This window comes from Oryctolagus cuniculus, chromosome 15 (genome assembly GCF_051225735.1).
Source record: "Oryctolagus cuniculus isolate XC-2025 breed Fujian yellow rabbit chromosome 15, ASM5122573v1, whole genome shotgun sequence".
Lineage (NCBI taxonomy): Eukaryota > Metazoa > Chordata > Mammalia > Lagomorpha > Leporidae > Oryctolagus > Oryctolagus cuniculus.
The window spans coordinates 40184673-40256761 of NC_142881.1; positions in this window are offsets into that span (position 1 = coordinate 40184673).

Genomic DNA, 72089 nt, shown 5'->3' on the forward strand with positions numbered 1-72089 from the left:
GTGAGTCTGATTAACTTACCCCTGAATGTGATTTGTCGCTTTTCTCTGGCACATTTTAGGATTTGTTCTTCGTGTTTCACTGAACTGAGTGTTACCACAATGTGTCGTGGTGAATTTCTCTTCTGGTCTACTCTGTTCGGAGTCCTGGCTATCTGTTGAATTCGCCTGTTGTTATCCAGCTGCCTTTGTTTGAAGTTTTCTGATATTATTTCATTGAAAACACCTTCCAATCCATTCTCTCTTTCCACCCCCTCAGGGACTCATATTATCCGAACATTACACCGTTTGATTGAATCTTGTAGGTCTCCAACCGTATTTTTTAATTTTTTAATTTCTTCTTCCTGCGTTTGAACTGACTGTATTATTTCTGGAAGTTTCTCTTCAAATTCTGATTTTCAGTCTTCTATTTCATCTGTTTGATTTCCGAGGGATTCCACGATGTTTTTTATATGGTCAATTGAGTTTTTCAGTTCTAGTATTTCATTCTGGCTTCTCTTTAGGATCTCTAATCCTTGGGCTTGTTTTTCATTCAGCTTTTGACACTGTTTCTCATTATTTCTAAGTAATCTGATTATTAATTTTCTGAATTCTTTTTCTGGCATGGTTTCAGCTTCTTCTTCTGCCTCTGTTATGGTTGGTTTAGCCTGTTCCATTGGCGAGTTTATATGTTCTTCTATATTCTTATTGTGGGTTTTTGTTTTGTTTTTTGGCATTCCGTCTGGGTGGTTTTTCAGGTTGATTTCCCTCTGCTATAGGCTGCTGTGAATCTGTACCAATTTCCAGTGTAAGCAGGCTGCTCTACACAGCCCGAACCTAAGCAGACAGGATGGTTGCTCTCTGCCCGCTGCAGCTCTGGATCCTGCCCTTTTTCCCCCACAGGCGCTATTCAATTTTTTTTTTCTTGTAACTTGAGTAGACGGGCGTCAGGGCTTTGAGCTGCCCTCCCTCGAGCAAGAAGTGTCCTGTTGCTCCGTTCCACCTTTGGGCTCCGCCTCAGAAGGTTAGTGTGGAGGCAAAGACAATTCTCCTTTAAGCCTGAATGTAAACAGACAAAATGGCTGTTTCCCGCCTGCTGCAGCTCCAAGAGGCACCAAGAGATACTGGCTTACTCAGTCTCTCAATTAGTACCCCTGAATCGTGCACTCTTTCCGCAGGCGCCACTCACTCTGTTCCGTTTTCTATTTCCTCCCCCACTCAGTCATGTGTGTCTCAGTGTCCATCCCAGGGTGGGTTGGGGGAGGGGCGGTGGCGGCTGTTGCCGCTGTGCTGGGCGAGCACCCCGTCTCACCTCGGCTTCCAGCGCTGGTGCGTACACACTCCTGCTGGTGTCCTGCGCCTCAGGCGTCCGCGTCCTCCTCGCATGTCCACCCTATCTCCCCAGTTTCAGGAAGGGCTTCTCGTTCCTTAAAAACTACAAATTCTTACCCCTCTTTGAACCTTCTCTTAGTGGACCTTCGGTGTGCTCCCTCCCTATTCCGCCATCTTCCTCTCTCCCTCTTCTGCTTCTTTCAAAGCCAAACATCAATATGATCTAGCCTTCAAATATTTCTGATTCCCTAGTGCTATTTGTAACTTCTTCCAACTTTTTCATCTATTGGTAGGCAGAAATGCCTATGGTTATTTTTATCTCCCATTGTTGGAAAAGTCATAAACTTGTTAAAAGCAACATTCTCATGTTATTCACCTTCATCAATAAACACCCTCTTGACACTGGCAGTCATCTGTTTAAAGATTCAATGAACCCAGGCACAAACTTAAGGAGCAGTAAAAGCTCTAAAGACAACCTAAGCCTTCCATACTTTGTGTTGTTCTTGTAGCCGAAGAGTTACAACACTGAGGGCCACTATAAGATCACCAAGGAGTGGATTTGTTTATTCTTAAACTTTCTGCTGGGATACAAAGTCTGAATGGGTCAGAATTGACTCAATTGTTTGAATAGTTTAAATTAGTTGATCTTGATTTATCTGTACAACTCTTGGTCCATTTATACAAAACAACAGAAATAAGCAAAGACTGAACATGTTGAATCAATATCAGAAATTAATTTTAATGGCCTTTTCTTCCCCTTTAGTAGCACATTACTTTTTCCTCAACTGCACAATTAACAAGGTGAAGTTTCTCCTTCCTTTTTCCCATAGATATAACACATAACTGATAGTTAAGATTACATCTTCACTACCTCTACATACACTTCCTCACAATTCCAAGGTCCAAACCATGTCTCAGGAAGAAATAATGTGGCAACTACTAGTAATTACAAGTCACATAAACAAGCCACAGCCTACAAGTTTGGAATCCCATATCAGGGCCAAGTCCTGGCTGTTCTGCTTCCCATCTGACTCCTTGCTAATGAACCTATGAGAGCATAGCAGGTCACCCAATTCCTTGGGCCCCTGTACCCACATGGAAGACCTGGATAGTGTTCACGTTTCCTGGCTTTGGCCTGTGTCAGCCAAAGCTGTGTGGCCATTTAAGGAGTGAACTAGTGCAGGAAAGATTATGTGTGTGTGACCGTGTTTGGCTGTCCTTCTCTGTCTCTCTGCTTTTCAAATGAAAAAAAAATCTTTTTTAAAAACTATAAATTTTTCAAGCCCCAATTATTATGTTTCTACTGGATTTCATACAGTGGAAGAGCAACTGGAAGTTGAGCAGCCAGTGTTTTTGTTTCTGTGCTGCTGTGTTCCACAAACACCTGGGACAAGTCACTTATTTATTTACTTATTCAGCTGAACCATTTATAGAATCTATTTTCCTTCTGATGCCGAAATCATATGACTCTGAAAGTGAACTCTTCCCTACAGCTGTCGAAATCAGAGCAATGGAACTGGGCCTACAACATTATGTTCTGACTCAGTGCAATTTCTACTCTTTAATATCTCCCATATGATGCTTCATTTTGTAAGCCTACATACACTTTACTATTCAACCTTTTCATCTGAAAGCTTTTTGAAACCTATCAGCAGTTTTTATTTTCTCTTTGTTTGTATCTCTTTTGGAATTTGAGTGGATAAAATAGGAAACAATTTTATGTAGCTGATAGAAGAGGTAACTCTGGATAAGCCTTAGCAGAAGCTATTAAATAGTCCAACAGGGTCTCACCCAGGACTAGCATTCTCCTGCTAGTGCACAATGCAAACTCAGCTCTCAGGGTAACATTTCTCCTAGTTTGCATTAATCTTCACTTAACCTTATCTGTAGACCAGAGATCTCTATCTCCATTGTGTGCCAGAGCCAGGAAGGTAGCATAGTTGGGCCAAAAGTAATACAAGAAAAGGGTGTGCTGTACTGAATGACAAAGTTTACACAATATCTGAAGATACTAAAATTAATTTAAAATAAAACAAAAATAAGCCAGCCAAATTAAAAAAAAATCCTCATGTTTTGGCCACAATTTTTGACATTTGCCATAGAGTCTTGAAAATCAAGGACTATCTTACTCAGTTTTGGAGGTCCTGCATCATCTAAGAGTATAAGTGCTAAGTATTTGTTGAATTAATTTCAGATCAACAGCCCTGGAGATTTAGATGTGCTGACATCTGGTGGTGGGGGAGAGGAATTGTTTAATGACTGCAGGGTAAAAGCTATAAATCTCTCAGAGTCAACATTTGCCAAATGCTTATGCGCTGTGAGTGCTTCACATATGGGATCTCATTTAATTCTCACAAAAGCTCCAAGAATTAAGTGCCATCATTACTCCATTTAAAATTGATGAAACTAGGCCCTCAGTGGAGCAATTGCCCAAGGACAGAAGGAGGAAAACTGAGATTTGATTGGGAACCTGAGCCCTGAGCTTTAGGCTTAAGGGGGGTTGGGGGGGAGGGTCCCACCTGCTTTCCTCTCTCACTGCTTTGCATCACATTGAAAATATGCTCATTAAACACCGTTCTTAGAGCGTTCTTAGAATATTAAAAGAAATATGTTACTCCAATTATTTTCTAAATAGAACTTTGTTTTTTCCTACTGCCTACCCTAGAACAGTTTCCACCACTTCAAGTGGTATGCACGCTCCTCCCCTAACTTGGTTCTGAGCTCCTCCTCAGGTTAATTTCCCCCCACAGGTGAAAATGAGGGATGGCCATGGTTGGGACGGCAGGCTAGAGCTCGGCGTGACTCGTCTGGTTTTCCTTCTAGGTTAAAACTAAAATGTTTGTCCTCCAGACACCCCCTTCCAGCTAAGCATCTGTTCCGCACAGTCCGACGCCTCCCCTTGGGTCTCTGTCTCCTACTCCTCTATTAATAGAAGTGCTGCTTCTGTTCCACAGCTCACTTGGCATTTGTGGACTTCTCCAGTCATAATGACCCTTCTTTGATTTCTTCTTCCATTTAAGAGGCTGTCATTCCCCATTTTCCAACCTGCTACTTAGTCAACAGCAAATGGCCGTGGGGAATTTAACAACCTTTCTTAGCACCAGATCTCCCTCAAATGCAAACCACGGAATCTCCCCCAGATATCCCAAAGGGAGGCAGTGAAACATCGTGGGCGTGGATGTAGACTTTGAGTCAGGCAGACCTGAGATTTAATTCTAATTTTTATTATTTCCCAAATGTGTGATCTCGAATATTTCAATTTTCTCACTCACAAAATGACAGGATTCTGTCTCTCTAAAAAAATGCTTGTGAAGATCAAATAAAATTACATAACTCCAATAAAGCTCTCAATAATGTCAGGACCATGTGTTTAAAGAATTGTAGCCTTATTGCTGGCACTGTGGCGTAGTGAGCTAAGCCTCTACCTGTGGCAACAGCATCCTATATGGGTGCCTGTTCGTGTCCCAGCCTCTCCTATTCAGATCCAACTCTCTGCTGTGGCCCGGGAGTGCAGTGGAGGATGGCCCAACTGCTTGGGCCCCTGCACCTGCATGGGAGACCCGAAAGAAGCTCCTAGCTCCTGGCTTTAGACAGGCTCAGCTCCAGCCATTGTAGCTATCTGGCAAGTGAACCAGAGAATGGAAGATCTCTTTGTCTATAACTCTGCCTCTCAAGTAAATAAATAAACCTTAAAAAAAAAGAATTGTAGCCTTTTTATTTAAAAGATTTTTTTTCCTTTTTTTTAACTTTTATTTAATGAATATAAATTTCCAAAGTACGATTTATGGATTACAATGGCTTCCCCCACATACCGTCCCTCCCACCCACTAACCTCCCCTTTCCCACTCCCTCTCCCCTTCCATTCACATCAAGATTCATTTTCGATTATCTTAATATACAGAAGATCAGCTTAGTATACATTAAGTAAGGATTTCAACAGTTTGCTCCCACACAGAAACATAAAGTGAAAAATAATAGATGATTTTTTTTAAATGACGATGAAATCAGATCAGACCTATTGTCATGTTTCATCCCAGTGAGAGTCAAGTTGGGAGTTGATAATTTCTTTTTTTTTTTTTTACAGAGGATCAGTTTAGTATACATTAAGTAAAGATTTCAACAGTTTGCACCCCCATGGAAACACAAAGTGAAATATACTGTCTGAGTACTCGTTATAGCATTAAATCTCAATACACAGCACATTAAGGACAGAGATCCTACATGAGGAGTAAGTGCACAGTGACTCCTGTTGTTGACTTTACCAATTGACACTCCTGTCTATGGCATCAGTAGTCTCCCTATGCTCCAGTCATGAGTTTCCAAGGCTATGGAAGCCCTCTGAGTTCTCCGATTCTTATCTTGTTTAGACAAGGTCATAGTCAAAGTGGAGGTTCTCTCCTCCCTTCGGAGAAAGGTACCTCCTTCTTTGAAGACCTGTTCTTTCCACTGGGATCTCACTCGCAGAGATCTTTTGCCAGAGTGTCTTGGCTTTCCATGCCTGAAATACTCTCATGGGCTTTTCAGCCAGATCCAAATGCCTTTAGGGCTGATTCTGAGGCCAGAGTGCTATTTAGGACATCTGCCATTCTATGAGTCTGCTGAGTATCTCACTTCCCATGTTGGATCACTCTCCCCTTTATTTATTCCATCAGTTAGTGTTAGCAGGTACTAGACTTATTTATGTGCTCCCTTTGACTCTTAGTCCTTTCATTATGATCAATTGTGAACTGAAATTGATCACTTGGAATAGTGAGATGGCATTGGTACATGCCACCTTGATGGGATTGAATTGGAGTTACAGACAGTGAGAGGTAGAAACAGAGAAAAAGGTCTTCCTTCTGTTGGCTCACTCCCCAAATGGCCACAATGGCCGGAGCTGCGCCGATCCAAAGCCAGGAGCCAGGTGCTTCTTCCCAATCTCCCATGAGGGTGCAGGGGCCCAAGCACTTGGTCCATCTTCTACTGCTTTTCCCAGGCCACAGCAGAGAGCTGGACTGCAAGAGGAGCAGCCAGGACTAGAACCGACGGCCATATGGGATGCCGTTGCCGCAGTCGGAGGATTAACCTACTGCGCTACGGCGCTGGCCCTGAATTGTAGTCTTTTTTTAAAAGAATCAAGGGAAGAAACTTAAAAACAAGCAAAAAGAAGCACCTCTCTCTGGGCCGCCTACCATCCCTTCCCCAGTTCTCTGCCAGGAAGTGCCATCTTTTCCACAGAGATAAGCACAAAGTGCCACGACCTTGCCACTGCCACAGACCTCTTCAAAGGTAAAATAACACACAGTCAGGGGTTGAGAAGGATGCAACATACAAATGGAAACCAAAAAAAAAAAATCAGCGGTACACATACTTACATCAGATAAACAAACTTTAAGTCAAAAACTGTAAAAAGATATGGAGAAGGACACTATATATTGACAAAAGGATCAATTCAACACAAAGATATATCAATTATAAAAATATTTACATCCAACACAAGGCCACCTAAATATTTCAGGCAAATATTAGAATTTAAGGGAGAGAGAGAGACTTCAATGCAATAATAGTAATAATAATTATTATTATTAATATATATTATATATTATATTAAATAATAATAATAGTAATAATAATAATAGGGCTCCATTACCCCACTGCCATCAGTGGACAGAGCACCCAAACAGAAAATCAACAAAGATACGTGAGAGTTGAACCACACCATTGAGTAAATGGACCTAACAGACATTTACAAACTATTTCACCCAACAGCTACAGAATACACATTCTTCTCATCAGCACATGGAACACTTTTTAGGGTAAAACACGTATTAGACCACAAATCAAGTCCTAGGAAATTTTTTTTGCCTTTTTTTTTTTTTTTTTTTTTTTTTGCCAGGCAGAGTTAGAGATAGACAGAGAGAAATGTGTTCCTTCCATTGGCTCACCCCTCAAATGGTCGCTACGGCTGGTGCACTGCGGCCTGTGCACAGCACCAATCCAAAGCCAGGAGCCAAGTGCTTCCTCCTGGTCTCCCACGTGGGTGCAGGGCCCAAGGACTTGGGCCATCCTCCACTGCCTTCCTCGGGCCATAGCAGAGAGCTGGACTGGAAGAGGAGCAACTGGGACAGAATCCGGCGTCCCAAACAGGACTAGAACCCGGGGTGCTGGCGCCACAGGAGGAAGATTAACCAAGTGAGCCACAGCACCAGCCCAAGTCCTAGTAAATTTAAAAAGACTTAAACCACAATTTGTATCTTCTGAGACAGCAAAGGAATAAAACTAGACATCAATAAGAAGAACAACAGAAAATTAACAAATATGGGGAAATTAAACAGCATGTTGCTGGTTACCAATGAATCTTTGAAGAAATTAAAAAGGAAAACTATCTTGAAACAAATTAAAATGAAAATACAACACATAAAAACCTGTGAGATTCAACATAAGTTGTATTAAGAGGGAAGTTTACAACAATAAGTGCTTACAATAAAAAGTACTGGAAGATCTCAAATAAACAATCTATTGATGTATATCAAGAACCCAGAAAAAAAAGAAGCCAAACCCAAAATTAGAATGAGGCAAGAAATAATCAAAGCAGAAATTAATGAAACTGAAAAAATACAAAGGATCAACAAACTTAAAAGCTGTTTTTTTAAAGAATATAAACAAAATGAACACTCTTTTAGTCAAACTAACAAAGAAAAAAGAGAAAAACCTCAAATAAATAAAGTTAGAGATTAAAAAGGAGGCATTATATAGTAGAAAGATTTCCTTAAAAACTAGAAATGGCACTGTCATATGATCCAGCAATCCCACTACTGGGTTATCAAATAGATGGACTCAAACAAGGTAGCCATCAGATGACTGAATAATAGAAACACACACACACACACACACAAACGAGATACTATTCAGCTATAAAAAAGAATGAAACCCTGTCATTTGCAGCAAAATGGATGCAACTGAAGAACATAATTTTGAATAAAATACGGTACATACAGAAAGACAAATACTGCATGTTCTTCCTTTTTCTACACATCTAAAGATTATTCCATGGATTCTTACAATGACAACAAAAAGTTTGAACAAAGGGCTTTTTCTAGGAGATAAAGATCGGATGATGTTGAAAAACTCCTACGGTTTATTAGGTGCGATAATGGCCTTGTGACTCTGCAAGAAAATACTATTTTTGGAGATGTTTGTGGAAAATTTTAAGAATGAGGTATCAGGCCAGCGCCGCGGCTCACTAGGCTAATCCTCCACCTTGCGGCGCTGGCACACCGGGTTCTAGTCCCGGTCGGGGCACCGGATTCTGTCCCGGTTGCCCCTCTTCCAGGCCAGTTCTCTGCTGTGGCCTGGGAGTGCAGTGGAGGATGGCCCAAGTGCTTGGGCCCTGCACCCCATGGGAGACCAGGATAAGTACCTGGCTCCTGCCATCTGATCAGCGCGGTGAGCCAGCCGCAGTGCGCTGGCTGCGGCAGCCATTGGAGGGTGAACCAACGGCAAAGGAAAACCTTTCTCTCTGTCTCTCTCTTCCACTGTCCACTCTGCCTGTCAAAAAAAAAAAAAAAGAATGAGGTATCATGACCTCATTCATTTACTTAAATAGTTCAGCAATGATGTATACATCAATAAAATTTAAATGAAAATTATTCAGCAGAGAAATGAACCAGGTGTGGGAAAAAGTGCTAGTAGTTATTGTGATGACTTATTTTATATGTCAACTTGTCTGGGCCAAGAGGTGTTAAGATAGCTAGTGCAGCATTATTTCTTGGTGTGTCTGCGAGGTGCTTCTGGAAGAGATTAACATTTGGATCATTAGACAGTGAAGAGCGTCTGCCCTCAGCAGTGAGGATCCATCATCCAACCCAGAGACCCAGAGAGGAAGGGTGATTTTCCTTCTCTTGTTGAGCTGGGACATTCCTCTTCCCTGCCCTAAGGCACCTGATACTTGGGCCCTCAGACTTCAGGACTTCCACCAGTACCCTTACCCCACTGCCCTGGAGTGGGCGCTGAGTGTTAGACCATCAGATCCTCAGGTTCCCAGGCCTTCAGACTCCATCTCAACTACACTCCCAGTACTCCCGGTTCTGCATCTGCAGACAGCATGTCATAGGACTGCTTAGCCTGCAGAGTCACAATAGCCAATTCCCGTAACACATCTTCTCTTGTAAATGTACAAATATCCTGTTGTTTCTGCTTTTCTGGAGAACTCTAATATACTTGTTGGCTTGTGTGGGAGATGTGTATGTGCACATTTCTTGTACTAGTCTTTCTACATTGCTGTGCTATGTTTGGAAATTTCCATTAAACAGGAAAAATTATAAGGGAAGAAGCAAAATGGCAAAAAGAGAAAGAGAAGCCAGTTATCATCCAAGCCTTTCTCAGAAAGTGTTTAAATAACTCTTGGCAAATTTTACTATGTATCCAGAGGAATCAAGATCATGTATCATCCAAAAAAAAAATAGAATTCTGTTACTGATGAATCTTCATAATCATCCAAAATAAGCCAAAAAATTGCTTCTATTATACTTTGATTATTATTGGCTTCATTCTTCTCAAAAGGGACTTATTGTCAGGCTTGTAATTTTATAAATCAGTTAAATGTATTACTTGCCTTTCTACTAATTTTCAACTTAATTTTGAATAACATTGCTTCATTCTACTTATTTTCATTTTTACTTTCCATTTATGGCAAGTGAATCTTATTTTATGTTTACAATAGTTTCCTTTTCAAATAAATTTATTTAATTTTACAAAGCAGTTTTGGCAAGAATTATAAAAGTGGATAAAATTTGAAAGCACTGAGTTAAAAAAAATAGCAAAATTTAAATGAATTTAACAAGTCGTGTTCCATAAAACCTTAGTTCTGAAACATAGTACCAGGAAAAAAAAATACATCACAGTAAAATGAGTTAGGGAAATGTTGTATACTATACTATGTTGTATACAACGCACATTAAAAGCTTGGAGCTGTTCTGCAATAAAGAAAGGGGTTTAATTCTAAGTCAGCAGCTCCCAAATTTATTTGACAAGGAAATATTTTTTCCCAAACATAACTATTAACATTGAGACTGATTTTAGAAAATGCTATCAGTGAAAGGAAATATTTAGAAAAGAAAGGCTTGCGGGGATTGGTGAACGAATATTTTCTTTGTCTGTCTTCCATTACTATAATAAAATATGAGGCTCAGCCAGTGCTGTGGGGCAGAGGGTTAACGCCCTGGCCTGAAGCGCCGGCGTCCCCTTTGGGTGCTGGTTCTAGTCCTGGCTGCTCCTCTTCTGATCCAGCTCTCTGCTATGGCCTGGGAAAGCAGTAGAAGATGGCCCAAGTCCTTGGGCCCCTGCATGCATGTGGGAGACCCGGAAGAAGCTCCTGGCTCCTGACTTCAGATTGGCACAGCTCCGCCCATTGCGGCCATCTGGGGAGTGAACCAGCAGATGGAAGACCTCTCTCTCTGTCTCTGTCTCTACCTTTCTCTGTAACTCTGTCTTTCAAATAAATAAAATAACTCTTTAAAAAAATTATGAGGCTCGGAAAAGGCATCTAACCTAATAATGAAGATGCTTGCATCTGACATTGTAGTGCCAGAGTTCAATTCCTGGCTCTGGTTCCTGTCTCCAGCTACATGTCGATGCAGACCCTAGAAGGCAGGAGTGGTGGCTCAGGGAACTGTGCTCCTAGCATCCATGTGGGAGACCTGTAGGGCATTTCCGGCTCCTGGCTCTGGCCCTGGCCCAGCCCCAGCCATTGCAGATATTGGGTGAGTGAATCTGTGGATGGAAGAGCTAGCTTGTCTCTTTCTCCCTCTGTGCCTTTCATATAAATAAAAATAATAATAATAAAAAATTCAAAGTGCTTGAGGCTGGGTAACTTATAAAGAACAGGGGTTTATTGAGCTCACAGTTTCAGAGGCTGAAGGTAAGCAGCATGGTGCTAGCTCTGGTGAGGGTCTCGCTGGCTGCTTCACATCATGCTACATAGCTTCATGGCAGGAGTGCCCCTAAGAGTAGGAAATTACAGGGCAAGACAAGAAGCTGCAGAGAAAATGGGGAGCGGCTAGACTGGCTCTATAACAATTACCTCACAGAATCAACCAGGGTCTCATGAGAACTATGTCAAGCCTTCCAACAGCAGCACCTTGGTGACCCAATTACTTCCCACTAAGCCACCCCTCTTGAATCAGCACTGTGTCACAGCACGTAAAGCTGCTGCCTGTGATGCTGGCATTCCATATAGGCACAGTTCACGTCCTGGCTGTTCCATTTGCAATCCAGCTCCCTGTTAACGGCCTGAAAAGCAGCAGGAGATGGCCCAAATGCTTGGGCCCCTGTAGCTCATGTGAGAGACCTGGATAAAGCTCCTGGCTTTGGCCTGGCCCAGCCCTAACCATTACGTCCATCTGAGGTGTGAACCAGCAGATGGAAGATCTCTTGGAAAAAAAAAAAAAGTTCCACAATACATCCCATGAACAACACACTGAGGAGAACTCTCCCAATGCATGAACCTGTTGGGGATACACTGAAACTATATCCAAGCCATAGGTAACTGATATCAACCGAGGTCATCCTTTCTCCCTTTCTCCCTCCCTTAGCCCTCTCAGAAGATCAGAGAGAAGCTAGGCTGAAAGAACACCAGGGAAGGCCTGATACTGAAGACAAAAAGACCCAAACAAGAGACAAGATACTGACTGATTCTGGCAGCAGACAAGGTTCCATGGCAAAAGTAACTTAGCTGGAAGCTCAGTGGCAGAGAACTCTGTATAAGCACTGGGAGATGAAGGGATCTTAAGGAGAAATAACGCTTTTCTGCAAGTTGCTAAGAGGCTAGAAAGAATTTGTTTGAATTTTAGAGTTTTATTTGCTTTCCAAGTACATTCTAGATGTACTTCAAACGTGGATCACCATTTTATTTTCTGATACGTGTTTGCCTTTAGCTGTGTACTCAAAAATAGAATCAGTGATAACAAGTTCTACATAAAAGTTGAAAAGGTGCTTCATGAAATTAAAAGGGAATTTTAAAGAAGCGTTCTCAATGTCTCCTGAAAATTTGTTCACATCTATTTAATAAAGATGTTCTAAAAATCAAAAGGTCCAAAATTCAGAGAAGAATACATGGATGAAATGAGGACCATCACCTTAAAAATCTAGGGCTCCATTCATTTTGTAGACACAAAATATACAGTTGAAAGAAAGGCATGGAGAGAGTTTTACCGCATGAACTACAAAATGGCAAAGACAATAGTGGGATGAATAAAATGTTTAACAATAAAGGATTTTCCGTATTTCCAGAGGAAGGGAGGCAAACATTTTGTTAAAGGCCCGAAGCACATCACAAATGTGCCTAACACATGATAAGCATGCTATAAATATCAGCATTAATTCCTTAGCTGAAATCATTTTGTCCATTTTCTCCCAACATTTCTCAGAGTGACTAGCTTTGGGGCTTATAGTCTTTCCTGATGTTGGCAAGAAACAAAATAACATGACTACAGAATTCATACTGATTAATTACAATTGAGAACAGCTGAGGAAATGGGAAAGGAAGTCAATATTTTTCCTAAAACATAATCTGAAGGAAAGAGAAGAAAATATTTCTAGGTTTCTCTTGGTTTTCTAAATATGAATGTACTAGAAGATGATCATCCTATGAATTAGTGACAATGTGTGAAAAAGCAATGTCGATTGTTTTCAGATATCAGGAGCTCAACGGCATGCTTGCTGATCCCATAAAATCTCACTGGCTTGCATTGGTCAGTTACCCATTAGTTTAACTACAATACCTGCAAGAAGAAACTCCAGAGGTAAGAAGATTTATTTCAACTCACAGATTTGGAAGTTTACAACCCAAGACCAGACAGCCCCACAGGCTTAGGCACCTGGTGAGGCAGGAGAATTGTAAACTCGGGATCGCCTGATGAGCCAGGAAGCAGAGAGCAAAGCAGCACACTCTCTTTCCCTCTGTATGGGCTCTGCTTATAAAGCCATTATGATTCAATTACGGGGCTCCATTCCAACAACCTACTCCAGTCCAAACACTTCCCAAAGGTCCTACCTTCCTACACCATAATTACATTATGCCCTCAGCAGAATCTATCAATTGTTATTCCATTAACCATTAACGTAGAACTGTGGGGTTTAAATGTCTGCCTGAGTTTGGAGAACCAAATCCTGTTCAATCTATAACACTGTTCTTCCAATAACCACCTAGACTTGTCTTCTCCTGGAGTTGGTACAAAAGCAGAGGTGGCTTGGATAAGGCTGGTCAAAATAGTAGCACGACACACAACAGGGTTACAACAGGTAGTCTTCTGGGCCCTCATACACTGTATCATCCATGCTCAACTTTGCCTGGAAGTGAAAAGCTGAACTAAAGTGAAAACAGGTATGCTTCAAAGGAAGTCAAACAACCTTACAGGTATTTCAGGATGGACTAGATTCATAAACCAAGGTCTTTATCACATCCTTTAAGGCCATTAACCACTCCCCCCCAACACACACACAGGGATGAGGCAATGTTCTTATCTATTTTCCCATCTCTAAAATTAAAGTGGTGGATGGATGATAGCCCTCAGGCATTTCCAGGTTTTAAATTCTGGAGATGTTTCTTCCAGGCCCATGTCTTTACTACTAGGCCTCTTTAATTCCAACAGAACCTCTTCTTTGATGTCACTGTCTATTTAAGTGCAAAGAGCAAGATGATTTCATTGTGTTTGCTATACTGAATAATAAATGAGACAGCAGTTAATGCACAGGTTAGAGGATCCTGAACCCCAAAAGCAATGGCTCTGACATGGCATACCTGTGTTGTGGGGAGGGATGTCTCCAGCTAGATTTATCCCAAATTCTTGTCTACACTTATGAAAAAGAATTCAAAGCAGAGACACAGACAAAATGCAAGAACAGGAGGATTGATTTAAAAAGATTAAAAAGAATCTACACATTCAAATATGACTGCTGGAGGCCCCATGAAGAGAATCGGCCCCACTCTGGTTTGGCTACATCCTGTATCAGGAAGAGGGCTGGTGTCCTAACTGAATTAGAAGTGGGGTCTAATTTGGGCAAGGCTCAATGCACTTGATGATCTCTGGTAAGGAATTTTTTAAAGATTTTATTTATCTGAGAGGTAGAATAACAGACAGAGGGAGAGACAGAAAGAGAGGTCTTCCATCTGCTGGCTCATTCCCCAAATGGCCACAATGGCCAGAGCTGGGCCAATCCCAAGCCAGAGCCAGGAGCTTCTTCCAGGTCTCCCAAGTGGGTGCAAGGGTCCCCACTTGGACCATCTTCCACTGCTTTCCCACACCATTAGCAGAGAGCTGGATGGGAAGAGGAACAGCTGGGACATGAACTTGTGCCCATATGGGGATGCCAGAGCTGCAGGAGGAGGCTTAGCCTACTAAGCCACAGAGCCAGCCCTTCTAGGAAGAACTGGTGCCTGGCAGTGGGTGGAGATTTTAACAGTGCAGCTCTCTGGAAACCTCTCAGCTCCTTTGTGATTCACTGACCCGCTGCCTAGCCCCTATCATCTGTGCTTCTACCTAGGTTCCACATCTACCAGCAACCACAGCAGATTATGTGGGCACAGAGCTTCTCTGTGGAAGGGAAATAATCCACCTGTCCTGCCATTATATTCTACATAGTAACTTAGCTTGCCCAGGTATCAGTGTGCCTTTTAAGTGAGCTTTGGACTACATGGCCTCTGCAGAGCTTTGGGCTTCAATAGTCCACTCCATCATTTGCAGTCTCATTCTAATACCTCTAAGCATTTGCCCATTAGTCTGTAGTTTGAGTATTCAGAGCCAAAAGAAAGTAGATTTTACTCTCTGAATAATTTCTTTGGAACTTGGAGCCAAAAATTTAAAGTAGGCTTGTCACAGACGGCCTTTGGGGTCAGAAAGATTGGTTTACTCAGATGGATTTGAACTGATATCATGAGGACATTTGTAGTAAGCCCCATCTCTCCAAAACCATCAAATTAAGAAGACAGAGTGTTTTGTCTGGTTTTTTTCTTTATTTCCAAAATCAGCTGCCTATATTTGAATGGCTTAAAAATAAGTACAAATTAAAAATAAGAGGCTAAATTCTTCCTGTTGAAAACAAGGTAAGTCCTCTTCCCTTTTCTTAGAGAATTTCTTTAGAAAACAAAGCAAGTTCTTTTCCCATCCCTTTGAAATGCATATCGATCATTTGAGAAAGTAAATGACCTTTTTGTTAGTTTTATAGCCTAGGAGGATCCAGGACCCTTTCTTTGAGATGTAAACATCTGGGGAGATAGAACTCCTATCTCACAGTTTCTGTGAGAGGCTAGGTGTCTACTTCACTGGACACCTTGCTCCAACTGGTTCCTTAAGATACACAAATGAGGAGCTTGCTTTTCCTCTGGATGTAAAGTCAATTAGTTATCTCAGATATGGTGACCGAATCACCATATGAATTTAAGCTCAACTATGTGTGACAAAAACAGTGCTGTCAGGTTCTGCTTTGTTTCAGGGATCTTCTAAGTTTTGGGAAAGTTAGCAGTAGACGCATAGAAAAAGATCTGCTCTCAAGAAGTTTATATTGCTGAAGAGAAATAATTATTGAAAACTTATGGTATAGAACAGGTAATTGATTTTTCAACTTTATTATTGTTTATCCAGAAGAACCCTGACTTTAGGCAAATACTTGCTAGGGTACTAATTTATAAAGCCTACCAAAGAGGAAACTGGTGGACACAACAGAGTTCAAGAGAACAGCTGAGGATGAGACCCTGGACTCCAGTGGTTTCCTTTAAGACGTGAGCACCCCCAAAACCAAAAATGGTTCATTCACATTCATAACCTTTTTGATCACCTCCCCAACTTAATTATATTGAAATTAAGAAAAACAGAGACTTTAGACAGACTCTATCTAATTAATCAGGTTGTACTTACAAAGCATGGTTTTATCATTTTGGATGAAATTGCAGAAAGAACTATGTCTTCATTAGGACTGAGATACTCATAAAATCTTTTCTCTAAGATGACATTGATCAGGTTTTGGCCAAGAAAACAGCAACAGCTTTCTTGTTTCTCTCAAAGCCCAAGTCTCAATAAGTATTAACTTGTCTTCTTTTTAGGGAAACCCTACTGGGGTGATCATAAAGATGGCCATGAATGTTATCATCAAAACAGAATGCTTTATTGTAGAGGGAGCTATAAAGAATCATCCCAAGAAAACAGGCATAGCCTCAACAGTTCTTGGCAAAGCAACTACATGGTTACTTTATACTCTAAAATGTTAGAGTCCCAGTTTAGGACTCTCTCTCTCTTCTCCCCATTCCTAGGTCAATTCTCTTCTGTCAGTCAGCTTTTCATGACTATAATGAAATACCTGAGGCAGGCTGACTTTATACAGATAAGAGGATTCCTTAGCTCACAGTTTTAGAGACTGAAAGCCCAGATATTATGGGGCAGGTTCCATTGCAGGCCCTCCCTGGCAATGGCACTTCATGATAGAGGATCTTCTTTCTGACAGAGTCCCAAGGTGGCATATGGCATCACAAAACAAGAGACAAAGCATGCACACGTCTTTCTCTGTCTTTCTCTCCCTCTACTTTTTTTAAGATTTATTTATTTATTTATTTGAAAGTCAGAGTTACACAGAGAGAGGAGAGGCAGAGAGAGAGGTCCTCCATCCAATGGTTCACTCCCCAATTGGCCGCAATGGCCAAAGCTGTGCCGATTTGAAGCCAGGAGCCAGGAGCTTTTTCTGGGTCTCCCACATGGATGTAGGAGCCCAAGGACTTGGGCCATCTTCTACTTCTTTCCTGGGCCATAGCAGAGAGCTGGATCAGAAGTGGAGCAGCAGGATCTTGAACCGGCGCCCATATGAGATGCTGGCACTTCAGGCCATGGTGTTAACCCGCTGCGCCACAGCGCTGGCCCCTCTCTCTCTACTTTCAAAGCCAACAGTATTCAATCATGGGTGTTCAAATTTAATGACCTTATTTAATCCTAACCACTTCCCAAAGATCCAACCTCTATATATCACAGTGGATTAAGTCCCCCTCCCCTTTACAAGTCTCATAATGGGGCAAAATTGCAACACAGGCAGACTTGGTAAACAATAAAAATAGATCCAAACCGTAGCATCCTTGTTTCACGGTTTGGTAGGGAGGTGGGTTTCATGAGCTGGAATACAATAGGCAATGCACATTTAAAGGCTCATTCTCCATTTTTGTAGCCATGACATATGGTCATATTAACTTATCGTGTATTCCAGCCTGTCCCCAAAAGTTGTCATGTTGCTTTGAGGCCTCTTGAAATTGAGTAACATAGTATAAATTACAAGAAAGAAAATAAGTACTTCATAGTGTTTACTCTGGATCAGGCACCATCCTAGAGAGACTTTATATATATTACTCAACTAAGCCTTCCTGAAATACTTTCCAGATGAAGAAAGAGAGTTTAATTCCTTCAATGAAGGTCACAAAGCTTGCAAATGTCAGAACCTAGATGTGTTTTATTGCAAGGAATGTGATATATTCTTTAATGAAAATTTCTAATTTGGTTATCTCCGTGGTCTAACTTCTACATCAGTCATCTTTTTTTTCTTGAGGTGAATGAAGATGTTATAACTACCTTAAGCGTTAAAGCATTATTTTACTTCTTTCATTAATTCATTAACTTGCAAGGCCCTATTGAAGATTCTGCACTCTAAAGTTCTTAGCGATCTTTGGTAATTTCTATGTGATCAATAATGAAATGACTCAAAAATTTTCCTTTTTAAAAGCAAAATTCAAATTTCATAAACCATCCTTAAGTTTTTAAAAGTCCTCAAATTGTTTTGTTACTGTTAAGACCAATTCAGAAGTATGAATACTCTGTTTAAAGAATTTATATGTCATATTCTTCCCATTTTCCTAGAAGTCAATAATCTTGTTGATATATACAGCTTCAAAATGGTTAGTTTTCAGATGGTTTGTTTCTCCCTCCGACATGATCTAATGCATTCACAATGCTAAAGACAGAAAGTCATTAGCCTAAAGGTAGAAGGATGAAATGGGAAAGATTAAAAGCATTAATAACATATCCTTCTTTTAATCAAAGAACCAGACAGACCCATCAGGGATGTACAGACTCTTCAAGATCCATCCTGGCTGCCAGGAATAAAATATATCATTTTTATAAATCCTAGTCTTCTAAAGTGTCACTCATCCACAAATATCTATAGTCTACTAACTTTTTCAACACCACTCCTGAGACCTGGTAAGGCAAAATTAATTGCTTCTTTCTCGCCTCTGGAAGAGTTTATCTGTATCTCAGATGTCTAACAACCTTGTTACAAATGCCATCCAAGTTAGTAGGAAATTGATCTTTTTGTTCTAGATTAATCTTCTTTATCTCAACATGGTCTAATCAAGCTAAGCATTTTAAAACAGGAAAGTGGACAGAGGAAATAGCAATGCCAGTTGTCCATCTCTCCTGTTCTAACCAATTCCCAGAATAGAATATGGCAATGATCCAGGCGTTCTATTTCTTAAGTTGAAGATGGCTGATGGCAAATTAATCATGCCTCCTCTAAACTGTGATTTGTGTGACAAAGCACTTGGTTAGAGGAAAGCTGGAAGAATGCAGTTGGGTCTCAGCTGTCTAGAGGATGGATATGGTTGACTTCCAGGCCATTTGTGTGATTGCAACACAGTCCTTTCATAGCCAGTTCTACTCTCTCTTCCCTGCTTTCTCTTTTCATTAAATAAGGCCTAATTTCCTTGTCTATCCTCACTAATTCTGTGTGGGAAAAAGTTTTATTAATGACTTTTCATCAGTTAGTGACTCTCCAAAGAAGGTGTAGGGATGATGAGTTTACTGCTTCAGATTGTATTGATTAAATTAATTTTAGCTGTGGTTTGGGTTAAATTAAGGCCTGTAACATTTATGGCCATTACATTCTGGACAATTAAAATCTGCCTTTACTCTATGAACTAAAGAGGCATGTTACCAACCAAAATATACTCAACATCCAAATGTAAATATATACACTTCAGAGTCTTCTGTTTCAATTCTCAAGTTGTGATAATCTCACTAATTTGATAGAAATATGCCCCCACATAGGACATTTAGGATCCTGTTTGTTCATCTTACAAATGGAGCCAAATGTATACACACACAAGAGTGTCTTGAATGGACAAAAATGAGATACGTACCAATGTCTATTTTTCCCTTGTACAACACAGGTGTTTCCATGTTGCAGAAGTTTCTTCAGCTGGAAAGTGACTGACGTTGCTTCTGGGAGCTTTGAAATCTGTTTCACCTGTGTCAGATTCACTCTATAACCAAAACCTGCCATGCCATTTTCCCACCATACCAAGTTATTGCAGGAAGGTGCTTTAATGATCGATATGAAAATCCTTTGATTCTAGGCATAGAGAAGACATGGAGTAGGACTCTGCCACTATTGTTCTGGGCCTTCGGCTCCCCATTAGTGAGCAAAGGAGATACACTATGTAATAATATAATATTAGGTGCTCACTAAATACTATGTATCATGCCTAGATCTAAATCTTTATCGGTTAAGCTTTATAAAAGCCCTATGAGATAATTCTGATTACAAACCCAGCCTATGAGGACAACAAAGCACAGAAGACAGACACCTCATCCCAGTTCACACAGCCATTTAAGAGGACAATGAAGACTGGAACCCAGGTGATCTCACTCCACAGGTAGGTTTTTGAGGTCTGCATTCTGTGTCTGTATTAATTACTTTTATGACAATCAACTTGAAAGTGTTAAAGATGTACTATCCTGTATTTTTTTTTAAAGATTTATCTTATTTATTTGAAAGGCAGCGTTAGAGAGGAGGAAAGACAGAGGGAGAGTGAAGGAGAGAGAAAGAATCTTTCATCCACTGGTTCTCTCCCCAAATGGCCACAATGGCTGGAGCTAGGCCAGGCCAAAGCCAGGAGCCAGGAGCCAGGAGCTTCTTCTACGTCTCCCATGTAGGTACAGGGGTCCAACCACTTAGGCCATCCTCCAGGTGCATTAGCAGGGAGCCAGATCACAAGTGGAGCAGCTGGGGCTCAAACTGGTACCCCATGGCAGGCAGCAGCTTAACCCTTTATGCCACAATGCCAACCCAATGTATTTGTAAGTTGTGAAATGACTTCTTTGGTGATGTCTGTGATCAGAGGTAGGAGTTGTTTACCAGCTGATTCTGGTCCTCACTCTGTACTGCTCAGATTTCCCACTTGATCCACTCCTAATCACAGGCCTGTAGTTGGCATCCCTGACCTTAGATAATCCTGGAACACACATTTGTTGGAAGCCAGTAGCATTTTATACTACTCCCTGAAGAAACCAGAAAATCACTATGTCCCAAAAAAAGCTGAAAACTTTTTCATGTTGCTCTAGATCTGAAAAGCCCATAAACTCTGAACTTTTCCCCCTACACTTCAAATATTTGAAACTGTTTTGCTGCCTCAATTGTTTCTAACCCCAAGGCAAAAACAAGATTAGTCCCAGAATTAATTATTCAGATTTCTCTAGCCTAATAGATTCTGAAAGCACTTGCCTATCTACTGTAGAGAAAACATTGATTTCCACGGTTAGGCACCTCCTGGATGGAAATTGCAGAGCCAGTCCCACTGTGTTACATGTGGAATTGAATAACAATGCTGGCTGGAGCGGCCCTTGCAAAGCTCTAATCCCAAACTGTCTGCTACTTTTTCAAATAATCTTGCAGCTATTTATCCCTTCCATTGGCCCCCCTGGAAGCACCAGAGAATGCCAGTAACAGAACAGAACACTTGCTGGATTATTTAGTTTCCTCTCTACTTGCTGGTGTAAAGATGGGTTGGTAAAACATTTCTGTGGGTTGGAGTGCTTTTATACATAATTGTAAGCCAGCAACTGCCCTAGAGTCTGTTTCTTTCCAATGTTAAGAAACAGATTTTAAAATAGCAGTATGTGTTTTAGAGTTAATGGATACAAATTTTAAAAATTCCTTTATGTTCAAAACAAAACCGTTAAATAAAAGAAGCACATTGGAAAAAAAAAAAAAAAACAACTTAACAGTAGCAACAGAGCCAAGGTCAGTGTGCATGTAATTTTCACTTATTGGTTGAACCTTTGCCTCCCATAACCAGCTAGTTTAAGGATGCCTGGGCAGCAGCCTGACTTCTGTTGATTGTATGGCTTTTAACCAGATCTCTTAATTGCCTTTTGTTTATTTATTTTAAAAAAAGGGAGGTAACAAATAATCTTTAAGACACTATTTATCTAAAAATAGTGGCTTGGGATCCATACATATCAGTCTTTGGATCCTGGTTTCAACATGGGCTATGTGACTTTGATGCAGTGTTATCTTCTCCAAGTCTCAGTTTTCTCCATCTGTAAAATGGGCACTAACTTACCTAACTTACAAAGCCTTGTAAGAAATGAACAAGAAAATGCATGCAAATGATTTAGCACTAGAGACAATTTAATCTCCCTTCCCCAGTGTATGCTCAGCAATGTCTAGAGACATTTTTGGTTGTCTTAACTAGGGGGTGGTACATCAACAAGTAAGTAGTCGTAAAGGACACATCCTCAACATCCTCACACACACAGAAAAACTCCTATAGCAAATGCTAAATCTTGCAGAGGTTGAAACTTACTGGACAAAACATCTGGCTCACAGAATGTTCCCTATAAATTATGGCGATGTGGTTATGGTTGGCCCCATTGAAACAAGTTGAAAAACTCTTGGGAAGAACACATTTAAACTTAGAAGAACACATTTCAACTCTTAGAACACATTTTCCTCTTGGTAATGACAACTTAGTTTCTCTTTCAGGGCCCTTCCCTCATCAGATCAGAAAGGCTCTGGCCCGGCAGGAGGTCTGCATCTTTATGCTTAAGTCTTGCAGACTCCAACAAAATGTTTACCTCCTATCCCAGGTCCAAACTCAGCCAAGTAAGATAAGGTCCTGGAATTTTCCACTCTGCTATCTGCCTAGTTAGAAAGGGCTCTAAACTTAATTAATTTGCATTAAAATTCCTCCTATTTCCAAATTAATAATCTACTGTAGGTCAACCATAAATCATTTACTCCAAAAATTCCTATGCAGTAATTATTCCTTTCCAATCCAGTGCACTAAATTAGATTGTAATTATTAGTCACACTTGCAGCTTTTATTTAGATTCTAACTCCAGCCAACACAAAACAAATGTTTGGAATGTTTATAAGCACTTTCTTTCTCTTTAACTTGACAGGCTTTTTTACATTCAATAGAAATCATTATATAAAGGTTGGGTTTGCTTGACATCATGCAAATTATAAGAATGAACAACCTGGCAAACATCTACCCACACAGTTCCATAACCTCCTCAGACCTGGCAGGGCAGGATAAAACAATATATATGCAGAGTAGTAAGAGGTCTGCAGGCTCTAGGTGATCCTTTCCAATGAGCCTGGAAGTCCCTCTGGAAGTCTCATGAATTTCTTTCTTTCTCCCTACCTAGACGTTAGTCTCCAGAAAGAAGCATAGCACAGTGATAAGAAAAATGAATTTTGAAGTCAGATATCATATGTTCATCCACCAGAACTAACCAACTCATATACCCACAACAAGGCATTGGGAAGGTCCTTCTCTAAGACTCAACGTCTCATCAGAAAATTGCACATTATAATAATACTAGGAGTATCAGAGTTGTGGGAGTGAACTTAAATAATACCAGAACTTAAGAAGAGATTAATAAATATCGGCTATCACTATCTCACGAGGGAAATTACTGTGCCTGTTCCATTTACTGCCAAAGAATTAGTCCCCAGCACATCTGTACTGTCAGAGATTATGAGTTCAACAAACAGTCACTGAATGCTTAAACAGAGGCTACTGACCAGCAGGGTGACCTTGGGCAACTTGTTCAACCTCCCTCATCCTCAACATATTAATCAATTTGGAACGAGTACTGTTAGAAAATCAAATGAGAGCCTATCTGTGACAAAGCCTGGTACAAAACATTTGCTGATGAATATCAATGGTTATTATCATTGAAATTACTACCACTAATAACTATGTGTTCCTCTATTCATGCTCAGTTTTGTTTTCTTTATCTGAAACTATAGAGACTGACTGAATTTCAAAAAAGAAAAAATTCTCAGGGGAAAACTTAGACTTATTCTTGGGCAGTTTTGAGGGTGTGCCGTGAGCGAAGGATTGAAGGCATTTACAAAGGAGAGATGAGCCACAGAGAACAAGGATCAAAGAGAGGCCAGGAAAGGGACAAGGGACAGGGAGAGGGTTGTTGAGAGGCCACAGTGGATCCTCCTGTTCTCTGTTAGAGAGGAAAGGAGGGGACAGGCTGGCAGAGTCAGGTTACTGAGACTGGATTTTGGAAGAGGTGCAAGCAACTACTGTCAATTCTCCATAGTCCTTTCTACACACTTGCATACAAAAATGCACTTACAATTGAATGAATATTTTGAACCCTTTATTTTTTCTGAAAAACCCTGCTTCAAGGTGATAAGGAAAGCACAAAGCAAAATATTGTCTATATACTCTTTATAGCTGTCTGACTGCTATACAGAGTCAGTGCTGCCTCTCTATTGTTCATCAATAAATATTTATTGAGGGCCTACTACGTACCAGCATTGTTTTATATTCTTAGGACATAGCATTGCAGCAGTCCTTAAAACAGAGATTTCACTTTATATGATTCAGTTTAATGTGGTGAACCACACACACAAAGATCCCGCCACTGTGGAACTTACATCCTAATACAGAAGTATGATGAAAATCCAACACGAGCTAATTATGCTACACTAAAAGGATACATGGCATGAAAATGGTAAAGTACAGTAGACAGAGGAGGATTGGGAGCCTCTGTGGGCCAGATTTTAAACAGGTTGGTCAGGGGAAGCTTCAATGAGGTGACTTTAGGGAGCAATTGAAGGAACAACCCAACTCCATCTTCTTAGGGAACAACCCCCATCCCCCATCTGGTCATTAGTGTAGCTGAGAAGCTGGCTACTCAGGGCACCATTCTGCATCTCAGGTTTGAGGACCCAGATGGTCGTCATTGCTCCCTTACACCTAGACATGATTTGCTCTTTCCAGCAGGATTATAGCTCACTATTGTGAGGAAGTTTTGCCATGGTAAAAACCCATTATGTAAACCCACAGCACTGCTCAAAGTCACAACCTTTGGTTTGTCAGGATAAAACGAGCCTTTCAGATGGTCAGTTCTCCCGCTAAGGCTCCTGGGAAGTGAATATGCACTTCTGCCAGCACAAACTTAGCACCAGCACTACCAGCAGGGGACGGATGATGCACTTGCCTTCTGAAAACACCAGGGTGTCTCTGGATCCCGTAAGATGATCATGAAGTGGCAGAATGCTCTGGGGTGTAAAAGCTGACCTTTCAGGACTCAACCTGGGTCTCTTCGTCTCCAAACACTTCAGTAACTAAGAAAATCTGAATCAGGTGACCGTTATCCCGGAGGCTCCAAATGGATCTCTGCAGGAAGGAATGCAGTCAGTTCTCTGGGGAATCAGTGAGAGAAATCTCCTCTATACCTCAACTGAAGGGACTATCAGCAATGGCTACTTGTTCAGTGGAATGTGGAGCCGAGAAGGGAGTAGAAGCAAGAAATAACAAGCAGTGGTGCCACCCAAAACTTTTATATATTTGTCTGAAAGTGAGAGAGAGAGAGAGAGAGAGAGAGAGAGAGAGAGAGATCTTTCATTCACTGGTTCACTCCCCAAATATCCACAACAGCCAGGGTTATGTCAGGCCAAAACCAGAAGCCTTGAACTCAGCCTAAGTCCCCTACATGGGTGGCAGGGACTCATGGGTGGCAGGGACTCAAGTGCTTGAGCCATCATCTGCTGCCTCCAAAAGTGCACACTAGCAGGAAGCTGGATGGGAAGCAGAGTCAGGGCTCAAACCCAAGACATCATCAATGCTGTACAAAACACCTGCCTCTGGATGCCTTTTTTTTTTTTCCCACAGAGATAACAGATAGAAGCCTGTTGAAAAAATTCCTCTAGTCACAGCCTAAGAAATGAGGAAATGTTTCAAGAAAAGAAATATTTCTCCATTCAACTAATACATATGATTTCTAAATATTTAGAAAAATCATTTGCAAAAATATGTATGAATAGGTCATTGACACAAAAGAGTAAGATAAGGATCAAACATATATTCATCTAATCAATATAATCAAGACAAATAACCTACCTGGATGAACTGACTACTGAAGAATTCACCTTTCTTCCTTAGTAGGTAATTAAGACAAGGGTTTAAATAGTTTAAACTGGATCTCAAATATTTACATAATTGCTTCAATCCTTAGCTTTCTTGTCGCACTGTGGGTATTTTCTTGAGTTGGAGTGATGCTTTTTTCCCTCAACTCAATATTCCCCTTAAACAAGGCCTAAAATGAAATCAATTAAAAACTCCAGAGTAGAAGTACTCAAAATATTTTCAATGCAATCTCAATTTCAATCTGAGAATTCAAGAACAATTTTACATATATTTAGAAAATTGTTTGAGCTTTGAGCTTCCGCTTACCCTATGAGTCATTTCAATTCCACTGGGAGTATTCTAGTATGAAGAAGAAAGTGAACCTTAGCTTTTTTCATGTTTTAAAGAAAAAATGAAATGCTTTCTTTCAATCAAACTATTCAGTAAAACTGGTACAAGCACATGGTTTCAAAAATCAACATGATAATGAAATTGTACTGAATTAACATTTACCTGGGCTGGGCTTAAAAGCAATCTCGTCTAATCATTTCATCAAGAAGCCCTTTAAGAATCTAATGGAACCTGTAAATCTTCTCCAGAGAAAAATTCATGTATGTATAATTTCAAGAAATTCATAGATGTAGAGACTCTACATAATCTATATTTAAACTCTATAATCCAAATCAAAGCATCCTCTTTTTGTATTAAGAACATCCATGACTCATGCAAGGGAAAGAATTTAATATCAGATAAGTAGTTAAAATGGAAAAGGCAAGATCAGTCTATGCATCTGCTATCTTCCAAAATCTGTATATTCCTTGTTTCCTCTCTAAAGGGAAACAACAAAGTCCTTGTCTCGAAGAATTCTCTTCCTTTCTTTCAAGTTCTACTCCCATCAATAAACACATAGAACAGTATTTTCACACTCATATACCATGGGACAGTTAATGTATGGGGAGAAATAGCTTATTAATCTCTTCTTCTTAGAGATTTATTAAGAAGCTCCACATATTACAGGTTCTGAAAAGACCTATCATAAACTTTATTTTATACTAACATAGTATTTCCAAAATTTATTTGAACGTGGAACAATTTGTTCAAGGTACATGTATTAATAAATATGCTATATACATGTTCTAAGGGACATCAGTTGGGGACACACTGGGACTGATGCAGAGGCCCATATTATGGTTGCCCTTGTCATTCTTTACAGATGCTTGAGATTTGACAGTGGTATGAGTCTAAAAGCTCATGGCAAACATGAGTCACATTTTTTGCTATTTGAAGTCTCAAGGGCCGAAACTGGCACCAAGTCACATCCCCTAGAAGGCCAGCCCTGAGTCTCCCCACCCACGTCTAGCAAAGGTACTTCCCCACATCAGAAGCTGCTCTTCTCTTCAATTATTGAATAACAAGCCTTCAAGAAATTCAGTGAATGAACACAACTTGTTACCTCATAATATTTTTTAAAGATTTATTTATTTATTCAAAAGAATTACACCCATACAGAGACAGAGAGACAGAGAGATCATCCATCCATTGGTTCACTCACTAAATGGCCGCAACCACCCTGGCTCAGCCAGGAGACAGGAACTTCATCCAGGTCTGCCATGTGGGTGCTGGAGCCCAAGCACTTGGGCCATCTGCTGCTGCTCCTTACAGACTGTTAGTAGGGAGCTGGATCGAAAGTGGAGAAGCTGGGACTCAACCCAGCATCCATATGGGATGCCAGCATTGCAGGCAGAGACTTTACTACCTATGTCACAATGCCGGCCTCTCTTCTATGATTCTGAAAGTTGACTGGGTTTAGTTTGTCAGGGTTTTCTTAGCATTTGTCATGCTGCTGCAGCCAGATAGCAGCTGGGGCTGAAATCATCTGCAGACTTGCTGGGCTGGAGACCCTAAATTATACACTCAGCTCAAAGTTGATGCTCTTTGCCAGCGGACAACCTGGTTCCCTCATTGTAGTTTCTCCTGTGGACTTGACTTTCTCATAAAATGGTGGCTGAGATCAAAAAGGGAACGTCCCTAGAGCCAAAATTTCAAGAATTTCAGCCAGAAGCTGCAAGCCTGTCTAAGACCTAGACTTGGAAATCCCAGAGCATCATTTCCACCACATGCCATTTATCAAGCAAGTGACGAAGGCAGGCCTATACCCAAGGGGAAGGGAGTCAGACTCTACCTCTTAAATAAGGAATAGTCAGTAGCATGATATTTCATCACCTATCAAAACACTTGTCACTTTGCAGTATAATCATCTGTTGACTTACTTATCTATCCTATTGTCCTAATTATCCTATTATCCTAATCACTTTGGAGATAGGATCAATGTCTACCTCTTTGCTGTATCCTAATAGGAGTCAATCAACATTTGTTGAGTAAATGAGTGAATGAATGAAGTATAAGTATGTGAGTGAATGAGTGAGTGAATAAAACAAGAAAATAAGATTAGTTTTAAAAGGTTTAATTGTGGGGTTAGCATTGTGGCATAGCAGGTTAAGCCAACCCTGGAAATACCAGCAATCCATTTTGGAGAGCTTGTTCATGTCCCAGCTACTCTATTTTCTATCCAGCTCCCTTTTAATATGCCTGGAAAGACAATGGAAAATCAGAATGGAGTTCTTGGCTCCTGGATTCAGCCAGCCTAGATCTGGCTCTTGCAGACATTTGAAGAATGAACCAGCAGATAGAAGCACCCCACTCACCCCCTCTCCATTTCTCTCTTTCTGTGTGTTTGTGTGTGTGTCCCATGCTGCTTTTCAAATAAATAAATCTATTTAAAAAACAAAATGGGATCAAAAGAAATTTATTTTGGTAACAATTTTTTTAAAACCATGAATTGTGGTTTCATGGTATATATTTCCCATGAACGTATTGAGACCCCCTTATACTTTTGAGTTGTGTTTACATACAGCAAATAAACAGCTAATAGAGAGAGAAGTTGAAATTAGTAGAAAAGGAATGGATAGTAGATGGAATCCAGTTCCTTACAAGATCAAAAGAACATTTTTCACAGTGAAGTGGAGGGACTGATCTTAGGAAAGAGGGGAAGCATCTGTATTCTTGTATAGAGAAAAGAGCAAGGGCTGAGTATGGTAGAGAGAAGCTTGTGAGCAGAAAGGATGGCACTGGGGAATCAAATTAAGTAAAATACTAGAAGGAAAGTAGAGCCCCATTACAGCTCTAAACGCCCTAATTTCAGTAGTTATTTATTAATTTAATATCCACTCACACAGCAATGTGCCAAGTGCTTTAGCACTATGTTAAAAGCTAGTAATTTTTACCAGTACCAGAGTGAACACACTAATTCCTGAACTTTTTAAATAATTCCTCAATCTTAATCAGAAATTGACAAAAGAATTCACCCTAATTATGTAGGTGTATATTATTTAGAAGCAAATTGGAGTTTAAAAAAGTCTTAAGCATCTGTCTACCACCTATCATTCACCCCCACCTTGGCTTCCATGTATTATCACACAAACACAAAGAACTCAGCAGATAAGAGTAGCTGTGGAAAGAATATAATAGGTGGGGTGAGGGAGAGTTGCTGAATTTCATTAATAGTCAGTGACCTCCTGTAACAACAATGTATACACTAAATTTCTCCCTCTAGGATCCAGAGTCAGGAAAAGCTTTGTACCCCCTAATGAACTTATACTTTTTCTCCTTAATTTTTAATTAATACTTCTTTAATTTCTAATAATAACTTATAACATGAATACAATGAAATCTCATCCTAATTACTAATTAATATATATGTACTGCTTTACTTTCTATTTGATTTCTCATATTTAAAAGTCTTTATTGCTCTGTTTGTTCATATTAATTGCGGACATTATTCCAAAATTGCATTTGAAATAGGCATTACACACACCAGTTTGCAAAGAAATGCTGAATCCAGCAGAATGAGGTGGCTACTGAGACAAACTATCAGCCCCAAAGCAATACTTCTTAATACAACTCCATGGAACAGAGCATATGTGTAAGAAAATGGATGGCAATAAGACAGTCAAACAGTCGTTTTAGGTCATGTAAGACATTATTAATACATGAGAGTTCTCAAACATATTTTAAAAAAGAAGAAATGTTTCCAGAATTCTGGAAAATAGTTATAATAGTTAAAAAGAGTTACACTCACTCTTCATATCATACCTTCATAAAAATGTAGGTCTGATCCTTTAGAACTTAGGTTTCCCATTGAATTACAGGTAACACAGATTGTGGTTAAGTCCTTAGACTAACATTTTTTAGTTTTTTTATATTTAAACAAAACAAGTTTCATGTATTTCGTATATACAGATTTAGGAAAATAGGGACACTTCCCACCCTACATTCCCTCCCGTCCATGCTCCCACCCTTCGTCTTCCTTCCTTCCTTCCACCTTCTCTTAATTTTTGCAAAGATCTACTTTCAGTTTACTTTATACTCATGAGATTAACCCTACACTAAGAGTTCAATGAATAGTAAGAAGAAAAAAAACACTGTTGCTCAACAGTAGAGACAAGGGTGTAAACAATCATTGAATCTCAAAATGCCAGTTTCACTCTATTAGTTCTTCAGATCAGGGAGCTCAGACTACCTCCAAACATAGAGATTTAATTAACACAATTCATAATTTATTCAACAATTTATTAACTACTATGAATTGAATACTGTACTAGAAAACAGAAAAAAAGTAATAAAAAGCAAATAAAAATAAAAAACACCTGAGGAAATGAATTAAAAAAAGTATAGAAAGGGAATAAAGTGGAGGAAAGAGGTAGCTAGAAGAAAAATCACATAGGAAAAAAATTCCTAGAGAAAATGATAAATGTCTGATATACATTTAATGGAGTCCCTAGAAAGCAAAGTCAAGCAATGGAACAAATACCCAGAATTAAAATTCAAGCAAGCATTGCTCTAATAAAACACTTGATGTCAATTTATATGAATATCTACATATATCTAATACTTATATTGAAAAAAGTATTCTCATACATGAAGAATTGATTCAAAATGTTCAGCACTAACAAACATGCTAACACAATTATTGAGCTCCATTTTATCTTGAAAATATTCTTTGAGAATAATGAAAAAAGTTCAGTCTAAATCACTTCTAAGTCAATGAAAATCAGATCGGCACCAGAATTGTTGAAGAAATAATTAAATGAAGGCAATATTCTCATGAAAAATTACCCAAGGATTTTTCTTGAGCTACACTATCTTTCAAGTATAAAGACCACATGCAGTCGCCAGCGACATGGCTCACTTGGTTAATCCTCTGCCTGCGGCGCCGGCATCCCATATGGGAACCTGTTCTAGTCCTGGCTGCTCCTCTTCCAGTCCAGCTCTCTGCTGTGGCCTAGGAAGGCAGTGGAGGATGGCCCAAGTGCTTGGGCCTTTGTACCCGCATGGGAGACCTGGAGGAAGCACCTGGTTCCTGGCTTCGGATCAGCGCAGTTCTGGCCATAGTGGCCATCTGGGGAGTGAACCAACAGAAGCAAGACCTTTCTCTCTGTCTCTCCCTCTGTCTGTAACTCTACCTGTCAAATAAATTAAAAAAAAAAAAAGAAAAGAAAAGAAAGACCACATGCAACCAGTTATGAACAAGCAAGGATATACTACAGACCAAATTTTAGGAAACACAATATTATTATGGAAGTTTCAGTATAACTCTGAAGGTTACTAGTAAATGTAGGAAGATGAAGAAGTAAAACTAAAAATGGGTAAAAGGGAGACAAAGCTTTGTGTCATATGCTTTGACAATGTAGGAGTAATTCAAGTAATTAAAATGGGAGAATAGAAAGATAATAAACATAAAACAAAATAAAATCTGATTGCCCGTGGTCACTATATGTAAATAAAATATCACTTGAAACTAAAAATCAAGTAACACATGGTTATTTCAGATCACAAATTAAAAGCCTAAACAACAAGTGGGTATGGGAATGGGAGAGCAAAGGAAATTATTAATAGCTAATTTAAACATAGTTTGTATTAAGAAATCAAGACACTAGGGCTCACATGGTGGCATAATGTGTAAAGCCATTGCTTGCAATGCCAGCATCCCACATGGGTGCTGGTTCTTGTCCCAGCTGTTCTACTTCCAGTCCAGCTGTCTGCTTATGGCTTGGGAAAAGCAGTGGAAGATGGTCCAACTGCTTTGGTCCCTGCTACCCTCATGGGAGACCTGGATGAAGCTCCTGGCTCCTGGCTTTGGCTTGGCCCAGCACCAGGTGTTACAACTATGTGGGGAATGAACCAGCAGATAAAAGATTCTCTCTCTCTCTCTCCCTCTTTATCTCTAAAATTCTGACATTCAAATAAATAAATATTTAAAAATAAAGCAAAATTAAAAGAAACCAAGAGACAATCTCTAAATGTCTATGTGAAGAGCTAATTAAAACTATTATTTAATAGAAGTATTCATTTGGTGATAATCACTAGATCAAAAAAGACACAACTTCTTAGGTGTACACCTCACCATGAGAAATAAAAAGTAACTCATCTAGTAGAAAACTTCAATTTCTATATAGATATTATAGTATGGATCTATATTATGTAAAATATAAAACAATATAACAAAACAAAAACAAATAAATTATATTCATACGTGTAGATAGATTTGAATTATCTATGATGAAAGAATATTTTAGACAGGTTTAGAAAACCCAAGTTAGTGCTTTATAAATATATGTCAAACAGAACAATTTATACGTATTTTAAAGGTCTTTTATTAAGAGTATGTGGCAACGGCACTGTGATGTAGTGACTTAAACCTCTGCGTTCAGGCCAGGCAAACCATATGGGCACCAGTTTGAGTCCCAGCTGCTCTACTTTCAATCCAGTTCCCTGCTAATGTAGCTGAGAAAGCAGCAGAAAATGGCCCAATGTTTGGGTCCCTGCACCCATGTGGGAGACCCTGAGGAGGATTCTGGCTCCTGGCTTCAGTCAGGCCCAGTTTCAGCTGTTGAGGCTGTCTGGGGGAATGAACCAGTGAATAAAAGATCTCTCTCTCTCTATTTCTCTCTCTCCCTTTGACTCTCCATCTCTCGCTGTAGCTCTATCAAATAAAAAATAAATCTAAGAAGAAAGAATATGCATAAAAAGCTAGACAGAAACGTGCTAACAGGCATATTAATCAAATTTAGGGACAAAGGGAAAATACAAAACAAAACTTTCTAGAATTCCTAGAAAACAATAATGAAAACACATCCAAATCTGTGAGATACAGGTTAAAAAAATGCTCAGAGGATTCTGTTTCATACCAGGTGAGAGGCTTCTAAGACCCACAGAGAACCTAACTGTTGGTTTGACAATTTCCTTCTACGGGTTTCAGATCCAAACTTTAGTCTACCAAGTTCCCCAGTGCTTCTCAAATTTTCCTTCTAAGGTACCTAATAGTTGACGATAATGAAAAGTCCACGTCTAAAAGAACCAAGAAGGACACAGAACTGTGACACTGATAAAATTCAAATGAGTTTTAAATTTCCCAAGACATCTTTAACATTGATGTACTCTTTAAATTCAGCTCCATCATTTGTGGATGTCTATTTTAATGACAAATAGTATTCTTGTTCACTAAACCTAGAAAATGCTCTTTGTCTATCCTGTGGTTTCCCACATTCCAACACATTCCCTCATCTATCTCCTAAGGTACCCCCAGAGTGAGAACTGATAACCAGATGGGAGAGAGGACAGGATCACCCAGACTTGGCAAAATCCTGTAGACACTCAGAGGATAAAAAGTGAAATGGTAAATGATGTTACCCCCTTCTCATAAAAACTGGCTCTCTCCTAGAAATGCTTGAGAAGTTCTCAGTTTCCACCAAGTCATGTCTGAGATGGCTGTGATGGCCAGTAATATCTCCCATATTCACAAGCAATCTGTGTTCAAGTATCCACTCCTCAGACAAAAATCCTTGCAGACTTAGAGAAACATACTTCCATATATTCCAGGGGATGCAAACTGTGATTTCTGTGTCTTTACCTGCCCTCTTGTGTGCGCTCACGCTCTCTTGCTCTCTCTCTCTCTCTCTCTCTGCTAGGAGATACAACTAGTAAAGTGCCTCCTGATGGCATTTGAACAATGACTACATGGAGAGAAGCTTCTTCCAGTCAACCCTGAACATACATCATGAGAATCATGCCTTGCTAAATGTGAACAGTGTCTGATTATTTCTGGGTTCCTATTTCCTATCTATAAAGTGCAGAGTTTGGGAAAATTAAGTCTGAATTCCCCTCCTATGCTATAGGGATGCCTACTTAATCCCCACTCCAGCCTACTCCTGGGCAAACACATAGCACACCTGCTCTATGTCACAGAGGTGGGTACATGTCCTCAGGCTAGGAGTCTTGGTAGCATTGTCCCTAATCCCAGTGATTGGTCCCAGGAAGAGAATGCCTTTTCAGGTCCAGATTTCTTTCCCAGAATTTTTCACATAAAAACTTAGAGAGCAAAGGAGATACTGTGCTTTGTCACTGAGTTCTAACCTATTAGACTATGGCTCTAGAAGTTTCCAGGAGACATGACCTATGCTGCAAGAAAAAGTTTATTCAGTTATAGAATAAAACGAGGCCAACAGCAGAGATGAGAGATATGCAGAGGTGTGCCTTGTGGTTTTTTCAAGTCTCCAGTTTTATTTTTTGATGTACTTTATATGTACAGCACTATTCTGAATTCCATGAGCTATTCACACTCCTCCTCACCCCCCCCCTTTTTGGTTTTATGTAGGTTATATTGAGCTTCTGTCACTTGCAACCAAAAGATACACCTATTAGTCTTTGCTGATTTGATGGCTTTTAGAACTGCTGAATCAAGAGTAGGCCCTCACTATTCTTCATTACTAAGTTATTTTCTATGTAGCATCCTGGGGAGAGAGAAAACTTCATAAAGATAAAAGTAATCATAAGAGCCTCTGTCCTTTGTTGAGGCCTTACTACACATCAGGCTCAATGCTAAGCACTTTCAGAAATGAATTCCTGTAAGTCCTTACAACCCTCTCAAGTAAGCAACACTATACACACAACAGATGAGAGAACTGAGGCTTTGAAGGCAGCCACCGAATCACACATTGCACGAACAGTAGAGGAAAATGAAAACAAATATTTTTGGTTCAGAAATTAGGTGTTTAGCTACTACTTTTTACTGTACTCAAGGTATTTGTCTTAAGTTCCCTTCATTCTATCATTTCAAAGTAGGCATATGAAGCAGCTTCATGATTTTCTAGGTATATCATCAGCCCCCAAAAAAGAAAAAAATCATTGTGTTGGCTCTGTGCTTTAGCTGTTTAATCACTTGCTTTATAACATCTACAAAAAGGAAAGCAATCTCTCACTTTGGCCAGAGAATGTTCTAAGTGTTTGCAGATCAATATAAATCCAGGTAAAACAGAGAGAAAGAACATTCACAGAGCCATTATTGTTCACAGGCCAACTTCTTTCCTCATTTAAAGGAACTACTGAAATTAAACATTAAAAACCGAGATATCATTATATTACTCAAAATCGATTTTTTTCTGCCATCTACTTTTGGAAGAATGAACCACAAGAGTATGAGGAACACTTTTTTAAGGTTTTTTTTTTTCTTCTAGAAAGTATTGGGAGCAATGAGAGTGGTTTTAAGCCAAGGAGATAGTATTGCTCAGAGGTAAGCGTCCTGAAGTGATCCGAACGATTTACTCTTTCTGTCCTACATCCCAACACCAAGGTAAATTAAAGAAATGAGACAAAATGCAGGCATCTGTCTCAATATTCAGAGTGTATATATGCCTACATTTGTATAAAATGTATATTATGCTGCTATATCACTTTACCATCTTTGCTACAACCAGTAACTTAGCAATCTCATTATGCCAACCAAGGGAACAATAAATGGCAAACCTCGGTATATTTTATGCTGCATTAGTATATTGCTTCAGCCAGCTAACGATCCTGACTTTCTCGCCTACCTCCTCTGTTAGTGAATCTGAATTTATAGGCAATTTCCCTCGCCTAGTGCACAGAGCAGCTCCTGTGGCCCAGATGGAATGCTGCAGCTTCACACCTAAATCAGTCACAGATTCAGGACTTCCAGAATTTGGAAACTAAGCCATTTAGCTTTTTCAGTACTTTCTCCTCTCCAAAACATGGGCTAGTTAAAGCTTTTTTTCCCCTTGCTTTTTCCCCAGCACATAAGTTGTTATTAATTATCTAAAATCTGTTTTCCTCACTAGACTCTAAACCACAGAGGGCAGGAAGGAAGCTGGTCTCATTCGCAGATTCTCGGCTCAGGGCTAGTACACAGTAGTAGGTGCATAATAGACATTTGCTGTAGTATTTGTCATTATAGAATCATTAAGAATGCCAAGTTGGATCACATTAGCAGTCTATTCAGAAATGCCTTTGTTGTCCATCCTATCAGCAACGCTTTGTTTAGTGTCACCCAATTTGGCAGAGATAAAGATAAATAAAAGCCTTCTGGGCTCCAGAGTATCTTGCAAATTTACAAAGAATAATAAAACAATTGCAGCAGCTGTGATCCAAGGTGAGTAAGGATGGATATTGTGAAGGAAATACCCAAAAAAGTACTATAGGAATTCAAAAGAGGCAGATCCTGAATGTTCCTATCAGAACCCAGAAAGGAGAGGGCAACTTGTAGATGGAATAGGGAGAATGACAGAAAATCTCAAGTTGGTGGGAAGAGGTACACCAGAGAGGACAGCAGGAGGTGAGAAGGAGAATCTTCCCAGGAAAGTCTGGCAGTGACCATGGATAGCTCCTGCCCGGTGTAAGAAGCTATGGGAAGAGTGTGGGTGTTAAGCTGCACCTGCAGGAGGCGGCCTTGCATATCAGGAAAAGAGGTGAGGGCTGGGGCTTGCTTCAGATGTCCATGGCATCCTTCACGACAATGCCCTGTAGGACAGGTAGTGATCATCAGAGCTCTGTTCTGTTACATGGCTCTGACTCTCTCCAGCCCACCCTCTCCAGTAACAACATTTTTTTCTAAAGCCAGGCTCTCTACTCCCTCTCTGCACTGGTGATGTCTCCATTGCCTTCCTGTTCTATTGACAGACTCCTCAATAGTTCTCAAATATTGAATAACTTGCAAGAATTGTAAAGTGGTTCTGTTTTTTTTTTTTCTTGATTTTCTATGCTAGAAATTTGGGGGGTAAGAGAGGAAGGAGTTGACTGTATTTTAAGCATGAATTCAAGTCTTATAAATTATAGATCTCATTTGATTCTCATAACAAGCTAATCACTCAGATATTACCATCACTGACATTTCACAGATTAAAGTAAGATTATACACCTGATAAGGATCAGGGAGGAATTTCAATTCATTTGAGTCTGATTCAAAAGCTGAGGTTTTTTTTTTTTTTTTTTTTTAAAGATTTATTTAGTTGAAAGGCAGAATTACCAAGAGGCAGAGAGAGAAAGTTCTTTCATCTGCTGGTTCACTCCCCAGATGGCCACAACAGCCAGACCTGGGCCAATCTGAAGCCAGGAGCCAGGAGCTTCCTCCAAGTCTCCCACGTGGGTGCAGGGGCCCAAAGACTTAGGCCATCTTCTACTGCTTTCCCAGGACATGGCAGAGAGCTGGATTGGAAGTGGAGCAGCTGGGACTTGAACCAGTGCCCATATAGGATGCTGGCACTGCAAATGGAGGCTTTACCTGCTATGCTGAACTCACAACCACCATGTTGATTTTCTTGAAGAGTTCATTCCCTCCAGCACAACATCAAAATATGGTTCTCTGTCATTGGTTTCCAGTGTCTTCACAGTTACTTCCTCTCATGAATTTGATTAATTAAACTACAAAAGAGAGAAAATCTAATTGCAAATAAACTGGTTTGTTTTGCCTGTATACAAAGGACACCACACTGGCCCTGCTCCTCACACTGTCAAATATTATTTTTAAGTCTGGGAAATTTTCCAGATTTGAAATGCTGTCTCTATTTTTCCCAAACAAAATAATAAACTGTCTTGCATCCAACAAAAATAGAGTGACAGAATTGTGTTTGCTTCTGGTCTTTTACTTCTCCTGATTACATCAGAAAACACAGAGGGAAAGAATATACTCAAAGTATATTACTGATAGCACATTTCGGGACAGTAGTGAAAACATAGCCCTTATAAACAAATATCTATTGATTTGTTTGATTTAGCCAGTTCTTATGCATTAGAAACAGCTATCCATAAAATTTTATAACTGGATCTAGCATAATACCAAATTGGATGTATTTTCTTAGTCACTGAAATTATAAATAAATCCAAACCTGAAATAAAGTTTTACATTTGGAAATCAAATATTTATTAAGATAATGCTCTTAGCTAAAAAAGCAGATGCTACTCTGTTCAAGTAAGAATAAAAGTGTAAAATATTGCTCTTTAAAGTGCAGCAGGGGGCAGGCATTTAGCCCAGTAGTTAAGAAGCTGGTTAACATGCCTATGGCCCTTACCAAAGCATCTGGGCTTGATACTCAGCTCCAGCTTCTAACTTAGCTTCTGCTAATGTAGGCTTGGGAAGTAACAGTTGATGGCTCTCAAACTGCGTTCCCGTCACCCATGTGGGAGAGACCTGGGTGAGTTCCCAGTGCTGGATTTGGTTCAACCCAGGAGTATCTGGGAAGTGAGGTAGTGCATTCATTCATTCATTCATTCATATTCTCTCTCTTTCTCACTCACTCACTCATATACACACACATACACACACACACATACACACCCATTTGTCACCCGCTCAAATAAATACCTTTTAAAAATCAGTAGAATTGTTACAAGACAATTTTGCGAATCAAGAATTCTAAATGCCACCAATAGTCTCAGACCTCGGTGACCAAGCATCAACTCAGCTTTGCACCTTAAGTTCACGTTATGGCCATCATTGATATACCTACCACTCATTTGGGGAAAAAAAGAACGGCGAATGTTCTCAACAAGTCTGCACACTAGACAAGAACTTGATAGCAGAGCCCAGAGTGAAGATAGCCACAGAAAGCAATAATAAATGATAAAATATACCGGCAACCACAAGCTAACAGAGGGGCAGGAAGCAGTGCTTCCAGAGTTGCGACCTAGACACGTACCCAAGGTCAACATTGTGCCTGAAGATCTCCTGGGGAAGAAGCTGAATGCCTTTGCTAGCAGCTGCAGTCACAAGCCTGTCTTCTCTAGTCAAGCACAAGAATGTTTCTGTAGACATCACTCCTCTGAAATCAAACAGATTTTTGTTGGAACACATACCCTCACTTGTCAGTCTGGATAAATGTGGCCTCAGCCCCATTTACACAATTGGAGCTAGCCCAATCCTGCCCACGTGTCTGCGCGTTTTCTCATCTTTTCTATGCCTATTGTTTTCTTTGAAGATATTTTTATTTTTATTTTATGTTATTCCCAGGCTTCTTTAGTTAGAGCTTAGTTCATTAATTTTCAATCTTTCTTGTTTCCAAAGACATGCTTTTAAATCTATAAAGATTTCCCCTCCGTACCCTTTTAGTTGCATTCTCATTTAAGCTGTGTACTTATTTCCAGTGCTTGCTAAATATTTCATAACTTCCATTAAGCTTTCTTCTTTAACCCATTAAGTATTTAGAATTGTGTTCCTCAGTTTCCAATTGCATTTACTAGAGGGGAAAGTTATTACTTTGGTTTTAAAAATTTATCTGTGATTTATTGTACTGTGGTTAAAAATCTAGTCAATAAAATATTCTTTGCAATTTGTTAATACTTCTTTTGTTTCCTAGAACATGGTCAATTTTTTAAAATGTTTATTTATTTATGTGAAAGTTAGAGTTACAGAGAAAGAAAGATAGGGAGAGACAGAGAAACAGAGACACCTTATATTTGCTGGCTCACCCCTAAATGGCCTCAATGACCCAGGCTGGGTCAAGCTGAAGCCAGAAACTTCCTCCAAGTCTCCCACATGGGGGCAGGGGCCCAAGGAATTGGACCATCCTTCGTTGTCTTCCCAGGTGCATTAGTAGGGAGCTGGATCAGAAAAGGAGCAGCCCAGACTTGTCCAGTGCCCCAGTGTGATGCCAGCATTGCAGGTGGTAGTCTCACCCACCATGCCACAGAGCTGACCCCAGTCAATTTTTTAAAATGTTGTTTTATATTTGCTTAAAAAGAATTTGGGGGCCAGCACTGTGGCAGTAGACTAAGCCTTTGCCTGAGGCACCAGCATCCGACATGGGTGCCAGTTTGTGTCCTGACTGGTACTCTTCTGATCCTGTTCTCTGCTATTGGCCTGGGAGGGCAGTAGAGGATGACCCAATGGCCCAAGTGCTGGAGCCCCTGAGCCTAAGTGGGAGATCCAGAGGAAGCTCCTAGTTCCTGGTTTTGGATAGGCACAGCTCCAGCCATGGTGGTCACTTGGGGAGTGAACCAGCAGACAGAAGACCTCTCTCTGCCTCTCCCTCTCTCTGTCTATAGCTCTGCCTCTCAAATGAATAAATTAAAAAAAAAAAAAAAAGAACTGAATTTTCTCTAGTTGGGTACAGGGTTCTTCTAAATGTTTGTACCTATTCAATAAAACTTGCTAATTGTGATAGTCAAAACTTGCCTTCTTAGTTTCTAAAATGTATTTAGTAGTTTAATAATTTCTTCTTGTAATCCCGCCCCAACCGGGACTAGAACCCGGGGTGCCGGCGCTGCAGGCAGAGGATTAGCCAAGTGAGCCGCGGTGCCAACCGATAAACATGTTTTAACAGCTTTTTACCTTATCATTGATTCTTTTTTTGCTTAGCACTTTATTTTGAAATAATTTGACACTCCGAAAAATAGTAAAGAGAGTACAAAAATTCACATATGCCTTTTGCCTAGGCTCCCCAATGATTAAAAGGTAGCTATCTTTAATATATATAGGATTTATATAATAAAATTATATATATGATTTATAAATTAAGTAATATAAATATAAATTATATATATACATATATATATACACACACACACATAGATCTTCGGAACATTCTAATTTAACCTGCAGATGTGGTGCCCCCTCTCTTTCAACACCGCAGTGTGTTCTTCCAAAAAACAAGAGCATTGCATTACAAAATCACAATGTAATTACCAAGATCAGAATATTAACAATGGATGCAGTACTATAGTCTAATCTGCATTAATTCCAATTTATCAAATTTTCTCAATAATACACCTTATAGTAAAAAAAAAAAAAGAAAAAAAGAAAGAAAAGAAAAGCGTTTTTTCCTGGGTCAGAATCCCACATTGCACTTACTTGCTTTGTGTCTTTAATGAGGAAAATCTCCTCGGTCTTCTTTGGCCTCAATTATCACGCTATTAGAATATGGGTCATGGGTCCCTGTGCCGTGGCCTAGTGGGCTAGGCCTCTGCCTGCAGTGCTGACATCTCATGGGTGCTGGTTCATGTCTCTGCTGCTCCTCTTCCAATCCAGCTCTCTGCAGTGGTGTGGGAAAGCAGCGGAAGATGGCCCAAGTCCTTGGGACCCTCCACCAGCGTGGGAGACCTGAAAGAAGCTCCTGGCTCCTTGTTTTGGATCAGCTCAGCTCCGATTGCGGCCATTTGGGGGTGAACCATCAGATGGAGGACCTTTCTTTCTGTCTCTTCCTCTCTCTGTAACTCTCTAAAATAAATAAAAATATTTTCTTAAGAATTATGTATTTGAAAGGCAGAGTTAGATAGAGGCAGAGGCAGAGAGAAAGAAAGGTTGTCTATCAGCTGGTTCACTCCCCAGACGGCCCCAATGGCTGGAGCTGTGCCGATCCAAAGCCAGGAACCAGGAGTTTCTTCCAGGTCTCCCATGTGGGTGCAGGGGCCCAAGGACTTGGGCCATCTTCTACTGCTTTCCCAGGCCATAGCAGAGAGCTGGATCAGAAATGGAGCAGCTGGGACTCAAACTGGCGTCCACATGGGACTCCGGCACAGCAGGTGGCGGCTTTACCTGCTACGCCACAGCAGCAGCCCAAAATAAAAATCTTAAAAAAAAAAAAATATATATATATATATATATGTATATATATAGATCACCTAAGCACTTAATGTCGCCTTGTGGTTATGGTGAAGCTGTGCATTTTGGGCATGAATGTTAAAGAAATGGAGTTGTTCCTTTTCAATGCACTGCACTGAACATTCGTGATACTGGGTTGTCCCTTTACAAGATATGTTAAATTTAATTACATGCTTAAGGTGGTATATGCTAGTTTTCCCTACTGTAGGGTAACTTTTTTTCCCTTTTGCAATTGCTAAATATTTTCTAGGGCAACACTTCAGGTGGGAGAGAGTGTTAGTAATCCATTCTTAAAGCAAATGCTCCGCTGCTAGCATTAGCCTCCTTCGATAATTTTTATCTGAAGCACTGATTTCTCTGCTGGCTATCAAGTGGAAATTTACTAGCTCCACCATTCTTTGTCTATTTAGTGGTGGGAATTTCACCCTTAGGAAAAACCTGTGCCTCCCTCCCTGTTCTAGACACTCTCACCGCACAGCACAACATCCCAAAACAGTGACAGGAAACAACCATTTTATTGTGCTCACACACACTTGTGGTTCAGGAATACAGAAAATGAGCAATAGAGAGGGATGTTAAAGTGAGGGCTAAGTGAGGGAGAACAGAACTGAGTAACTTTCAGAATATATTTACTGTAGACTGTCAGCCTAATGACAAAACAAACAAAAATAAGACCTGGATTTGAATTCTAATTAGCAATTTTTTCATTTCAAAAATAGAGCTAGCAATTCTGGAACCTCTCTCAATATATTCTTGGATTGAAGAAATAAATCAATATATGTTCAAAGTGCTTAAATATATATATTATATATTATATAGAAAGAGAACTGGAAGAGATATAACAGATCCTAGATGATGATAGATACACACAGTCACTGACTTATCTATTCTGTATGCATCAATAGTTATAGATATAAATTTCGTATTTCATATGGATACCTCCAATATATTCCAATACTCCAGACATTAGTCTTTGCCTTTACTCTATTTGTTAATTCCTTCTCAACAGTGAGGTAGGAATGGAGCTGGATAGGTGAGAGCTAATTCTTCCCTGAGTATTTCTTTATTTTTTCATAGTTTTGGATATTGCATTATGTTAATGCTTTGCTTACTTGAAAATGCAAAATAAAAGCAATACAAGTGCGTAAAACCCCCTAAAGTGGGATACAATCAGGGAAAAGCAGCCTTTCTTATTCCGTGATGCAGGTATTTTCAATACCCCTCTCCATCTACTGACCCTGGCAACCACTCATCTGTTTGCAAGAGATTTAAGATGTTTTCATTATTATTTTTGTTTTAATGGTAAAATCAAGCCAGAGAGGCTGGCATGTGACCCAGTGGTTAGGTCGCCATGTGGGATGTCCACATTCCATTTCAGAGCCGCTGGTTCATCTTCCAGCTACTCCACTTCTGAGCCATCTTCCTGTTAGTGTGCATGCTGGAAGGCAGCAGATGATGGCCAACCACTGTGTTCCTGTCACCCAGGTGGGAGACCCAGACTGAGTTCCAGTCTCCTGGCTTCAGCCTGCCTCAGCCCTGGCTACTGTGGGCATTTAGGGAGTGAGCCAATGGGTGGAAGATTTCTGTCTGTCTCTCTGCCTTTTAAATAAAATGAAAATAATAAAAATGATTTTAAAATTTAAATATTTTAAAATTATCACTGATTTGGCTAGGAGGAGACCTTCAGGTCAGACCTTATTTCTTTTTGGTATGTTTCAGACTCAATGTGTACTTTCCCTCTTTAACCTTCCATTCAGCCATTTCTCTCAAAATTATGGATGTTTTCAGTTGCAAGTTATATTTAAAAAAAATCACATAGTAGCTGTATACATTTTAGTCTAAGTGCCTTCCCCTAATCACTGCTTTAAACTTACAGATACTAATATGTGCCGATTTTATTGAAGTTATCCTGCTCCCTTCTCCTCCCATTTTTAATTGTATCATTTGTACCTTGTGAAGACATAAACATTTATGTATTTTTCCTTCCTCACTCCCAGCTTTGCTAAATCTGCAGTAAGTGAAAACATTTGCTGCAGCGCTCTGCTCTTTGTAATCGGAAGAATCCAAGACTACCTGCGTGTTTGCCAAGAGTAAACAGAAACTGAAGTATGGTACATGCAAATGATGGGGTAAGAAGATTGAATGTGAAAAGTAGGAAGCAGAGTAAGATGTTTCACCTGATAACATTTATAAACACACACACACACACACACACACACAAACACACACAAGAGTAGATGCCTATGAGAAAGGAAGATGAAATTTGGGACCAAAGACAGTGGAAGAAAAGTAAATAAATAAGAAGAGATACATATTGATGTATGATAGCTGTCCACCAACTCAGAATTATAATTCAATTTTGTGCAGCTGAAGTACAATTTTTTTTTTTAAAAAAAAAACTTCAGTGTAATCACTCAAAGTACTGAAACACAAAGCCATTGCTGAGACTCTGCTGGTGCCGGTCCCCATGAGGGCACAGCTGCCCACAGTGAGCAGGGAACACGCCAGCGTCTCCTCGCCCTCATTCCCCTGCCAATCCACTCCATTACACCACTCATTGTTTTTACTCATCTAGGACAAATATGAGAGAGCTGTTCTCTATTCCTGAACCATAGACTTGAATGAAAAATGGAGATTTGGCAGTGATAACAAAATAATACCACAGCCAAGCACTCTGCAAAGTAAGCCCAGGATAAATACCATTGAAGAGATGCATGAAATTTGTTTAGCCATTTCAATGTTATTGAAGCCTTAATTTTGGAAAAAATATTTGAAATGTCATCCTCAGAACCATTAATACAAATATTTAATTTCCTACCTAAACTTATGAGTTTTCAAATAGATGGAATCCCAGCCAATTCCATGATAACAAAAAAAAAAAAAAAAAATGGACAAAGTGTCAGCTTCCAGAAGCCAAAAAGAAGCCTTATTTACCCAAAAGCTTTCCTCTCTTGTTTCTGGTTTGCACCTGCCAACATTTAAGTCCTTACACTCAGCAGGAACGAATCAATTAAACAGGAAGCAGGAAACCTTTATAGCAGTTCCACCCTTTTGTCATTATTTTGTCCTATATATCTCTACCTTCCCTCATTGATTCCTGAGAAGTTTTCTTGAACTCCTCCAGCTCCAAAACTGTTTTTGGTTAGCCTCTGTATTGGCTTAAATCCATTTCTAGTCTATTCTTTTCCACAATTTCATAAAATCTTAGATTTTGAATTGAGTGTACAACTCACAGTGCTATGCCAAAATTAGATGGTTCTACCCATGAAGACTTTGCAAAAGCTACCACGTACCAGTCACATTCAACTCCCAGACCTGATTTTATTCTGGACTGCCCCGATCTTGGCCTTAACAGAGTGGCCAACAATTTTCTTTTTCCATCTAATAGCATATATGTGTCCAAGTTCCTTTTTAAAAACAAAATGGGGAGTCAGGATTTAAAAATGATGTATTGAGACCATGAGTGCAAATATTCCTCTACAAATGAGACAAGAAAGAAAAAAGGAAAGGAAACAAAGACATTGTTTTGTCAGAGATTAGATGACTATACAGTCTGGCTAAAAACACCTCATGAGGGGCCAGCGCTGTGGCGCAGTAGGTTAATCCTCCACCTTCAGTGATAGCATCCTATATGGGCGCCAGTTTGAGTCCCAGCTGCTCCATTTCTGATCCGGCTCTCTGCTATGGTCTGAGAAAGCAGTGGAAGATGGCTTAAGTGCTTGGGCCTCTGTGCCCGCATGGGAGACCTGGAAGAAGCTCCTGGCTCTTAACTTCAGATCAGCCCAGCTCCAGCCATTGCAGCCATTTGGGGAGTGAAATGGCGGATGAAGGCCTTTCTCTCTGTCTCTCCCTCTCACTGTCTGTGACTCTACCTCTCAGATAAATAAATAAAATCTTTAAAAAAAAAAAAAAAGATACCCCCCTCCCATTCCCCCTGTAACTCTGAGGACAAGCAAGGAGAATGCATTGCATCCATCCATTCAATAAGCAACTTTCAGCAATCTGGCTCTTTACCTGATGGCTGGGGAGAGGTAGCGGAAAACATCACAGAATGCCACGATTGCAATTTTTTATTTGTAGTCCTTCTGTTGGCAGAGGGAACAACAACTTCTGGTGATAGTTTAATATCCTGACAGATCACAGAACTCTCTTTATAAGCCCGATTCAAAGCTGTTTGCACGTGTGCTCTTTGGGAAGGAGTGTGTGCATGTGTTGAAGGTTTCCCGCAGCTTTCTGGAAGAGCCAATCAAAGGACAAAAAACGTCCTGGAGCAATCCTGCTGGAGATGAGAGCCCTGGATGCCAGTCAGCCTCCAATGTTTGGCTGACCCCACTCTGAAGATGGAGGTTGGGCTCTTCCTTCAGGGGCACGTGTGTTTATTTTAGTCACAGGACTGAAAATAAGCGCTGTGTGTTCTGGCTCTTCTGTCATTTCAAAGAGATTCGGGAAGTCTGAGTTAGCAAGGTCTGCTCTCACATTGCAGTTGGAGGGTGTATTTTAAAGGATCTATGCATGAAAGCAAAGGCAAAATTTTGGAAATGTTGTGAAAAGATGTGTTTTACCTCCTGAGCTGATTGACGTCCACTCATAGGAGCCCAGGAAGAGGGCTTCAGAAAGTAAATGTTTACTGGAGTGGACGGTCCCATGTCATAGGAAACTGACAGTGCCTAACCCAAGCAAGACTTCAGGTTGCCAAAACAGAAACTGGAATAGACTTATTCATGAGCTGTGTGATTTTTGTACTGCTTTTTTTATGCATAATTCAATCAAGCTTAAGCGACATGCATATCTTCATGCTGACTCCAGCACTCTCCTACTCCAAGAGTCAGCATTAAGAAGGGCTCCCCATCAGCCCAGGGGTTGAGCCGTAGCTGCCGTCTCCAGCGCAGTAGCCACCAGCCACGAGTAGCTACAACATCTGCATTGCAGGCAGGTCTACTGCAGGTGTGCTGCGTGTGCACAGGTTCTGGACTTCTAAGACCTGGTCCAGGTAAATGAAAGCAGACTGTCTCATTGATGATTTTTATATTGATAACATGTTGAAATGATAATATTTTAGATACTTTGAGTTAGGTCATATAGAATTCTAAAATTTATTACACTTACTTCTCTTTACTTTTTTAATGTAACCACTAGAAAACTAGTGTTGTTGTTTGGCACAACAGTTAAAATGCTGCTTGGGATGCCTGCCTCCCTTATTGGGGTGCCTGATTCGAGTTTCAGCTCCACTTCGGATTCCAGATTCCTGCTAATGCACACGTAACCCACCCAACACTGTACCTTAGCCACACATTGTTGAGTATTACTTACTCTCACGATCATGTGGATGACTGAGAGCTGTAGCTACCCCTGTTTTCTTGCAGTGCAGGAGACTATGTATCACATATCATTAGCCCAGGAAAAAAAATAAAACTCCAATTCAAGATATGGTTTCTGGGGTCCGCGCTGTGGCACAGCAGGTTAAAGCTATGGCCTGAAGCACCAGCATCCCACATGGGTGCCGATTCTAGTCCCACTGCTCCTCTTCCAATCCAGCTCTCTGCTATGGCCTGGGAAAGCAGTAGAAGATGGCTCAAGTCCTTGGGCCCCTGCACCCACATGGGAGACCTGGAAGAAGCTCCTGGCTCCTAGCTTCAGATCGGCGCAGCTCTGGTCATTGCGGCCATCTGGGGAGTGAACCATCGGATGGAAGACCTCTCCCTCTCTCTCCTCACTCTCTGCATCTCTATAACTGTGCCTTTCAAATAAATGAATAAATCTTTTAAAAATTAATTAAAATCTTAAAGTAAAAAACAAAACAAAATATTTGTTTGAGTTGCAAGCTGAGATAACCACTTTAAAAAAAAGTGAAATAAAATAAAAAGTTACAACACTATCTACCTTGCTTAAATCATCCATCAACTCCATTAAATGGGCTCTGCTAATTATTAATGTGGGAAGTTGTATTAGTGTCTGTTAAAATTCCGTCCCCTCAAAGCTGACTTTTAAAAGCAGACTCTCCTAAGTCTCCTTGATGGCTAATTCAATGTGTCAACTTAAAGAATGTTCTGGGGTGAGATGAATATTTAAATCAGTGAGCTCTGAGTAAGCAGATTGCCTTCCATAATGTGTGAGTGGGCTTCATCCATCAATTTAGAATCAGAAAAGAACAAAAAGACCAAAATCCCTGAGCAAGAGGGGGTTCTCCAGCAGACGGCCCTCAGGCTACATTGCACCCCAGTTCTCGTGGGTCTGCAGCCTGCCAGCTCACCCTGCAGAGAGGATATTTGCCAGCCTCAAAAATCATGTGAGTTAATTCCACAGAACAATTCTCTTTCTATAAATAGATGTAGCCATTATTGATTTTGTTTCTCTGTAGAATCCTGTCAAATACGGTTTCCCAAGAAATTCTGTTATCCACGTTTCATTTATGAAAGTTCACAAATGCAACATCTATGCAACACAGAGCCTTGTCTGAAGGCAGATGATATGATAAGGCTCTACAGACAGGTATGAGTTCATATTCTGCCTCTGCCACTTGCCTTGTGTGAATCATTAAATCTCTCAGCCACAGTTTCCTCATCCGGACAATGAGAATCAGTGATTATAACAATTCATCAATGCTTGGAAAGCTCCTAGCAAATGATAGACATTCAATCAATTGTGCTTGACACCAGTAAAAGCTATATTTTCTACACTCAAGTGGTTACTATTGTTACTAACCTATCCCTAACTTACTATTGCCACTTTCTTGAGTTAGAAGACAAGTACATTTTTTAAATCTCAAGGATTTCATTCACTAATCAATATTCAGCAAAGGATTCCGGCCTATTTCTGTCATTCCTCTGAATGTTGTAAACCACAGGTAATCAACCTCATTGTGCAGTTGCGTTTCTCTAGAAAGTTATTCATAACAACATTGCAATTAGGTGCAATTATCTCCAGAGACTGAATTGTAATCACCACAAAATGGAATTAAATTTCCATATTATAAAGGAATTTAGGAAGCAAAGTGTTGTACCAACCTTGGCAAATTATTCATTGGCTTGTCTTTTTGAACAGAATTGTAACTTGGAAAACTATTTTTTTCCATTGAAATAAAATGGAGAATCGTGGCCAGCACCGTGGCTCACTTGGCTAATCTTCTGCCTGCGTTGCCAGCACCCCGGATTCTAGTCCCGGTTAGGGCACCAGATTTTGTCCCAGTTGCTCCTCTTCCCGTCCAGCTCTCTGCTGTGGCCCAGGAAGGCAGTGGAGGATAGCCCAAGTGCTTGGGCCCTGAACCTGCATGGGAGACCAGGAGGAAGAGCCTGGCTCCTGGCTTCAGATCAGCGCAGTGCACTGGCCATAGCGGCCATTTGGGGGGTGAACCAACGGAAGGAAGACCTTTCTCTCTGTCTCTCTCTCACTGTCTAACTCTGCCTGTCAAAAAAAAAAAAGGAGAATATTACAAATTTTTCCACTCCAAACTGTTATTTGACTACATAGGACTCCTTATGGGAAATTATTTCAATTGAGTGCATGTCAAGTGCCAGGCTCTATGACTGATGTGTCACACTTCTTAACTGAATCCCTCCTGATGGCAATTCCATAAAGCTGACATTAAGATTCCCATTTTGGTGGGATTCCAAGATGGTGGAATAGGGAATGGCATACTACATTAGGCTAGGGATTAAAAAAAAAGCAGGAAGTACACTCTCAGGGGAGAATGAGAGGGAACCCCCCTGCAATTTTTCCCATGAAATTGAAATTTTAGTAAAAAATCAAAATGAAATATTATAAATGAAGAAATCACTAGATCAAATAAAAAAGCAGTGGAAAACCTTGCTAACAGACTTGTTGAGTCATAAGAAAGGATATCCCAGCTAGAAGATAAATCTTTGGAAATCTTTCAGTTAGAACAAGGAGGAAAGAACTAATTTAAATTAGAAAATAAATAAATGAAATTCAAACCAAAATAAAAGCAACAGAAACGATCAGTGAAATGAAGAGCTGGATTTTTGAAAAAACAAAATAGGTGAAACATTGGTTCAACAAACAACAACAAAAAAAGATGGAGAAGTCTCAAGTCAATAAAATCAGAGATATAAAAGGAAATGGAATAATAGATACCACAGAAATCAAAAGGATCATCAGGAATCACTTCAAAAAAGCTGTATGCCAACAAATTGGGAAAACTTGAAAAAACGTAAAGTTTCCTGGACACATACAAACTACCAATATTGACTCATGAAGACATAGAAAACCTAAACAGACAAAAAACCAAAATTGAGATTGAATCAGTAATAAACACCTTCCCAACAAATAAAAAGAGTAGGACCAGATGGCTTCACTGTTGAATTCTACTAGAAATGTAAAGAACTACTCCAACTCTTCTCAAGCTATTCAAAAATAATTGAAAGGGAGGGAATCCTCTTAAACTCCTGCTATTAAACTTGCATCAGCTTAATTCATAAACCAGAAAAAGATACAACAGAGAAAGAGAACTGCAGACCAATTTCCCTGATGAACACAGACACAAAAATCCTCAACAAAATACTAGTCAATCAAATCCAACAACACATCAAAAAGATCATTCACTTGGACCAAGTGGTATTTATCCTTGGTATGCAGGGATGGTTCAACATCTGCAAGTCAATCAATGTGATACATCACATTAACAAACTGAAGAACAAATACCCTATGATTATCTCAATAGATACAGAGAAAGCATTTGATAAAACATAACATCCTTTCAGAAAATCTTAAGCAGATTGAGTATAGAAGGAATACTTTTCAACATAATGAAGGCAATTTGTGACAAACCCATGGCCAGCGTCCTATTGAATGGGGAAAAACTAGTTGCAATCCCCCTAAGATCAGGAACCAGACAAGGATACCCACAATCAACATTGCTATTTAATGTAGTCTTGGAAGTTTTAGCCAGAGCCACTAGGCAGAAAGAGAAATTGAAGGAATACAAATGGAAAAAGAGGAAGTCGAACTATCCTTATCTGCAGATGCCATATATCTACATACAGGATATTCAAAAGACTCCACTGGGAAACTACTGGAACTCACAAAAGGGTTTTGTAAAGTGGCAGAATATAAAATCAACACACAAAAATCAATAGTCTTTGTATACACGCACATTTCCATGGCTGAGAAAGAACTCTTTAAGATCAATGTAATTCACAACAGCTGCAAAAAAATTAAATACCTTGGAATAAATTTAACCAAGGATCTCAAAGTTCTCTATGATTAGAGTTACAAAACATTAAAGAAATAATTAGAAGACACAGAGAAATGGGAAAAATCTTCCATGTTCATGGATTAGAAGAATCAATATCATCAAAATGTCCATACTACCAAAACCAAACTACAGATTCAATGTGATAACAATCAAAATACCAACAACATTCCTCTCAGATCTAGAAAAAAAGGACGCTAAAATTCATATGGAACACAGGAGACCCCTGATAGCTAAAGAAATCTTGTATAACAAAAACAAAACTGGAGGCATCACAATACCAGATTTCAAGACATACTATGGGGCAGTTATAATCAAAACTGCCTGGCAATGGGGGAAAAAAGGCATGTATGCGAATGGAACAGGATAGAAACTTGAAAAGCAATTCACATATCTATAACCAACTTACCTTTGACAAAGAAGTTAAAATTAATCCATAGAAAAAAAGACAGTCTTCAAAAAATGGTGCTGGGAAAATTGGATCTCCATGTGTAGAAGTATGAAACTAGACCTCTGCCTTACATCTTACACAAAAATCCAGTCAAAATGGATCAGACATAAATCTATGATCTGATACCATCAAATTACTAGAGAACATTGGAGAAATCCTGAAAGACATTGGTATAGACAAAGACTTCTTGGAAAAGACAAAAGCAGCACAGACAATCAATAACAAAATTGATGAATGGGATTATTCCAAGCTGAGAAGCTTCAGCAATTAAGAAACACTTGGGCCAGTGCTCTGGCACAGCATGTTAAAGCCCTGGCCTGAAGTTCCAGCATCCCATATGGGTGCCAGTTTGAGGCCCAGCTGCCCCACTTCCAATCCAGCTCTCTGCTATGGCCTGGGAAAGCAGCAGAAGATGGCCCAGGTCCTTGGGCCCCTGTACCCTCATGGGAGACCCGGAAGTGACCCCGGCTCCTGGCTTCAGATCAGCACAGCTCTGGCTTTTGCAGCCAAGTGGGGAGTGAACCAACAGATGGAAGTCCTCTCTCTCTCTCTCTCTCTCTTTCTCTCTCTCTGCCTCTCCTCTCTGTGTAACTCTGAATTTTGAATAAATAAATAAATCTTCAAGGAGAAGAAAAAGAAGAAACACTCAGCAAAGTGAAGAGGTAACCAACAGAATAGGAGAAATTTGCAAACTATACAACTGATAAAAGGTTAATATCCAGAATTTATAAAGATCTCAAAAAATTCAACAACAAAACAAATAATCCAGTTAAGAAATGAGCAAAGGATTTGAACAGATATATTTCAAGAGAAGGCATTCAAATGGCCAACAGACACTTGAAAAAATGCTCAGGATCACCAGCCATCAGCTAAGTACAAATCAGACCACAATGACATTTCACCTCACTCCAGTTATAATGGCTCTCATGCAGAAATCAATAGACAACACATGCTAGGAAGGATGTAGGGAACAAGGTATCCTAATCCACTGTTGGTGAGAATGGCTATTGGTACAACTACTGTGGAAGACATTATGGAGATACCTCAGAAATCTCAATATAGACCTATCATATGATCTAGCCATCTCACTTACGGGAATTTACCCAAACCAAAAGAAATCAGCTGATGATTGTGTTATCTGTACTCTCATGTTCATTGCAGCTCAATTCACAATAGCTAAGATATAGAATCAACCCAGATGTCCATCAACAATTGGCTGGATAAGCTATGGTATATATATAATATGGAGTGCTACTTGACTGTAAAAAAAAGAAGGAAAGAAGGAAAGAAGGAAGGAAGGGAGGGAGGGAGGGAGGGAAAGAAAAGAAAGAAAAGAAAAGAAAAGAAAAGAAAAGAAAAGAAAAGAAAAGAAAAGAAAAGAAAAGAAAAGAAAGAAAGAAAAGGGAAGGGAAGGGAAGGGAAGGGAAGGGAAGGGAAGGGAAGGGAAGGGAAGGGAAGGGAAGGGAAGGGAAGGGAAGGGAAGGGAAGGGAAGGGAAGGGAAGGGAAGGGAAGGGAAGGGAAAGGAAAGGAAAGGAAAGGAAAGGAAAGGAAAGGAAGAAGGAAGGAATTCTGTCTTTCGCAACAAAATGGATGCAAGTGGAAACCATAATACTTAGTGAAATAAGCCAGTCCCAAAAAGACAGATATCATATATTTTCCTTGATTTGAGGTAACTAATAGAGTGCCTAAAATGTAATACATTAGAGTGAAATGGACATTTTGAGATTTGATGATTATTTACAGCCCTTGTCTCTTCTATTGAGAAACAGTGTTATTTTTCTCTTCACAAAATTTGTTGAACTCTTTTGCTTAGTGTAGGGTTAACTTTATGATCATTAAGTAAACTGAAAGTAGATCTTTGTAAAAATTAAGAGAACAGGAGAGGGAGGAGCAAGAAAGTTTGGAGCATGGGCAGGAGGGAGAGTAGGGTGGCAAGTATCACTATGTTCCTGACCTGTATACATGAAATACATGAAACTTGTATAACTTAAATTAAAAAAGAAGAAATGTAGTGCATATATACAATATTATACCAGTCAACGCTAAAAAAGATAAAATCTGCTCATTTTTGACAACATTAATGGAATTAGACTTCATTGTGTATTAGGTAAAATAAGGTAGGCACAGAAAGACAAATACTGCATGATCTGACTCGTCTGTGCAACTTGATCTAGAAAATCTAGAAAACTTGATCTCACAAAAGTTTAGAGGGGTGGGTATTAGAAATTGGAGAGAAAAAAGTAGAGGGGGAAAGGGCAAAGACAGGTTAGAGGTACTAATAGTTACAGAGAAGGAATAAGCTCTGGTGCTCTACTGCATTGCAGGGGGACTATATGTAATGATAATGCTAAAAGAAAGTATTCTTATTGCTTTTACCACAAGAAGTGATAATATTTGTAAGTACAGACATGCTTACATTGATTTGAGCATAACACAATGTATACATGTATTGAAATATCACATGGTAACCAATAAGTATTTGCAACTTGATGTCAATTTTTACAATTGACATAAATTAAAAAAATTAAATATATACCAGATTGTCAAAGTTTACTATGGACAGAAAGATCATAAAATATCTTATAAATGATTTTTGTGTGGATAACATTTTGATAATATTTTAGACATAATAAACTAAATATTATTAAAATTGTACTTGTTGGGGCCAGTTCTCTGGTATAGTAGGTTAAGCCTCCACCTTTGGTGCTGGCATCCCATATTGGTGCCAGTTTGAGTTCCAGCTGCCCCATTTCCTATCCAACTTCCTGCTAATGATCTGGGAAATCAGCAGAAGATGGCCCAACTGCACCCATGTGGGAGATTCAGAAGAAGGATCTGGTTTCTGGCTTTGGATCGGTCCAGCTCCAGCTGGTGCAAGACATCTGGGGGGTGGACCAGCAGATAGAAGACCTCTCCTCTCCGTCTGTAACTCTGCCTCTCAAACAAATAAATAAATCTTTAAATATAAATAATAAAATAAATTTATACCTGTTTCTTTTTTAGTTTCTTAACATTGTTACTAGAAAGTTTAAAATTACACACAAGTGGGAAGGTATTGTGGTACAGCAGGTCAGGTCAATGCTTGGGACAGCCATATTCCATGTTGGAGTGCCAGTTCAAGTCTCAGATACTCTGCTTCCTATTCAGCTTCCTGCTTATGCACCTGGGAAGGCAACAGATGGTGGTCCAAGTACTTGGGTCCCTTCCACCCATGTGGGAGACCTGGATGGAGTTCTGGCTCCTGTATTTCAGCTAGCCCAGCTACAACTATTGTGTTACAGGCATTTGAGGAGTGAACCAACAGTTGGAAGACTGTGTGTGTGTGTGTGTGTGTGTGTGAGTGCATGTGTATGTTTGTGTCATGCTACTTTTCAAATACATAAATGCTTATAAATAAAATTACACATATTACTTGCATTACATTTCTGTTAAAACTGATGTAGATGAAATAGATATCAGATAAACATGAAGAGAAGAAGCTCTTTCTAGTAACTGTTTATAAAATGCATCATCCTAGTGCAAGAAAACCAACAGTCAGTAATTATTTCTCTATTTTGGTTTAATTTTAGGGTCAATTTTTTTCTCAGACACAGCTAAAATAATTTCTTAAATGTAAAAAGATAGTTTCGTATACTTTCCCACCTGCTATGCAATGTTTGCTTCCATTTCAAATGTATCATTGTCTCTCTGTATAGACAGCAAGCTTTTTGAGACTTAAGTCCAAGTCTTTCACCTCTTTTGAGTCCTCAACACTGCTTTATCTAAACAAGTATTAGGCACTCGATAAATACTTGCTGGTTAATTTTCAGATGCTGTTCTGTGAAAATTGAAAAGCAGGCACTCTGTAAAAAAGTGATTTATTGAAGATAGGCTTTTATTCTTTGATGCTACTAGATTGAGTGTAAATCAAAATATCACTATTTGTTGTTCTTGTCTAAAAATTTATCTGTTGTTGCTTTGGAGCCTTGTTGACCACAAAGCTTCTATTGAAATCAAATCCAGAAAAAGGTAGATCATTGGAAATCAAGGACATATTTGTTTCTTGGGGGGGTTCTGAGAGGCTGACTTCAAAGATTGGACTTTTTTTTTTTTAAATCTTTTTATTTATTTATTTTTTATTTTTGACAGGCAGAGTGGACAGTGAGAGAGAGAGACAGAGAGAGAAAGGTCTTCCTTTGCCGTTGGTTCACCCTCTAATGGCCGCCGCTGCAGCCGGCGCACTGCGCTGATCCGATGGCAGGAGCCAGGAGCCAGGTGCTTCTCCTGGTCTCCCATGGGGTGCAGGTCCCAAGCACCTGGGCCATCCTCCACTGCCTTCCCGGGCCACAGCAGAGAGCTGGCCTGGAAGAGGGGCAACCGGGACAGAATCCGGCGCCCCAACCGGGACTAGAACCCGGTGTGCCGGCGCCGCAAGGTTGAGGATTAGCCTATTGAGCCACGGCGCCGGCTAAGATTGGACTTTTTCAACATACTTGTGTATGTTGAAAAACAGGTAGAATTCTATAATATTCAAAGAAATAAAATGTATTCCAGTGATTCTACATTAAAATGAAAATAAAATTTTCAACAACATGCACTGTCCTCCAAGTGACAGATTTCCTGTGATGATGATGAGCTGCCAAGTGGCACAAGTTTTCATGTAGACACTGATTGGCATCCATCAGAAGTAGAAAGGACAGAGAAAGGGAAAGTTCTAAGGCCCCTTTGAGACTTTCATTCTGTTAATCATGCCAAACCTAACTGCCCACTAAAATTTCTAAAGACATATATTCTGCATCCCGATATGGTAAACAGTGACACATGTGGCACCACTGAATCTATTCTCAGAATAAGTACATGAATAAATCCCTTGTTATCACATAGCAGCTAGAATCACCTATACCACACATTAAACCATGCTGAGTGAATAGAGGCCACCAACTCTATGCTCTATGCACAGCAAGTTACAGGCATTTGAGATACACTAATCATCTTCCAAGTGGGCATGGTGCTGACCCTCTTCTTTCTTCTTTGGATCCAGAGTATACTTTCCTCCTGTCTTTCAGGCCCTTTATTAGAGAATAAAGCTCTGTTCAGTATTCTAATAGCTCCAAAAAAGAAGCTATTTCATCAAAGAAACTATCAAGGCTCCCTAGTTATTGTACCTCTGTGATAGCATTACCTAACTTATCTTAGGTTAGAGCCATCTATCTTCTCTTCTATATGGAAAATTCTCTTCTGAATTGTAAATTCTTTAACATTAGAAAATTTTTTCTCACCTCTGTGTTCCTCACACCATCTTTTTGTAAATTAATTTTTAAATTTTATATTAACATGAAACACTTGCACATTTTAAGGGGAACAATGCAACATTTCAATACGTGTACCTCTTAATGAGAATATACCAGACAAGCACCTGTCTATTTCTTTATCTCTTCTTTGTGTTTGGAGCCAATCAGCTACTCTATTCAGGTTTTATGAAAATGTATTATACATTATTATAACCTATAGTTACTCCACTATGCTGTCAAACACCAGAACCCATTATGTTCATCCTACTGTGTTTGGTACTCATTATCTAAACTCTCCCATCTACCTCCCCACATCCTACCAGTCTCTAGTAATCATTATTTTAAGATTGGATTGAATATATTTGAGTTGAATGTATTTACTTGAATTACATACTTAATTGTAATTTTCATAATGAGAAGGAACATGGGATATTTGGCTTAATTCACTTAATATAATGTCCTCTAGTTCCATCCATTTTCTGCATATCTCAGGACTATATTCCTTTTCGTGACATAATAATATTCTATTGTTGTCTACACTGCATTTTTATTTGTTCATTCATCCATTGATTGGCACCTACAATGATTCCATATTTTGGCTCTTTTGAATAATGCTGCAATGAACATGAGCATGAAGGTATCACTTTCACATGCTGATTCCATTTCTTTTGGATATATATCCAGAAATGAGAGAGCTGGAGTGTATGTTTAGCTTTTTTCAATATTTATTTATTTTTACCTACTTGAAAGGAAGAGCAACAGACGTACAAACACACACACACAGACACACACACACACACACACACATCTGCTTGCTCACCCCGTGAAGGCCTGCAAAAGTCAGGCTTTGGCCATGCTGAATCCAGAAGCCCAGTACTCCATCTGGATCTCCTACAGAGGTGACAGGGGCCCAAACATTTTAGTTATCATCTGTTGCTTCCCATGATGCGTTCACAGTAAATTCAATTGAAAACAGAGTAGGCAGGACTTGAATCAGCACTTTGATGTGGGGTGTGGGTGTCCCAAGTGCCACTGTAGCCCACTTTGTCACAATGCCTATCCCTTATAGTTAGCTCTTTGAGGAGCCTCCATACTGTTCTCCATACTGGCTGGACAAATTTACATTACATCCAAGAGTGTACAAAGAGCCTGTTTCAACCAGTTGCTCACTAGAATTTGTTGCTTTTGCCTTTTTTATAACAGCCATTTTACCTGGGGTGAGATGATAACTAACTCTGCTTTGATTTGCATTTCCTTGATGGCTCGTGATATTGAGCATTTTTTCATGCTTTTTGGCTCTTTGTATTTCTTCTTCTGAAAAATACAATTCTGACCTTTTGCCCATTTATTAACTGTTGTCATTGTTATTTTGCAGTTGACAGGGGTTTTTTTAGTTCCTTATATATTCTGAATATTAATCTTTTGTCAGATGAGTAATTTGCAAGTATTTTTCTCCATTCTGTTAGTTGTCTATTTTGTTGAATGTTTCTTTTGCTGTGTGAAGGCTTCTTAGTTTGATATAATCCCATTTTGTCTATTTTCCCTTTTTATATCTGTGTCTTTGAGTTTTCACCCAAAAACTTGTTGCCTATGCCAATGTCTTGAAGTATTTCCCCTATATTCTCTTCTAACAGTTTCATCATTTTAGGTCTTACATTTAGAACTTTGATGCTTTCTTAGTCGATTTTCATATGGTGGGGGAAGTGGTTTTTTTTTTCAGCCTTTTGCATACTGATATGCAGTTTTCCCAGCATTATTTATTGAAGAGGCTATCTCTTTTCCAGTTTTTTCAGCTCCCTTGTCAAAAACAAGTTGGCTATCAATGTGTGGATTCATTTGTATGGTTTCTACTCTGTTTCACTAAAGTATGTGTCTGCTTTTATGTCAGTACCTACTGTTTTTGTTTTGATATCTCTATATTGCATCTTGAAATCTGGTATTGTGATGCCTCCAGCTTTGTTCATTTTGTTCAAGATTGTCTGGGCTATTTGAGGTTTTTGATGTTGCCATATAATATTATAGTTGTTTTTTCTTAGTTCTATCAAGAATTACTTTGATATTTTAATGGTAATAGCACTGAATCTGAAAGTCAATCTCTGCATAATATAGACATTTTTAATATTAATTCTTCCAATCCATAAACAAGGGAGATATTTCCATTTTGTGTTTTCTGTTCAATTTTTTTCACAAATGTTTGCAATTTTCCTTGTAAAGATCTTTCAAATCTTTGTTTGAATTTATTCCAAAGTATTGTTGTGCCTATTTTAAATGGAATTGCTCTTATAATTTTTCTCATCAAGTTTGCCATTGGTGTATTAAAATGTTACTGATTCTAGTGTGTTGATTTTGTAGCCTACAATTTTAATGAATTTGTTTATCAGTTTTAATAATCTCTTGGTGGAGTCCTTTGTATTCCCTACATACAGAATTCCCTATATACATTTTCAAACAGGGATAAATTGAATTCTTCATTTCCTATTTGTATACCTTTAATTCTTTACTTGTCTATTGGCCTTGACGGAAACATCCAGAACTATACTGAACAATACCAGTGAGAGTTGAAATCCTTTTCTTGTTCTAGATCTTAGAGTTAGTACTTTTAGCTTTTCCCATTCAATATGACGTTGAGTCTGGATTTGTTATACAATGTCTTTATTATTTTGAGTCATGTTCCATCTATATTTACTTTTTTCAAGATTTTTATGAGTGTTGAATTTTATCCAATGCTTTTCCTGTACCTACCAAGATTGTATTTTTTTATTCTTCATTCTGTTGATATAATGTATTACATTTACTGATTCACATATGCTCAACCATTCCTGAATCTTGGGATAAACTCCACTCAGTCAGAGTAAGTGACATTTTGATGTGCTATTGATTTAGATTTGCTAGTATTCTGTTGAGAATTGTTACATATGTGTTCATCTGGAATATTGGTTTTGGTTGACTTTCTATATTGTATAATAAAAAAGTAATGTTGGTGTTGTAGAATGATTTTGTAACGGTTCTCTCTCTTTCAATTCTTTAGATTCTGATTCAACCTCATTGCTCATTTTTGTTCAGATTTTCTATTTCTTCATAATTTAGTTTGGTAAGTTATATGTACCTAGAAATTTATGATTTTCTTCTAGATTTTCCTACTTACTGGCATATAGTTGTTTATAAATATCTCTAATAATCCTTTTTATTTCTGTGATATCTGTTCTGCTATAATATCTCCTTTTTAATCTGACTTTGAGTTTTCTCTTTTCCCAAACTAGCTAAACACATCATTTTTATCTTTTAAAAAACCCACTCTTCATTTGATTAGTCTTTTGTACTGTTTTCTTAGCTTCTATTTCATCTAATTCTGCACTAATTTTTGTTATTTCTTTCCTTCTACTGACTTTGGGGTTGGATTTCTGTTATCTTTCTACATGCTTGAGATGCATTGTTAGGCTATTCAATATTTTTTAGTTTTATTTACATGGGTGCTTATTGCTCTAAATGTCTCTTATAATTCCTTTTGTTGATTCCCATAAATCTGAGTATGTTTTCATTTTCATTTGTTTCAAGGAATCTTTCAATTTCCATTTTTATTTTTTCAATAATCCATTCTTCATTCAGTAGCATGTTGTTCAGTCCCCATGTATTTGTATAATTTCTAAACTTTCTTATGCTTTTGATTTTTAACTTTATTCCAAAGTGGTCATAGAAGATATGGAATATTATATCAATTTTTTAAGAATCTGTTAAGACTTGTTTTGGGCCCAATCTATCCTTCAATGTGCCATTGAAAAGAATATGTACTCTGCAGTCATTAGATGAGATGTCTGTAAATGAAGGTTGGGTCCATTTAGTCCGTATTGTAGTTAATCTACAATGTTTCTTTGTTGATTTGTCTCATGGATCTGTCCATTGATGAGTGGAGTGTTGAAATCACCCCCTGTTATCATATTGGAGCTTATCTCTCCCTGTCAAACAAAACTATCTGTTTTTATAAAACTGAATGCCCCTGTCTTAGGTAATGCACCTTTACAATCATCATATTGCCTTGTTGAATTGATCCGCTGACCATTACAGAATGATCATCTTTTACTATTTAGATATCTTTTGTCTAAAAGTCTAATTTGTCTGAAATCAGTATAGCCACTTATGCTCATTTTTGGTTTCTGTTTGTTTGGCATATCTTTACCCATTCTTTCACTTTCAATCTATATGTGTCTTTACTGATGAAGTGATTTTCTTGCATAAAACATAATGCTAGGTCTCTTTTAATCTTATTAGCCAATTTGTGTCTTTCAATAGGGGGATTTATCACACTTATATTTAAAGGTATCATTGATAAATAATGGCTTAGTCTTGCCATTTCTTTAATCTCTCTGCTGTTCATTTTTATCTCCTTTGTTTTTCTATTCAGAACACCCATAAGCATCTTTTATGAGTTAAATCTGGTGGTGGTGGTGAATTCCTTCCATTTTCACTTGTCTTCAAAAATCTTTATTTCCCTTCATTTGAAAAAGATAGCTTGGGTTAAACATTCTCAGATGGCAGCTCTTTTCTGTCAGTTTCTGAAATATATTATTCCATTCTCTCCTGGCCTTTAAGGTTTCTGATGAAAACTCTGCTGTAATGGGAGTTCCTTAAAAAAAAAAGTCAATTTCCCATGAAAATGTTAGAATTCTCTTTGTGTGGCACAGTTGAGAGCTGCACAGTTTTGGCTATAGCAAGGCATGGTAAGAAACTTTCCTGATCACATCTATCTGGGGTTCTACAGATCCTCTGCACTTGCATGTCCATATATTTTTCTAAATTCAATTATTATTTCATTAGATACTTTCCTGTGCTTTTACTCCTCTCTGCCTTAGGCATTCCAATTATGAAAATAGGAGTTCACCTAATGGTGTCCCAAAGATCATGATGGCTATCTTCATTTGTTTTTATTCTGTTTCATTATTTTTTGGTCTGGGAAATTTTAAAATACCTATCTTTAAATTCAGATATTCTTTCATCTGCTTGATCTAGTCCATGTTGAAGCTTTCAGCTATATGTTTATTCAGCTCTTCATCTCTAAGATTTCTGTTTGATTCTTTTTCAAGATCTCTCTCTTCATGAAATTTTTAATTCTTATCATGTATTAATTTTGCTAATTTCACTTAACCATCTGTACTTAACCTCTTGCATTTCTTTGAGTATGCTTGTAATCATTAAACTGAATTCTTTTTTTAACTTTTATTTAATGAATATAAATTTCCAAAGTACAGCTTATGGATTACAATGGCTTCCCCCACCCATAACTTCCCTTCCACCCGCAACCCTCTCCTTTCCCGCTCCCTCTCCCCTTCCATTCACATCAAAATTCATTTTCAATTCTCTTTATACACAGAAGATCAGTTTAGCATATATTAAGTAAATATTTCAACAGTTTGCACCCACATAGAAACACAAAGTGAAAAATACTGTTTGAGTACTAGTTATAGCATTAAATCACAATGTACAGCACATTAAGGACAGAGATCCTACATGAGGAGTAAGTGCACAGTGACTCCTATTGTTGACTTAACAAATTGACACTCCTGTTTATGGCATCAGTAATCACCCTAGGCTCTTGTCATAAGTTGCCAAGGCTATGGAAGCCTTTTGAGTTCACCAACTCTGATCATATTTAGACAAGGTCATAGTCAAAGTGGAAGTTCTCTCCTCCCTTCAGAGAAAGGTACCTCCTTCTTTGATGACCTTAAACTGAATTCTTTATCAGTCATTTTGTTAAATCTCATGTCATTTGATATCAATTCTAGTTCATTTGAGGACCTCATATCACCTTGTTTTTTCATACTTCTTGTATCTCTACATTGGTCTTTTTTGCATCTGATGAGTCAGTTGTGTCTGTTGCTATTAAAGGGTGGCTTTCATGGATATGTGTCTTCAGGTTCAGTTCGTTAGACTACTTTGACTTTAGTTGCACCTGAACAATGAAGTGTAGCGTGTCTCTCCCTTTCCCTCTCCTCCCTCCCTCTCCCCCTCTTCCTCTCTCCCTCTCCCTCTCCCTCTTTCTTCCTCTCCCTCTCTCTCTCTCCTGCCCTCTCCCTCTCTATCCCCTCCTTTCCTCCCTTCCTCCCTTCCTCTCTCCCTCCCTCTTTTATTCTGTTAACAGATGTTGCGCCAGTAGAGGCATGGGTAGCTCCTCTCATTCCTAACAGAGAAATGTTGATCCTGCTGGTGGCTCAGCACATTGCAATGCTGGTCTCAAGAACAGGTGTGCATCTATGTTCTGCCACGAGTGCCCCCAAAGGTAGAGCAAGTTTGGTTTTTGGTGGGGCTGAAGTCTAAGGCACTCATTAAAGCCAAGGAAGGCTGGAATAAAAAGTCCTGCAGCAGGGAGGTGTGCGTGAACACTCACTCACCAAAGCTGAGGTGGGCTTTAGCTGCACCAAGACTGGAGTCAGTTGCACTCACCAAAGCCAATATACAGAGAGAACGGTGCCATACAGCCCAGATTGGTGTACATAATTAAATATACCTATAATGCTATGTGGATTCACTGCTGTAGAGCTGGAGTCAGGGATGTTACCAAAGCTTGGTCCCAGTAAAGCAGGTAGCCATGTATCCCCAAGTGGGTTTGTGAGATCAAATACGCACACCAATGCTACATCAGACTTAAGCTGCAGTGGGGCTACATTCCAGGGCACTCATCCAAGTCAAAACCCACTGGATAAGGGAACCACACAACCTAGGCAGGTTTGCATGTCTAATCATATTCCCCAGAGCTGGGGTGCAATCAGGAAGAGAGCTGTAGCAGGGCCAGTGCAGGCCTGCCAGTCTGTGGTTGTCAATCACTGACCTGGAGGAAGAGAGGGAGTGCACAAGCATGGCCCCAAGTCTGAAGTGGCAAATATGCCAGTTTCTAAAGCCTTGAAATCAGGACCTGTCCTGCCATGCCCAACAACCTGTCCTATGTAGTAAAGGAGACTACTTGTTCTGAACTGATGTTATCCCTGTTGCTGTTGGTTGTAGTTCTCACATATTCTTTAAAAAAATATTTTTTTTGTTTATCTGAAAGACAGAGTTACAGAGAGAGGTAGAGAAAGAGAGAGAGGTCTTCCATCTGCTGGTTCACTCCCCACATGGCCGCAACAGCCAGAGCTGTGCAGATCCGAAGCCAGGAGCCAGGAGCCGCTTCCGGGTCTCCCATGAAGGTGCAGGGGCCCAAGGACTTGGGCCATCTTCTACTGCTTTTCCAGGCCAAAGTAGAGAGCTGGATCAGAATAGGAGCAGCCGGGACTAGAACCGGCATCCATATGGGATGCCAGCACTGCAGGCCTGGGTTTTAACCCACTGTGCCACAGCACCAATCTTTTCACATCATCATTGATGAATGTGACCAAAGATAGATGCAATAAATGTTCACTTGGCTGTATTGAATATAGAGGTGTCTGTATCTCTTCCAGATACTGGTCTGTTTCTTCCAGATTATACCGAGTGCTGAGACTGCTCTATCATATGGTTACTCAAATTCTATTAATATTTTGAGGAAACTCCATACTCTGTTCCATAACGGATGTGCAAATTGACATAATCATCATCAGCAGTGTATAAAGACACCCTCTTCTCCATATCTGCACCACTTGTTAACTCACAGCAGGTTTATAGACATTTTAACAGGTATGAGGTGTCACTACCATTGTGGTTTGCATTTGCATTTTCCTGATAATTAGCAGGGTGGAGTACCTGTTTGTCAGCTATGCATCTTCTTCGGAAAAACATCTATTCTTTGGCCCATTGTTTACTTAGATTATTTGAGAGTTGTTCTGTTTTTTGTTATTGACTTGTATGAGTTCCTTTTATATTTTTGATAGTAACCTCTTATCAGATGTACAGTTTGCAAATATTTTCTCCTATTCCATTGGTGACCTTTGCATTTTTATAAATTTTTACTTTGCTTTGCAGAAACGTTTTAGTTTGATAAAGTCTCACTTACTTTTGCTTTTGTTCCCTTTGTTTTTCATGTCATATTCAAAAAAAATCATCACTAAGGCATTAAAGGATCATAGGTTAAGTAACCATTTTAATGTCCACATCCCATATCAGAGTGCACAGTTCAATACTCAACTACTCAGCAAGCATGTGATCCAGCTTCATGCTAATGCACCTGGGAAACAAACAGATAATGGCCCAAGTACTTAGACCCTATCACCCACATGAGAGATTGAAATTGAGTTCCAAGTTCCTGGCTTCAGACTGGCCAAGTCCTGACTATAGTCAGCATTTGGGGAATGAACCAGCAGATAGAAGCCATTGTCCCTGTCACTCTTTCAAATCTATAAATAAATAAATAAATCTTTTTTCAAAAATTATTGCCAAGATCAGTGTTGAATTAGTTGATTTTTCCATCCTACAAAGAAATATCTCAACCAGACCTCTTTATAAAGAAAAGGGGGGAGGGTGGTGCTGTGGCATACTGAGTTACGCTGCCATCTGCAGCGCCAGCGTCCCATATGGACACCGGTTCGAATTATGGCTACTCCACATCGCAAGTGCTTGGGTCCTTGCACGCACCCATGTGGGAGACCCAGAAGCATGTGGCTTTGGCCTGGCAAATCTTTAAAAAAATAAAGAAAATAGAATTTTTTGGTTCATCATTCTGGAGGTAAAAGGTCAAGCAGTCTCACTTTGTGATGATCTTCCTGCTGGCAAAATCCTGAGATGGTGTAGAATATCACATGGCAAGAGATGGGGAATGTGCATGCCTGTCTATGTGTGTGTCTCTGTTATGGGTGGAGTAGGATTTGTCTGCCCAAAATTCATGTTGCTCTAACCATGATGTCTCAATGTTAATGATGGATTAAGGGAGGATACTTCATCTAATGATGGCATCATCTAAGATGTGGGCCAGTGGGAGGAGTTTGGGTCATTGGGGCTGTGCCCTTGGAGGGAGGTTCTTGCAGGTTATTATTTGAGTTCAAAGTCAGCCTACATGTTCCTCTCCCCTCCCCTCCCCAACCCCCTCTCTCTCCTGGCTCACCATGTGATTATCCACACCTCCATGAGCAGCCTCCATCAGATACTGGACTATGTGGCTGCTCAACCCTGAATCTTAACCCCACACTGCAAACTGAAATAGATCTTTTCTTTACCAAAGAAGCTTCCCTCAGTTAAAGTAATCAAAAGCAGACTAACATGGTTTTTTTTTTTTTTTTTTAAGTATAATCCCAATTCAGTCAGGGGAATTCCACCCTAATGGCCTTATCTAATCCTAATCACTTACCAAAGTACACACCTCTGAACCCTAAAGTCAGATTAAGTTCTTGCCCACTTAATACCTCACAAAGGGGATTAAATTTCCACACATGAAGCCTTGAGAGACACTCAAAATACCTCCAACCCATAGTAAATGTCAAGAAGCTTTCCCCAGTTTCCTTCTAGGAGTTTTACAGTTTAGGTCTTACATTTAAGTCTTTAATCCATTTCAAATTAACTTTTAAGAGTAGCATAAGATGGGGATCCAGCATGTGCAAATCAGTTTTTTCAATTTTTTGTTTTACTGTTTTATTTGAAATGTAGGAGACAGAGATAGAAAAACAAAATGACAACAGATAGAACTTTCTCATCCACTAGTTCATTCACCAAATGCCTGCAACAACTGGAACTGGTTCAAACCAAAGCCAGGAGCTGGGAATTCAGTGCAGGCTCACCAGTTGGGTGTCATGAACCCGAGTACTTGGCCATCGCCTACTGTATGCCGGGACATGCATTAGCAGAAAGTTGAAATCAGGAGTGAAGAAAGACTCCTTGGGATATGCGGGTATCCCAAGAGGTATCTTAATCATGGTACCTAACTCCCCAAAATTATTTACTGAGGATACTATTATTTATTGAAGAGTATTCTTTTAGCATCTTTGTCAAAGCATAGTAGACCATATGTGCATGGGTTTATTTCTAGGTTCTCTTTTCTGTTCCATTGTTCTATGTATCTGTTTTTATGTCAGTACCATACTGTTTTGCTGCTGTCGTAAAAATTATGGTACATACTACTATAGTTTTTTAATATATTTTGAAATCAGAAAATGAGATGCCTCCAGCTTTATTCTTTGTTCTCAAGATTGCTTTGGCTCTCTGTAGCTGTTGTGGTTCTATGTGAATTGTAGGATTATTTTTCCTGTTTTCGTTAAAACTGCTGTTCTCCTAGAAGATTTCATTGGCTCTGTAAATTGCTTGGGGTAGTTTGAACATTTTGAAAATATTAATTCTTCAAGCACAAGAGCATAAGATATCTTCCTGTTTATTTGTGTCTTCTTCAATTTCTTTAATCAACAGTTTTTAGTTTTTGGTGTACAGAAATTCTCCCTGCATTCTGATTAAGTTTATTCCTAAGTATTTTATTATCTTTGATGCTATTGTAAATAGGAATGTTTTCTTAATTTCTCTTTTAGGAAATCTCCTGATAGTGTACAAGAACACTATTGATTTGTTTAAAGATTTATTTATCTGAAAGGCAGAGTTAGAGAATCTTTCATCCAGAGATTTACTCTCCAAATGGCAGCAAAGTCCTGGGCCAGGCCAAAACCGGGAGCCTGTGACACCTTCCAGGTCTCCCACATGAGTGACAGGGTTCCAACTACCTGGGCCATCTTCTGCTGCCTTCCCAGGTGCATTAGCAGGGAGCTGGATTGGAAATGGAGCAGCTGGGTCATAAACCACTGCTGATATGGAATGCCAGCATTGCAGACTGCAGCTTAATCTATTAAACCATAATGCCAGCCATAACAATTGATTTTTATAGGTTAAGTTTATATCCTGCAACTTAACTGAATTCATTTTGACAATTTTAATGGAATTTTTGAGTGGTTTTCTATATATAAGCTCATGTCAACTGTAAACAGAGACAACTTAACTTCTTCTTTCCTATTTGGATGTTTTTTTATTTCCTGTTCTATCTTGATTTAAAAAATAGCAAGAGTGATTACCAATGTCTTGTTTCTGATCTTGGAGAAAAATCTCTCAGTTTATCTCCATGGTGTGCTGTTACATGTAGGCTAGTTATTTTGCCTTTGTTATTTTGAGGTACATTTCTTATACCCAATTTTCTCAGAGCTTTTAATCATAAAAGAGTATTGAATTCTATCAAATACCTTTTCTGCATCTATAAAAATGATCACATATTTTTTTTATTTTATTAATGTAGTAATCACACTTACTGATTTGTGTATGCTGAAATATCTTTGTATCCCAAGGATAAATCCCACTTGCTCATTGTGTATGATCCTTTTATTATGCTATTGAGTACAGTTTGCTAGTACTTCAATGATAATGATAATTTTAGCATCTATATTTATCAGAGCTATTTGTCTATAATTTTCTTTTCTTGTAGTGTCCTTGTCTGGCTTTGGTATTATCATAATAAGGACCTTGTAAAATGAATTTAGAATGTTCATTTCTCTTCAATTTTTTGAGATTGTGGAGAAGAATTGCTATTAATCCTTTAACTGTTTGGTAGAATTCACCAATAAAATCATCTGGTCCTAAGCTTTTTTGTTGTTGTTGGGAGATTTTTGACCAATGGCTCAATCTCCTTACTTGTTATACATTTGTTTAGCTTTTCTATTTCTTTGTGACTCAATCTTGGTAGGATCTGTGTTTATGAATTTATCCATTTGTTTTAGGTCATCATCCAATTTTTTGACATATAATTGTTCTTAGCACTCTTAGGACCTTTTGTACTTCTGCATTACCAGTTGTAATGTCTCCTTTTTTGTTTCTGATTTAAATTATTTTGTCATATCCCTCTTTTTCTTATTCTTGCTAAAGACTGGACATTTATTTTAAAAATCACAGTGTTTAGAGTGAGAATGAGGTAGGATGCAATGGGATTGAGTGAAGCAACAAAGGAATAATAATGTTCAGAGAAAACTAGGGAAAATTTAACAACTTCTTTGAGTAGGAAATTGTGGACCACGGAAGCAGATTTAGCCTATTGAAAAATCTTTCCTATGACTTGGATGCTGAGAGCACTTATAAGCATTTACTTTGGACATCCTGTTTAAAATATTGATGAAGCACATTTACCCATGCCACAGTGTTCCAGAGAAAGGATAAATGCACCCACGAGGATAAGGGAGAACACAAACAGCAAGCAAAGGTGTCACTTTTGGAACCTGAAACCATGTGCAGATGTGATAACTGTCTTAGCAAGTCATAAAGAACAGAAGGCTGTCTGCATGCAGGAGCACAGCCAAGAAACAAGAGAGTTCATGGTGCACAGCCCCAAAGGTCCCAGATACAAGAGATTCCAGGGACACTTCAGATATAGTAGGACAGGAAAGAAAAGAATAATTGAAAACCTTCATGGGGAGTGGAGTTTGGCTATCCTCTTTTCAGAGGAGCCTGCTTTTAGCTCAAGTTTTCACTGACAGCTTATCTAACAACAGCCCAAGGCTTGGACGTTGTCAACCATCCTTGGGTGGCCATTTACATCAAAATCCTAAGTCTTCAAGATCAGCAGTTGTTCCAGTACCTGGTTACCCATCTAGATTCACCATTGCTCCAACTTAGCTTGGAGGATTTCCTCTATGTTTGTGTCAGTTCAGCCATTCGTTTTAAAAAGTATATGTGTTTTGGGGGCTGGACACTGTGGCACAGTGAGTCAAGCCACCACTTGTGATGCTCACTTCCCACACACTGGTGTCCTATATGCAGTGCCCATTCAAGTGCCAGCAGCTCACTCCCAGCCCAGCTCCCTGCCAGTGCAACTGGGAATGTAGCAGAAGATGGCCCAAGCATTTGCACCCTTCCCACCCACAAGGGTTCAGGATGCAGTTCCAGGCTCCTGGACATTGGGGAATGAATCAGTGGATAAAAGACACCTGCCTTTCTCTGTCTCTCTTTTCTCTGTCCCTCTTCCTGGCAAATAAATAAAATAAAATTTTTAAATGTATGTACATGCTCATTTTTTTTTGCAATGGGGATATGTTTAACAGGACATTTTTAAAAAATAATTCATTATTATATTTCCAGAAGTTTAACTCTATTATTTTTTATATCCTAAATACTTCATAATAACGTTTGGAGACAGATTCCTAGAACACTTTTCCCAGTGTATCAGCTAAACAATCAACCACACCTCTCCATCCCATAGAAGAATGGCAATTTACTGTCCCAGACAGGTTGAATGGAGGACAAGAGGTACAGGTAAGGAAGGGGGTGAAATCCTAAATTCGCTTTCACAGAATGGTGACAGCCAAGCTTAGACCTCTATGCTTGACTTGGAGGAACCCCCTGTAAGGTGATCATCCCAAGAGAAAAGACCTAGAAATGCCGATATTTGAGGTCTCCCAACAGAGATAACAAGACTTTAGTCGATAGCCCTATAGTAAAGCCAGCCATTCACCAACCTCATGGATACACATGCACTCACTGTTTCCACGGTTTTGTGGAACAGCAATATTCAACTTTAAAAGACAACTATGAATCAGAAGACTTTCCTGAAACTCCTCTACATGAAAGATATTGAAAGAAATAGAAAACTGTCCAAGAAAGAGACAAAACTTGAAACAAAAAACCTAACCCACTTACAATTAGTATGCAAAAGAGATTTTGCCTCTGTAAAACAAGAGGATACAAAAAGAAATAATTATATTTTAGAAATAGTTCATAACTGTAGGACGAAGAGCAGATTCTAAGATTTTCCAAGGATGGAAAAGTAGTCTCATGAAAGGATCCGTAATCAGAATTTCAAGAGTAACCTCAATCAAAAGTAAGAAGCTACACTGTAGAATGACAATGTAAAAGACAACAGAGAAGTGCTTTAAAATCTTCAGAAAGGAGATGTACTCTAAAGGTAAAGACATGCAAATTTTTGGATCATTTATCTCCCAAGAACTCTTTCCCAGGAGATTAATGGAAGCTAGGTGACACTAAAATGAAGATATTTATACAATCCCAAGAAGAAAAAAAGACACGGTATCCAAAAAACAGAGACTACCCAGCAGTACAATGAATAGAATTTCCAGGTTAATGGAGTTCAAAAGTATATACAGTGAACACTATGTAGCACCCCAGATTCAAACAGAGGAACAGGGAACTCCGGGAGGAAGAGATAGCACTAAGCCAGTTGGGTCTGTTTTAACCTATAGAGGAAAGACTTATGGGGCCAGTGCTGTGGTATAACGGGTAAAGCTGCCGCCTGTAGTGCCGGCATCCCATATGGGCTCTGGTTCAAGTCCAAGCTGCTTCATTTCTGATCCAGCTCTCTGCTATGGCCTGGGAAAGCAGTAGAAGATGGCCCAAGTCCTTGGGCCCCAGCATCCATGTGAGAGAACTGGAAAAAAACTCCTGGCTTCGGATCTGCACAGCTCTGGCCATTGCGGCCAATTGGGGAATGAACCAGTGGATGGAAGACCTCTCTCTCTCTCTCCATCTGCCTCTCTGTAACTCTGCCTTTCAAATAAAATGAATAAATCTTTAAAAAAGACATATACATAGTCTTTTCATGTGCACTTCCAGTAGGTGCATTGAAAACTCAGTGGGTAAGTAAAAAGGAAGTCATTACTAACTTCAGCCAAAACAAAATTCTGTCGTCACGGGAACCATGTGACTCAATCTTGAATAATAAGATGAACAGTGAATTATAACCGAAATGTGGAGCAGGTAAGTGTGCAATGAGGTGAGGCATTGAGCGTAAGACAGCACAACTCCTTCCTTTACAGGGTAGTTTTTCGATAGATACTAAAGCTGGATAGTGGGTATCTGGGACTCCTCTCAGTAAAAGCATGTTATTTTGAAATTGGGAGATGAACTTCAGAAGATGCACTTCCTGAAGTTTCCATGGCAATTGCCTCTGGAGAATCATAGGGGAATTGAGGAAGTGTGGAGGAAAAGGGACTACTGGTTTCATTATGTCTCAAAGAAATATTTGCCTCCCAATGATACATATGCATTGACTTTTTAAAAAATCTAAAATTAAAATTTTGTGAAAGTAGAATCATATACTTTTATTCAATTGTTTTAGAATTACATGTGTATCTCATTTGAATGTGATTTCACCCTTTGCTGCTGAGAGTCCCTGTTTCATCTAGTTTATAAACATACATTTCCCTCCAGGAGGTAGGCTAGAGGATTTACTGATATTCACTCATCCTCACATCAACCATATGAGGAAGTTCACTGCACTTCCCTGCTCAGGTAAGGAAACAGAGAGTCTGCAACAGAAAATAAAAAGCAATGTTCCCACATTTCTTGGAGCGAGGAGTAGTTCTGTGATATAACTCCAACCCAGAAGAAGCACTCTAAGATGGTAGGCAGCTCATCTTTTATCAGAAACATTGGACATGCCGCAGTCTTTATGGAGCAAGAAACATACAAAACACACACACACAATAAACGCTGGAAAAAGCCTAAAGTGCTGTTCTTCTCAGTGAGCCAACAATCCATCTAGGACTATGTATCTCCAGACCCCGTGTTAATTGAAGAAACTAAGAATGTTTAGAAATACTTCAACCATTCTAGGAAGATTTACTATTTTGCATACCTGAACACAACCCAGCTGACACAAGTTCCAAAACCTCTTCTGTCTCTCTCAGATCCTGTGCCTCTCAGATGCCAATTAAAGCTGTCAGAGAAGCAGAGGATACCTCCCAAGACAGGTTCCTCCTTTTTAATGTTCTATCTCACACTTTATCTAAAGAGACATGGAGGCAGGTGTCGAAAGTGTTGATGGATTGCAATGTCACAAAATCAGCCAACTTCCTAAAATGAGTCATAATTT